Source organism: Dermacentor silvarum, chromosome 3 (assembly GCF_013339745.2).
Source record: "Dermacentor silvarum isolate Dsil-2018 chromosome 3, BIME_Dsil_1.4, whole genome shotgun sequence".
In the NCBI taxonomy this organism is placed as follows: domain Eukaryota; kingdom Metazoa; phylum Arthropoda; class Arachnida; order Ixodida; family Ixodidae; genus Dermacentor; species Dermacentor silvarum.
Genome location: NC_051156.1, coordinates 206,487,954 through 206,559,387, shown reverse-complemented (window position 1 = coordinate 206,559,387; position 71,434 = coordinate 206,487,954). Strand labels below are relative to the sequence as shown.

General features: G+C 43.3%; 5 protein-coding genes across 7 annotated transcripts in view; 2 read left to right on the top strand and 3 right to left on the bottom strand.

Moving 5' to 3' along the window:
- Positions 1–14,428: 14,428 nt before the first annotated feature.
- LOC119445173 (protein brambleberry-like) lies at positions 14,429–34,604 on the bottom strand. Of its 2 annotated transcripts, none has more exons than XM_049664205.1 (12): positions 34,189–34,604; positions 33,386–33,514; positions 31,230–31,391; positions 29,894–30,140; positions 28,480–28,596; positions 27,067–27,246; positions 25,424–25,630; positions 24,271–24,395; positions 23,406–23,493; positions 22,583–22,818; positions 21,030–21,115; positions 14,429–15,777 (listed from the first exon to the last, which is right to left on the bottom strand). In XM_049664205.1, exons 1-12 carry the CDS (start codon positions 34,426–34,428, stop codon positions 15,651–15,653), a joined length of 1,944 nt encoding a protein of 647 aa, XP_049520162.1. In that variant the 5' UTR covers positions 34,429–34,604; the 3' UTR covers positions 14,429–15,650. The 2 variants fall into 2 exon arrangements, with proteins under 2 accessions (XP_049520162.1, XP_049520161.1); XM_049664204.1 differs by having other exon boundaries at positions 14,430–15,777; positions 23,406–23,500; positions 24,275–24,395; positions 34,189–34,603.
- A 2,019-nt stretch (positions 34,605–36,623) lies between these two features.
- Positions 36,624–43,511, bottom strand: LOC119446543 (sperm-associated antigen 7 homolog). The gene is made up of 7 exons (XM_037710996.2): positions 43,378–43,511; positions 43,230–43,297; positions 42,804–42,892; positions 42,416–42,500; positions 42,168–42,257; positions 41,360–41,516; positions 36,624–38,112 (listed from the first exon to the last, which is right to left on the bottom strand). Exons 1-7 carry the CDS (start codon positions 43,457–43,459, stop codon positions 37,997–37,999), a joined length of 687 nt encoding a protein of 228 aa, XP_037566924.1. The 5' UTR covers positions 43,460–43,511; the 3' UTR covers positions 36,624–37,996.
- A 193-nt stretch (positions 43,512–43,704) lies between these two features.
- LOC119446544 (NADH dehydrogenase [ubiquinone] 1 beta subcomplex subunit 5, mitochondrial-like) lies at positions 43,705–51,867 on the top strand. Its single transcript, XM_037710997.2, is given in 5 exon segments — positions 43,705–43,747; positions 43,750–43,806; positions 45,818–46,017; positions 49,222–49,328; positions 51,633–51,867. Coding segments are annotated over 5 exon segments (534 nt in total). The 5' UTR covers positions 43,705–43,719; the 3' UTR covers positions 51,775–51,867.
- Positions 51,868–56,112: 4,245 nt separating this feature from the next.
- LOC119446545 (retinal rod rhodopsin-sensitive cGMP 3',5'-cyclic phosphodiesterase subunit delta) lies at positions 56,113–68,349 on the bottom strand. Its single transcript, XM_037710998.2, has 6 exons — positions 68,084–68,349; positions 67,798–67,860; positions 67,688–67,713; positions 67,416–67,541; positions 61,799–61,904; positions 56,113–60,016 (listed from the first exon to the last, which is right to left on the bottom strand). The coding sequence occupies exons 1-6, from the start codon at positions 68,122–68,124 to the stop codon at positions 59,935–59,937; spliced, it is 444 nt and encodes a 147-aa protein (XP_037566926.1). The 5' UTR covers positions 68,125–68,349; the 3' UTR covers positions 56,113–59,934.
- A 54-nt stretch (positions 68,350–68,403) lies between these two features.
- Positions 68,404–71,434, top strand: part of LOC119446541 (peroxisomal targeting signal 1 receptor) — a 26,819-nt gene continuing 23,788 nt past the window's right edge. Inside the window, exon 1 of one of the 2 annotated variants that reach the window (XM_037710993.2) lies at positions 68,404–68,563. The gene's annotated coding sequence lies outside the window, so the exon portion shown is untranslated. The remainder of the gene's footprint in view (positions 68,564–71,434) is intronic. The other variant, XM_037710995.2, reaches the window with a different exon arrangement.

Below are 71,434 nucleotides of genomic sequence, written 5' to 3'. Positions count from 1 at the left end.
CAGACTCGTGGTGTCCCCCAAGGAGCAGTCTTATCTCCAATATTATTTAACATATTAATGAGCTCCATTCCAGCCAATCAGGACGTGCAAGTTTACGTTTATGCAGATGATATTGCATTCTTCGCGGCCGATAACGACATATATTCTTTATACCAAAAATTGCAGAGATACTTGAGTATGCTTGAGGTATGGCTTCAATCAATTTGCATGACATTAAATGTAAGTAAAAGCGCAATATTGGTGTTCCCACTAACGGATCCGGTTTCAGTCTCTATAGTTTACAATCAAGAACCAATTCCCCAGGTTGAGACTCTTAAATATTTAGGTATCATTTATGATGCAAAACTCAACTGGAGTCCACATATAGAAAATGTAGCATCTAAAGCACAGCGTGCTTTAGGTTTACTACGCAGACTGAGCAACCGAAAGTATGGGCTACGCAGGGACGCCCTCATAATGATATACAAAATGTACACGCGTCCAATATTGGAATTCGGCTGTGTATTATTCTCAGGAAGCCCTGCTTATAAAACTAAGCCTCTGGTCCTTTTGGAGCGTGAAGCCCTGCGCCTGTGCCTGGGACTCCCTAGGTTTGTAGCAAACAATGTTCTTTATCAGGAAGCGCGCCTACCAACATTGCCCAGCAGATTCCGCATCTTAACGATACAAACATTTCTAAAATTTTACAGTTTTTCAATTAGACGATCCGAGTATGTATTTATAAACGATCCAAACTCCTTCTTTCTAGCTCATTGGCCACGTTTTCACACCCCACAGATTATTTTTGTACAAAAACAATTAGACAGTTTAAATGTAAAAATTCGAGACGTTATTCCATCGTATGACTCAAATCAGAATTTAAAGATTGAATTCGATGAAATTTTCCCACAGAACCCTAAGTTTCATTCAGTCAGGTTATTAAATAATTTATTGCAAGATTACCTTGCACACGTACACACAATTAACATAATTGCCACTGACGCTTCGGTGAACGACGATAAGGCGGGTGTGGGCATTTTCTCGATGTCACTTGGCTGGTCATTCTCCTTGAGACTGCCAGATTTTACTCCCGTATTTGAAGCTGAGCTCTTAGCAATGATTCTTGCACTGCGTAAACTCCCTTTACATGAATCCAGCGCGGTAATTATAACAGATTCCCTTTCTGTCTGCTCTGCGCTTACAGCTTCAACAAATTCGCCGGCTCTAAAGACGTTTCTAACATTAGTTCCCCCCCAGCTGAATCTTGTAAAATTATTATGGGTACCAGGACACTGCGGATTACATTTAAATGAAATGGCCGATTCATTAGCGCGAGCATCCCTGAATGGACCAATAATATCGGTCCTTCCAGTGGTGGCACAAATAACCGCGATCAGATATCGGAATTTTTCAATTCGTAGAGACATAATTGAAACAATAACATCATGGACTGAATTTCAACACCTAAAATTTCCGTGGAAAATACATTGGTGTCCATCAAGACAATCGGAAGTAATAATCACAAAATTACGCTGCCGTGTCCCACCATTAAACCTATATTTACACAGGGCTGGTCTGGCGATATCGCCGCTGTGTCCATTCTGTCTAGAAATAGAAACCATAGAACACTACTTTTTAATATGTCGCCGGTATAAATTACAAAGAAAAAGACTTCTTGAAATTCCGCTCGCTAAATTAGGGGTAAATTTAACATCAGAAATAGTACTCTCTTTCGGTGCCTCGGTATTCGGCTTTAGCCACAGGGACGTGTTTGATGCCGTTTGTAATTTCATTCAATCAACTAAACGAATAAAATTTTAAATACATACTTTCACACCTAGAGATATAGCATGACATTTATATTATAAAAAGTGCAGTATAGGAAAATTATTCTGTCTGTTCTGATTACTAAATTGCACTGTAACAGTAGTTTCAAAAACCGTACCTAAAAGTTCAGGTGCCCAATTCTTGGCCAATCCCCCGGAGTGGGTACGAGCCATGTGCTGAGGATATCATCATCATCATCATCATCAACCGCCCCGCTCGATGGTTAGCTCTCGCTGCCATTTTCTCCAGAGCCCAGCTGCTGATAAATAAACGTCGTTAGCCCCCTTTGAAGGCGCGTGGCAAAGTGGTGGAGGTGCTGGGTACTTCTCACTCATGCCGCAGACTCCTCCTGGGAGCGGAAGCACCAGCACTGTGTTAGTCGATACTCCCGTCCATCGGACCAGCCGCAGGATCCGGGGACTGCCTCCTGAAGATACTGAAGACACCGCAGTGCTTCAGACTACCCCAACCGGTATGGAACGTTCAGTGACGAATCGGTATACGCTTCAAAATCCACTGGTGCCGAAGTCGTTCCATGGCGACGTCTTCGAAGACGTCGAAGACTGGATGGCTGACTTCGAGCGCGTGGCCGAATGCAACGAATGGGATGACGCGACTAAACGTAGGAATGTCTACTTTTGCCTGGAGGACGGCGCGCGTACATGGTTTCAAAACAGTGAGGAGCAACTGACGTCGTGGCGCGACTTCCGTCGTCAGCTACTAGACACCTACGCCAGTCCCGATCGCCGCGAACGAGCCGAACGAGCAATCCAGGCCCGAGTCCAGCTTCCCAACGAAAGCGTTACTGCGTTCGTTGAAGATATGACGCGCCTCTTCAGACGAGCAGACCCTGGAATGACCGAGGACAAGAAGCTGCGTCACCTGATGCGAGGGGTGAAGGAGCAACTCTTCGCTGGTCTGGTGCGCAATCCTCCCAAGACTGTCGCCGAATTTTTAGCCGAGGCTGTAAGTATGGAAAAGATGCTTCAGCATCGCTCGAACTTTTATGATCGGCAAGTGAACGCGACTACAGACATTTTGACGGCCATTGGAAACAATAATGACAACCTTCGCGAACTCATCCGCACCGTTGTGCGCGAAGAACTAATGAAGGTTTATGGCACGCCACAAGCCACGGTGAGCTCCATTGCGAGTGTTGTAAAAGATGAAGTGAACCAAGCGCTCCGGTCCAACTTTCCTTTTGCTAACACCGCGCCTGTACCTTCTGTACACCACCGTGCGACCTACGCAGAAGTGTTGAGACAGCCTGCTTCGTCCCCGCCGCTGCTGGTCCAGGCCGCTCATCCGGTTGCACTTCCACCAGCCCCAACGGTGCCGTACATCGAGGAACGACGCACGCCTCCACAGTTTCACCATGCCGCTCCTCCGATTGTGCTTCCGCAGGAGCAGGGGGGAAATGTCACCTGTAGTAGTGGGAATAGGGCAAGCGCAGAGGCGCAAGAAGAACGAAGTGCGCGTGCTAACCGCCCCGCTCGATGGTTAGCTCTCGCTGCCATTTTCTCCAGAGCCCAGCTGCTCATAAATAAACGTCGTTAGCCCCCTTTGAAGGCGCGTGGCACTATCTATCTATCTATCTATCTATCTATCTATCTATCTATCTATCTATCTATCTATCTATCTATCTATCTATCTATCTATCTATCTATCTATAGATCAACTATAGATAGATATAGATAGATCTATCTAGATAGATAGATATCTATCTATCTATCTGGATAGATCTATCTATCTATAGATAGATAGATAGATAGATAGATAGATAGATAGATACTGTCAAAGTGGCAAATGTTCGCAAACCTATCTATCTATCTATCTATAGATATCTATCTATCTATAGATAGATAGATAGATAGATAGATAGATAGATAGATAGATAGATAGATAGATAGATAGATAGATAGATAGATAGATAGATAGATAGATAGATAGATAGCCAGCCAGCCAGCCAGCCAGCCGCCTACGTCTTGGTGCTCTCATGGTCGTTTCGTTAACTTGGTAGGTACCAAAATTGGCATAGCGTGACAAGAGTGTATTACGAACATAAATGATAGCCTTGATAGGTAATGACATGAATATCGTGACATGTGTGTCATGTATCTCATGAAACAGCCGCGTAGGTCTTGGTGCTCTCATGGTCGTTCCGTTAACTTGGTGTGTACCAAAATTGCCATAGTATGACAAGAGTGTATGACGAACATAAATGATAGGTGATGACATCAATATCATGGCATGTGTGTCATGTAGGTCATGAAACAGCCGCCTACGTCTTTGCGCTCTCATGGTCGTTTCGTTAACTTGGCCGGCTCCCAGCACTCTGCTTCGCATAACATCGATTCCCACAGGGCGTGGGATCTGCCGGATTTATTCATGAGTGAGGGAACGCGAATCGCTGATTTTAAAAGCAGTGCAGTACCGAATCGCGCAAGTGTCGGACACGCATTGAAGCGATTGCTTCCGGAGGCCGGTGTTCTTCATCACGCCAGCATTGTGACAGCGAGTGTTCGCCTTCATCGAGTGAGGTGTGTTCATGTTTGCTTGTGTGCACGTGGCATTGTGCTTGTTAATTTAATTAGTAAACGAATACTTACTGCAATTTAAACGGCCGATAAGACAATGAACCTTCCTTCGTATAGTTCTTCGCATTGTTATCGCTATCAATCGGGCGACACTGCGACTTTTTTTTTCTTCTTCCTTTTTTCTATTCACAAAGTCTTTCGTCATTTTCTTCATTTTCCTCGCTCTCTCTAGTGAAATGACCTCTTCGTCGCCCCGCTATCAGCCGTATGATCCACCTAGCATGTCTCCTCATAAATAATTCCAAAGCCTTACATAGAAAGAACGATTGCAAACATGTCCGTGAGAGGAGCTGAAAAAACGTTGAACTGGGTTCATAAAAAAGTTGTCGCAGTTTCACCTGAAAGGTGAAGCATCAATTGCGATAGCAAATTTGTAGAGAGATATACGGAGTAATGATATTAGCTTTATCAGCTGTATAAACTTGGACATGCAGCAGCACCGGCAACGCGCCGAACTGTTGTCGACGCCGTCGGCATTTTGCCCGCGTTCGCTCAAAATGCGTGCGGCGTTGGTGACTGTTGCCGGAGCCTCTGATATAAATAGGCACTTGGTGCCGCAGCTAAACGTCGCCTCCCTTCCCTCCCCCTTCCCCCCCTCCCCCACGGCCTCTCGCGCATCGGAAGAAGGCGCGTTTGCTCTACATATATGGTGATTGTAAAGGAGGAAAGAGACGCCTACTTCTGCAGCCCTTAAGGAAGCACGGCGCAGAACGCGCGTTTGTTCTCCGCCGTGCGTTCACTCCCCGTGAAAGAGCGCGTCCCTCGCGCCCTTTCACTCGCACATACAGCGTTCGGCGGCGCGCGGCCACGATTTCATCTCCATTGACGTCATACGGAACCTCACGGCGACGGCGACGGCGACGGCGACGCCGACGGCAGAAATCTGTTTTTGAGTGTCCATATAATTGCTATCGCAATAAAAGCAGTTTGCAACAGCCATTCTCTTCTGCCTTCGCACAACCTTTAATTCCGGTGTCCCCGATATTTCAGGCTTATAACGATCACGAACAAAAGTAGAGTCGCTGTTAAGGTCCTGTAAGGGAAATGTGTATGAGGAAGAAATCTTGTTGCTTCAAATGCTTAAGGGAAGTACATATGGGAGCTATATTTTCTTATATTGAAACGAAAGAAATAAGGAAATAATCTTTTTTAGTGAATCACAATTGTCACGGCTGTCACCCGTTCGCCGCCGGCGCGAAGTCGATCGACGGGGTGTACAAGCCGGTTGGTCGTTCCGTACTCGAGCGAACACAGTGAAAGAGTCAGAGTCGGGAGTTTTAAAAAAAAAGAAAAAAAGAGATTTATAGACGGACAACGATACAGAAATTAATAGAATAAAATAACAAAAAATGACGCAAGAAAACTAACACACCTAAACTTAATATAGCTCAATGATGATGACGAATAAATACTGACGAGCAATTAACAGTGGATACAAAAATGAAACAGCGCGCGGAACAAATACACAAGAATACACTTACCAGTAATTCACCAAAACAAAGTATGGGCATTTCTCAGTCACTTCTTCGTTGGCTGCACATGTTCATCATCCTATCGGCTTCTTCGTCTTCATCGCTTGTGGGAACTCATCTAGAGACTGATCTGTGCCTTGAGTGTGATCGGTCCGCCGCGTCTTCGCGGCGTACTAAAGGTCGTGTTAACGCTACGTCACAAGTGGTGGAGGTTGCTCCTCGGTCCCCCGTCCTCTGCTCGCCCGCTCTATATCTCCTGGAGCTTCGCTCAGGTCGCCGTTTGTGCCAGCTGTCCGCCAACATGCCGCAGGACGAGCACTCTGGCACTTCTACGTCTACAATCTAGGCTCCGCCTGCCGCAGCCTCTCCATCTTGGATCGTCAGTGGGCCCCAGCGCGACCACCATGCATCTGTTCGCTGGCTTTCGTGGTGAAGATGTGGAGGATTGGCTTGACAACTACGACCGGGTGAGTTCTGCTAACCACTGGGACGAGGTGATGAAGCTACGCCACGTCTCCTTCTATCTCACGACTTGGTTTTTCAACCACGAGATCGACCTCACCGACTGGAGTAGTTTCAAACAGCAGCTCTGACAAGTTTTTGGTACTCCGGCTGTTCGTTCCGCCATCGCGAAGAAGACACTCGACACTCGCAAACAACAACTCGGCGAGTCATATACCTCGTATATAGAGGATGTCCTCGCTCTCTGTCGACGCGTCAACGCTTCCATGGAGGAATCAGACAGAGTACCCCACATACTCAAAGGCATTGGGCCTCTCGCCTTCAATACGTTGGCCATCAAGGACCCGGCTACCGTCGCTGACATTGTAGCTACGTGCCAGCGCCTCGACAAACTCGAATCTGTCCGATTGCCGCCCCCGGACACCCCTGACAACAACCCTACCGCCGATCCCTCGTTGCGCGAAATGGTCCGCGCAATCATACGAGAAGTGCTGCAGTCTCTTGGCTTATCGGCAGGTCCCATTCCTGTCCACGCCCCCAGTACCACTTTGCGTGACGTTGTCAAGGAGGAGTTGACGTCTATGGCGGGTACTGCGTATACGGACCCTCTAGTCCCCAGGCCCCCACCAACGTACGCGCAGGTAGCAGCGGTTACCCCAGCTCTCGTGCCATCGATGCCTCCAAAACCAACGCAGACGCACTTGGCTTCGATGTCGACCAGCACACCTCACCAACCTTACTTTCCACCATGGCGTCCAACCCGACCTATTTGTTACTACTGTGGATATCGTGGCCATATCGCACGTTTCTGTCACAAGCGGCAGCAAGACGAGCGTCGCGGATTTGACACCTACGAACGGGACGACTTTTCTGCTGGGGCCTCTTTCTATCGCCGTCCTTATGCTCCGCGTTCCGGCCGCTCTACATCGCCACCTGCAACGTCCGCGACGGCTCCTAGCTACCGTCCTGCCAGGCGCCGCTCGCCGTCACCCCTTCGTCGCTCTACGTCGCTACTTCGACCAGCTTCTCCATTCGCCGATTGTCGCATGGAAAACTAAATTATGCAGCTTTTGGAGGAAAAGCTGCATTGCTCGACAGGACAGAAATTCCTCCAGCGCGTCCGCATAATATGCTATCCGTTTTCGTAGAAGGAGTACACGTGGAAGCTTTGATAGACACTGGTGCTAGTTGGTCAATTATTCACCATGATTTGTGTTCGCGCCTCAGGAAAGTTACCACTCCTTACGATGGACCTACGCCACTCGCTGCTCAAGGGAACGCCATTCGACCTGCCGCCATGTGCACTGTTCGTGTCTATATTGATGGAATTCTGCATTATGTACAATTCGCAGTGCTAAGTTCGTGTACCCAGCAGCTGATATTAGGATGGGATTTTCTTTCTACGGCGTCCGCTTCCATCTGCTGTCGGAAATGTGTTCTCCACATGACCGACACCGCCTATTCACTTCATACAGATGACGCACCACTTCGCTTGCTTGCTGCAGAAGACACCGAGCTACTTCCTTGCGGTCAGAGAATTGTTGCAATCGTGTCGGATGTCATTGACCATGGCGACGTGTTCGTACAACCATCTGCGCACTGTCTCATAAGAGGGATAGTCTTTTGCGTCAGGGCTTGTCCGGTTTGAGAATGGCTCCGCTTTCGCCTGCGCTACCAACCCGACATCCGAAAAACTTCTGATCCCTAAGGGCACTACGTTGGCTCGCGTCACTAAATCCGAGCATCTCTCTGTTGTTTCTGTTGAAGCGGCTTCCTCTGAAGCTCCTTCTGTCGGGCGTTCCGTATTTCTCTCTGCCCTTGAAACTGCCATCAGTTCCGACCTGACCTCTTCACAGTCACAACAGTTGCTTGCTTTGCTGAAAAAGTATGAAGCTTCGTTTGACGCGCATCTCTTAATTGGGACAGACTTCCGTCATCACGCATCGGATAGAGACAGATGGCGGGTTCATTGCTCGCCGTCGACCATATAGGGTGTCTCTTGCCGAGCGGAAAGTCATTGAAGAAAACGTCGACGACATGCTGCAACGGAAGATAATACGCCCCTCCGCTAGTCCTTGGTCATCCTCCGTAGTTCTAGTTCGGAAAAAAGACGGCACTGTGCGGTTTGCGTCGATTCCCGTCCCGTGTCCGTCGACCATTCGAAGTCGTTGGTATTGATATGTATGGTCCCCTTCCCACGACTCTCACCGGCAATCGATTGATAGTGACAGCCGTCGACCACTGGACACGTTACGCCGAAACAGCTAGCGTGACTTCGGCGTCGGCTTCTGAAGTGGCTGCATTTATACTTCAAGCATTAATCCTGCGTCACGGTGCTCCTCGTGTCATCCTGAGCGACCGTGGAAAGGCATTCCTTTCGCAAATCGTAGCCGAATTGCTCCGAGCCTCTGGCACCACCCACAAGACAACTTCCAGTTACCACCCTCAAACCAACGGACTAACTGAGCGCTTTCATCGCACGCTCTCCGACATGATAGCCATGCATATTCAACCAGACCACACAAACTGGGACGCAATTTTGCCATTCGTGACTTGACTTTTGCGTACAATACCGCCGTACAACGCACAATTGGTTACTCGCCATTCTACCTCGTCTATGGCCGTTCGCCATCTTCTTTTCTTGACGTCTCCTTCTTCTCCGCCCCTGTCACTCCAGCTGCATCCTCTTGTAAATATATATATATATATATATACATCACGCCTCCTCCACTGTCGCCAGCTCGCCCGCAGCAACACTGAAGCACGGCAACTAACAGGACCGCGAGAACCTCTATGACGCATCCCATCGCGCAGTGTTCTTCCGCCCGGGCGATGAAGTGCTACTCCGGACACCAGGGGCGCAATCTTGTACGCGTTCCAAAATGCAACGGAGGCGGTTCGTTCCATCGAGCCGCACACGATTGGTCAATTTGAACCGTGACGATCAAGTTGACCAATCGTGTGCGGCTCGATGGACGGACCACCTCCGTTCCATTTTGGAACGCGTACAAGATCGCGCGACAGTTCACACTCCTGGCTTGTGCGACAAGTTTCAGTTTCGGTTCATAGGCCCATACATAGTATTCGAGCAGACTTCTCCCGTTAATTATCGCATCCAACCTATTGTGCTTCGAACTGACCACCGCTGTCGCGCTGCCGAGATTGTCCACGTCTCTCACATGAAGCCTTTCACAAGGCGTTCGCCGTCCCTTTAAGTTGCGGCCAGGCTGGCCGCTCGCACGCGCGGGAAATTAGTGTGGGGATTTCTCAGTCACTTCTTCGTTGGCTGCACATGTTCATCATCATATCGGTTTCTTCGTCTTCATCGCTTGTGGGGACTCATCTTGAGACTGATCTGTGCCTTGAGTGTGATCGGTCCGCCGCGTCTTCCGGGCGTATTAAAGGTCACGTTAACGCCACGTCACAAAAGCTCAAAAGAAAACCAACGATGTCATACGCGTGGCCGGGAAGCAGCAGCAAGTCCATCAACCGTGAAGTCGGCGCGCAGAGCTTTCCCGAAGAATGCTGGCGAGCCGATCTTGTTGAGGTGGATGCGATTGCTGAGCTGGGTTTCCCGGGAGTCTAGGTCTGACGACTTCTCTTAAGCAGGTTGACCTAACTTGAGGCGAAATACCGTGAGCTTCGTTGCAGACGTTGGTTTGTCGTCTCGTACGTCAACGAGTTACTCGGAGTTCCGACATGGCTAGGCGGCCCAGGCGATACTGGACGGCACTAGCCCCCCCGACTGCTTCTCAGCAGATTACAGGTTCAGCTTCTAGACTCATTAGCAGGGCCTAAAACCTGCGCTTAAATAGCCTCTCCTTTCCCTAGTTCCCTATGCCGGGGAACTGCAAGTATGCAGAGTTCACCTATTTCATGACTCCTCCCAAAAGTCTTGGCCGCGCCCTTTTTAATCAGGGGCGAGGGAACGGTTGATACCCCCTCACTGTCCGAGATCGCGCCATCCGCACTGCACCACACAGACACACACGCACACTTGGGTTCACTGACCAGCACAGAAGCAACAGTGGCCGCCGGCCATACGGCGCCCGTTAATCGGCGTGTCGCTATCTCGAAACTATGTGCCACACCGTGAGACCAGGACGTTTTTGACGCCCGTTAATCGGCGCATCGCTAACCCGAAACTATACCGCTCCGTGACAGACATGAAACCATGTTTATTGACATAGACAGACATGTTTATTGAAACCCGGGGGCGTCAGCATTCTAAACTGGTATATTGATTAATTTCGATCGCCTAGGGTTCTTTAACGCGCAACAAAATCACGGTACACAAGTACACAGGCGCTTTTGCATTCCGACCGCATCACGTTTACAATCAGGACCCGCATCACGTTTACATCATGCACCCCACCTCTTTTTCTTCTTCTACCCGCCGGGGTGGCTCAGTCAGCTAAGGCGTCGCGATGCTAAGCACGGGGTCGCGGGATCGAATCCCGGCCCCGGCGGCCGCATTTCGATGGAGGCGAAAAGCAAAAATGCCCGTGTGCTTGCGTTGTAGTGCACGTTAAAGAACCCCAGGTGGTCAAAATTAATCCGGAGCCCTCCACTACAGCGTGCCTCATAATCAGAACTGGTTTTGGCACGTAAAACCCCAGAAAACAATTTTTCTTCTTCTCCACTTTGCTGCGTGGCAATCTCTATTGAATTATTTAATGTCACGTGCCAGAATCTGTGACATTGCAGGCGATGTCTTACGTAGAGACATTTGTGTGTGTGACCTTGATTACCTGGCTGAAAACGGGGCTTCCTCGAAAGGAAGAGCGTGCGAGCTTCTGTTTGAAATTTCAGCTGTTTTCGTGCCGCACAACCGCTTTAATCTTTGCATACACATTTCCCGCCACATATGTTTTAAGCGTCGCATTTGTCTGTTTGCAATGTACAAACTTGGTGAGGGCCCCCTTTATTGGCAAAGGACTACATTACATTCTAAAGGAACTAAACTTTCAACCTAACAAGTTTCAAGAACTTTTGGAATGTCAATAAAACAGCCTAAAGGTGAGAAGACACTTTAAATTTCGTGACGTCACACTGACGTACTTGAGCTCAGGTTTGAGCAGGAACTTAAAAAAAAATAAAAGAATAAAGTTTTGCCTTCACTAGTGATCAATCTTTTTACCACCAAATGAGTGAAAATAGGGTTTTTAAAAAATACTTCAGCAATCTAAACCAATTTAATGTTCATGTTTAGTGACCCATTGAATGTCTTGGGAGCGGCTTATGATGCAGCATTGTGCTGTTATCTCAACTCAAATTTTAGGGGTTTTTTGCTTCTGCAGGAGGAAGTGCCAATCAGATGTGCAAGGAATTCGACATTGCAGCCACGGCTCTAGCAAGTCTGCGACACAGGTTTCGGGAACATGCCATTGCACTAGGATTTTTCTAAAACATGCTTCAGCACTGCTCATTTAGGAACATGAATCGCACACCCAGGGTGTACACAAGTCCTTGAAATTTTGGAAATTGAAAAGTATGTGTTCAAGGCCCTTGAAAGTCCTGCAATTATCATTATTATTTTTTTATTTTTTTTGCTTGAAAGCCTACGATTTTCTTGAGTAATACAGTCTAAGATCGATTTTGTGATCCGTTTTATATGGCGGGTCAGCGTCGACCCAGCAAACATGCTATTGTAGAAACAATGATACAGAAAGAGACAAAAAAATGAGTACCATTGCACCTGCCTGCGTGTTTTAGTCGCAGTCACACCCTCTCGCGTCTCTCCCCTGTTCCGTTCGACGGCTCCCCAAAAGGGAAACAGAAGAAGGTGCATGAGGCTGGCGATGCGGTGAAATTCTGCCACATTGAGTGCGCAGCACATAGACAGGTGCAGCAGCTCACCTTTTTTTTTTTTCATGTAGCCTATTCGGCAGCGGGCACAAAAACTCCGCGAGCCAAGACGGCTGATAGTGCCATCCCACTACAGATGACACTATCAGCCACCACCAGAGTGAACGCAAGAACTTCGCACGCTTCGTTTCGTACCATATGTGTTATCTTGGACATGGAACAGTATTTTCGGTGGCACACTCTCAAATTCAACGAAATGATTTTTTCCTCAGTGCATCTTTTTTTTTTTTATGGTTGCGTGATAATTGAAAAAGTTTTACGCCCCCACCGTGCAAAAAAAAAAAAAAATGTCAGAAACTACCTATTTGCATAAAAGGTCAAATTTCAATAGAACAAAATTTTTATATAATAAAGTGCCAATTTTACCGACTTCATTAATATAAGTGGCAGTGTAGTGTTTTAGGGATGGTGTGATAGTTGGATTTCTACATGGGGTGCCACTCTATACCCTTGAAAAAGCTTTTACAGGGCCTTGAAGTTTGTCTCTAAGACCTGTACGAACCCCGACACCTGTACAAAAAGGACTTGACTTTCCACACATCTACATCAAAAAACTCATTTCTCTGTTTATTACTTCTTCCCTATTTTCTTTTATGTGCATGTTTATACCTTCATTCATCCTCCAAATAGTACAGCGCTCTCTGTTATATAAATGCCTTTACATATGTCTGTGTTGCCTGAAAAGAAGACAAATTCTTACATGGAGGCCATGCAACACTTTTTCAATGTGGTAAATAAACTTGCTTGTTCACTAGGCAATATTGTCACGAACATATGCCCTAAATACCACATTTTCCGTTGTACAAGTCATGGTTTTCTCCTGAATTTTTCATCGGTATGTCTTATATTTATTATAAGCCTTATATTTATTATAATGTATTATAATTATTATAGAAAGAGCAACCACATGTACACTGAACAGGTTCACAATCGTGCCTTGCAGCATCACTTCTCAATTAATGCCCTGGAGAGAGAGAATTATTTGGAATGCAACGAGAAATGACTGACAGGACACTGTACCCCTGCTGCTCAATCTGCTCAGAGATTTAAGATTGCTACCAATTGATTGGAATGTCATATGTGCCCAATACCAAAATCAAGTAAATTTTTTGGAAGGTTTACAATTATTGGAATGAATAGCCCTGGCCAGCCCCGCTACAATCTGGGGACCACAAGGTCACCAGGCTGGATTCCACAACAGACGGCACACTTGATCTGCACAAATGCAAAGGGTTCATGCCTAGGTGTCATCAGAGTAGAAACTCAATAGTATTGTAGGCCCGAGTATATATTTTTGCAAAATCGGATGCTTCAGCAATGCCAAAGAAATATGCCTACTCAGAAAGGCATGTGGAGTCTTCACTTAAACCTCCCTTCTCCACTCAATATACTCCAATAAAACAAAATCTCTCTCGAATCTGCAACCTGGGCATTCCAACAAAATGTGTTCCACGGCTTCTAACACACATAAGGCAGGCTTTAAAATTTCTTTCAAGGCAAAGGCCTCGGATGGCTCATGGGTCGAAAAATTCGTTGCCGAGTGTTATAGCACCAAAACTCATAGGAAGTTGAACACATGACCTTTGGTGTTAATTAGGGCGAATTTGGCCATCAATTTATAAAAGAAACGTGAATCCAAGGTGCAGAAGTGTCAGCAACCTTTGGTGTGAATTGGAGCGAAGTTAATTAAGGCAAGAAATATCAGGGAACAAAGCGTTTAAATGAAAATGTCAAGTGCAGTAATGAATGTCTAGTGAGCGTGCTGGCTTTCACCTTCATCCTCTTTAGCGTATGCTAAAGTGACTTTTTATATTCCTCAAAGACAACAACTTCATTAATTGACAATCTCTAGCCTGTTGTATCACCTGTGCATATTATGATCACATTTTTTTCTACCTCATCCTCCTAGGGCCTTTCTGTCCCCAATCCCCTTCCCTATGCAGAGTATCATGAAGGCTCTATGTACCCACTGGCAGAATTCTCTGCATATGAATACATAAAAGCTTTCTCTCTCACTCTCTCAATAGTAGAATCAACACCGATAACAAATTACCAGATAATAATGAAGTAAATGAAATACTTCTCACCATATTGGCATATGACGAATATTGTATGTAATGAAGGTACTTGTGTCAAATGAGACTTTGTTATAACAAGGTCCGTAACAAGCTTGTCTATGCACCCCCTTTTTTTTTTTTTGCAGGCCCTGCTTGAAGTTGCATGCAAATTGAGTGCAAACTAAGGGGACTCATGAATGACACCCCCTTTCCCGAATGTGCTTCTTCCTTCAATGCCACACAGGCTAAGGTAACCCACTATTCCATTCAATCAACTGAACAAAAACAGTCAGTTGGACTGGAAGACAATAGCGCTGGTAAATGGCAATAACAATTTATTATCAACTAAAAATAAAGTCTCGTAAAGAAATGATCACAAGTGACAACATTACAAAAAGACTACATAACCAGCAAGTGCTAAATTGACCAGGTGAAAAATGGTACATGTTCTTGACATTACTGCACTCTAAGCACGAATACCGTACAATGCGAGGGGGGCCTCCACATGTCAGAGAATGTCACGGTTGCAACGCAAACTAGAATGTGTAATCCAATCATAAGCATAAGAGGTGCTTTCAAAGGAAGCGTCACCTAAAGATTCTTGCATTATATTCCGAGCTTAATTCCGAAAGTGATGCCATTTCTGTTCTCAAGCTGGTGATTTCATGAAAGGATCATGCATTACAGATATGTAAACACTGTATTTGTACATGTCTGCCCCTAGCTCTTACTTGCATCACGTAGAACAACAGTACCCAAGCAAGACCAGCATCACTCAAGGCAACTGGAAATCACTTAGACGGAATGTGAAAGAAAGAATGTCAGCATAAAAGACACTGTACAAGAATAAGAACAATGAATGTGCCTTGATTTACAAAACCTGTGGTCAAACACAAAGAAATGTCTAAACAAAGTAATATTTCTTTTTAAAAGCAGCAGGACAAGAGCACTTTGTATCAAGGACATAAAATTGGGCAAAAGAATGACTTGTCAGGACCAAAAACACTGCCCACTTTGACATGGCAAAGATTCATTTGCAATAGCTGAACAGTATTCACAAGTTTGTTCAATGGCCCCAAAAATGTGCCTGCACGGATGAATTTGCATAGATGCATGGATACAACACAGTCGCTTAAAAATTGTTCGACAGCATTTCTGTACATGTGCAATAATAAAGAACAACGGCCATTTTTAAAGTAAAAGCATAATCTGTGACCAAGCGACGACGTAAATGAAAAGCCAAACAGTGCTACTACGTATATGCATTCAACGATTTCAGGGCCAACTGCACAGTCAGCCCTACGGGAATAAAAAGTGACATGCTACTCCACAGGAAACCTAATTAACATGACAAATGCTCATATGGTAAATGTAGACGATACATGTGACTAGCAATGGTGGTGACAGTAATCTTGTCCCTTGAGGCAAGTCCCTTTACAGGGCACACCAGATTTGTTGAAACCACTGCAACGGCGACGAGACCCATTGGATAACATTGATGTATTCGAAGCAAAGCTGGAAGAGAATAAGACATTGTTAGACTTCAGCCTTTCCTTCGACTGATCTCATTTACTACAGCACCATTCCCTCATGGTGGAGACCATCTTGCTTGAAGGGAATATCTTGAAGATATTCAAGATATTTCAAGTAGGGATAGTGTTTCAGACGGACCACGCGCGAAGATCGCCGAAAGGGGTTAAACAAACGCTGCAAGGGACCGACACCCCTGGAAACACTGCGACAGCTGTGGGCCGACCTTGGCCACGGGTGGGTGTTACGACGTCAAATTTCAGCTTCTGCCGGCGGCCGCTTGGAGGCAAGGTGCAACAGAAAATCGAAAAAAAAAAAAAAAGATGTTGCTCGTTCTTTTTTTCAAATCAGCTTGTTGTAGTCGTCATTTTCAACAGTTCACCTTTTGTTCCGACACAAAAACCACCCGCCACCTTTTGTGTCCGTATCCCTTTAAGTAAGCTTCATTGTAGTACAGCTGTGTTATGCGCTGAAACATATTAGGAGTAGAAAAGAGCCACTGTCACGGGACATACAGTACGTGTTTCGTAATTATACATGCGCGCATGTGCTGACTCGATCCAGTCACATTACAAGTGCCGAGACTTCTAATACAGTATAGACCACTTACAAGGTAAGCGGTCGATGGTATTCCTAAATAAATGCATCACTGTTTTGATGATCCAAATATAATCTCACTATCAGGGAGGGAGCAGTCTACCTGACTGGAGCAGTATTTTTTAATTCGGGTATTGCTACGTTGTGCTCCGCAACACCCCAATGACCACCGCTTTGCGTCGGCTTCCGGAACCGCAGCGGCACCAGGGCACAACCAACCGTGCCGTCAAACAGAGAGAAGAAAAAAGAAAATGGTGATACGTCATCGAGGCGAGGCCCCGCCCCTGCACGGATTTGTTGTGAAAACAGTTGCACTCCACACGTGTCGAGCCTAGCTACCCTCGGGCCTAGCTACCCTCGGGCCTAGCTACCCTCGGGCCTAGCTAGCCTAGCTACCGTAGCTTCCTCCATGTGCTGCAGTACACGTGCTTAGGCAATAGTCTACCGCCTGTCTTCACGTTCTCTGCGTCTGCTCTATCAGCATGAAGTACCGAGTTCATCATCATGCCGCATTTAAAAGGAAAGTGATGACTAGAGGCCGGATCTTTAGGCAATAAAAAAGCGTGTTTTAGGTGCCAAAAATAGGCAGGCAAAACAATGTTTTAGGCCTCCAACGTCGTAAATATAGGCACAATAAACCTTTACATAAATTCAAATTATTTCAAACGAACACGTGCGCGACCTGTATCTACGACAAAAAGAAAAACTAGAAATGTTATTGTGTATGATGGCACAAAGGCACCAACAGTCGAACATAGCCGTGCAATTGCCCCATAAACTGCTGGACTAATGACGATCAATTGGCTTAATTCTACAAGCACACTGCTCATATTCATGTTCAACAGCCACTGCACTCGAGCGTCGCATATAGTGAAACAGGCATGAAAAAGAATACTTGAAAGTTAGGAATACTGATTAAAAAAAACGCTACTTTATGTCTGCCTGACGCAATTAAATTAAGACATAACAAAAACAGATAAATAATAAATGCAAGAGAGACCACGATTTATTAAGAAATTAACATAAAAAATTAAATTATGGGGTTTTACGTGCCAAAACCACGATCTGATTATGAGGCACGCCATAGTGGGGGGACTCCGGAAATTTTGACTACCTGGGGTTGTTTAAAGTGCACCTAAATCTAAGTACACGGGCGTTTTCGCATTTCGCCCCATTGAGAAATTAACATGTTCTTACTCGAGGGCTGTTTGGTACAACTCTGGCAATTTTCTCATATACAATGACATTATCCGAACTGAACAGGCAAAACGTCCCAACACTGCCAAATACACTTCCACCCATTTGAAGTGCACCTGTTTGAAGAAATCTGCTTAGAGGGCACGCGGAACGTAGTCTAAGAATCACTGTGAAGATTTTGGAAACAATAGCAAACTACCATCTCCAGATTTTTGGATTCAAAATTGTGCCTCTTGTCACTGAGAATGATCTTGTACGCTGAGAAGGAATGCATGACGGCGGTGAACACCTTAAAAAGTAAATTACCAACAAAACAAAAGCCGCATGCGCATCCCGGTTTTCTTTCTTCTTTTGCTCTTCACTCTCCTTTCCCCTGACGGCTCTCCGCGGTTTGGCATTCGCCAACAGCTCGCGCCATGTCAGCGCGGCGGCGTATGCTGGCCGGTGCCTCCCATTTCACTGCTGCTGGCGGTTGTTTTCCAGGAGTTGGTTGAACTAGAGGACTATTTTAAACCCCATAGAGTTCCGAACAGTCAATGTTGCCCGGTAACATGAATAACGGTCTCTAACTGCACTCGAAAGCGAAACTTGAGGGTAAATAGTGTTCATATAGGCGCCGATATTGAAAATACGCATTTATAGGCATTTTCTTAAATTTTTGTGCGCAAAGAAACAGGGACGAAGAAAAGGAGACACAAGGACGAGCGCTTTCTAACAACTGATTTTTATTATTGAAGAACCACCGGCTTAAATACCCACAGATCTGCGCGATCCTGTCAATAGAACACGTCAAGAGCGCATAAAATAACGCTTGTCATGAAATGCCGCTACGCGGTCAGCATAAAAAGCAGCAATGTTCATAAAACAAGCACAAAAGGTGAAAATGCGTTAAATATATGATGACAGGAGTGAATTCTCTTTATCTAACAATGAAACAGAAGGATGACTGATGCATTTTTCTTTTAGTTTTTCAATCCAGTGAGCTTCCACAATTTCTCTCGCGGTTCGATTTCTATGCCTAAACAAAATGGCGGTGCTTCCAAGACAAGGTGAGCACGCGTGTTCCTCACAATGCATCGCCAAGTGCGTACTAGGGCGACCTTTGAGACTAGACAAATGTTCCCTTAGTCTCGTGTTAACGCATCTCGAAGTCTGCCCTACGTACACATGACCACACGTCAAAGGAATCTGATAAACAACGTTCATCGCGCAATCGACAAATTGGTTCTTACGTGGATGTTTTATACTACATCCTTTCTTAGCATCATCCTTACTTTCAAACTTACTTTTGACCTTAGAACACACACTACCTATTTTGTTTTTTGCCGAAAACACCACATTTACTTCGTAACTCCCAGCCACCTTTTTAAGTCTGTGTGAAAGGCCATGAACATACGGAATCACCGACACCTTAGAAGCTAAATCTTTCTGTCTTTGATTACTTGTTTGCATGATTCTTTATCCTATTTTAGTTTTTTCATTAATCTAGAGCATGACGCCAGCATCACAGCGAGCGGGTACCCAGCCTTTCTCAACCGATTGACTTGCTCAAGAAATGCAATGTTTACAGTGTGATAACATGATTTCAACAACGCTGACCTGAAACATGAAATGACTATACCGCCATTTTGTTTAGCACCGCCTTTTGTTTAGGCATAGAAATCAAACCGCGAGAGAAATTGTGGAAGCTCATTAGACTGAAAAACTAAAAGAAAAATGCATCAGTCATCCTTCTGTTTCATTGTTAGATAAAGAGAATTCACTCCTGTCATCATATCTTTAACGCATTTTCGCCTTTTGTGCTTGTTTTATGAACATTGCTGCTTTTTATGCTGACCGCGTAGCGGCATTTCATGACAAGCGTTATTTTATGCGCTCTTGACGTGTTCTATTGACAGGATCGTGCAGATCTGTGGGTATTTAAGCCGGTGGTTCTTCAATAATAAAAATCAGTTGTTAGAAAGCGCTCGTCCTTGTGTCTCCTTTTCTTCGTCCCCGTTTCTTTGCGCACAAAAATTTAAGAAAATGAATCTGTTCCAACTAGGCCGGCTCGCAGTTATGCTTCATGATATAGGCATTTATAGTCATTTAGGCACTAACGCCAAAATAGGCATTTATAGGCACTATAAAAACCCTCTAAATGCCCTTCTTAACCTCTAATTCATGCTCATATATCAAAGTGGGGCGATAGGAGCGCAAGGAACAAAAAAGGAATTTGCCTAAAATCCGGTCTCTAGTGATGACGCGTGCAGAGACGGATGGAAATCAGGCCGCATCACGGGTGTTCGGACTTGCGTTCGGGACTGGCAGCAACAGAAGGAGAGGATTTTCGCCAGCAAAGCAATGGGGAATGGTTTCAGTGGACCGAAGCAGGACGTAATCTGCGACGATCCACTTCGGCGATACAATCGCATTGGCCCTATCTTGGAAGCAATCTGCGATGGGAAAAGTCTGCTGCGCACCGTGTTTTCGCCGCTTATAGGTCGCGTTGAAGCAAGAGGCATGATAGCATGAAGGTCAATTCCCTCGCCGCGCTTCGTCACTGAAGCGTTTGACAGTTCGTTTCTGCAGTCAACGAGTGAGACGTGTTCATGTTTGCTTGTGCGCACGTGACACCGTGCTTGTTAATTTATTTAGTAAGCGAATACGGAACCTAGAGCACTGGTGACAGCGATGGAAGAAATGCGCCTGGAGTGTCCATTATTGCAATAAAATAGTTGTTTTGGTTATAGTGTGGTACCGCTTATAGTGCGGATATTTGAGACTCCGGCGATTTATGTAACAAGCGGTCTACACTGTAGCTGTACTGGCAGCCATTCACAGCTGTTTGTGCCATTATTGTGGCGATTTGAGCACTTCCTTCACCCACCTTGTACGCCCCGTAGACCGTTGCTGTGACCCAGGAATAAAAGAGTGGAAATTTTTCCCTCCTTTGTTGTTGCCATCTAGCCTTAGTCTTAGCTGCACTGCGCACAGCTGGCGAAACAATACAATTGCCCATTGCACCGGCATGTTGACTAAGGCGGCTTAGTACACCTAATAATGTCAGCACAAATATGCCTACTTGACCAATACTACATGGTAAATTGGTCTACTCCTCTTAGCCTGATCCTCCTAGCCTAATAATTGTGCTCAAATACAAGTGTCAATAAATAAACAAGCTATTAATTTTTGCATTAGAGTTTTTGCTAGGATGGCCATGACAGTTCACGCTCAGCACTTACTTCACAACTTCTCACTTCTGGCGACAAGCGCCACTACAAGAATGTCTGTTCTGCATCTCTTGAATTTCGTATATTTGACCCTCTGACTACAGGGTACAGACCATCACCCCGCTTCCAATCAAATCAGAGTAGTACTTCTGTAATCTGTCAGAACTGTACAAAAAGAGACCCGAGCTATCTTTCAGTAGGACACCCTGTGTGCCTCACACTGTAACTCACCTTCTGTCTGGTGAATCACGAAAGCTGCCACGAGACCTTCTATCAAAGCTGGAGAACAGATGTTGCTTTGCCAAGTGTCCATTCTCCTGGAACAAGTTAAAAAAAATAAAAAGAACGAGGTGCCAACATTGACCAAACGGGTACAATTTCTTAGCAAAATCAATAAAACTGAACTTGAGGATGCAGCAAAGATGGTAGCAGCACCCTGCCGCTAGTTGCAAGAAATTTCAGCAGCTGTACGATGCATAACTTACTGTTTAATCCAGAAACAATGTTGAGGCAGATGGGACGACACGCAATGTTATGTGTTGTCCTTTCTGCCTTTGCCCTCTATCTTCTGCACTGTACAGTGAATTGTGCCTTACTAACAAGCTCAAGCATCTATGCTTATGTAGTATGCAACTGCTGCTGTCGTTGCTAAATATAGACAGCACACAGCTACTGCAGAAAGAGTAAAGCCACTGACGGGCTATATGGGCATTATCTCTACAGCATTGAAGGAGTACGGATATGACGTTTTTGTCACTCTTCTTGTGTATGTTAAATGAAGACCCAACCACACTCTGCCCCGAAAATAATACTGGCTAAGGGCTAGAATGCCCTAGATAATTTAGTACTAAATACTTTCTATAAACCAATTAAAGTTTTGGTACCCAGGAGGTAGACGAGTCATGACATCACGACACACCGGCTTGCTCAGCCCGGCGCTGCAAATGCCATGCACCAGCACAGCTAGAAGAAACACGCACAGTCTTCCAATTGTTTTTGCATAGGTCGGCAGAATAAGAAGATACTCACTTGTAGTCGCCTATATTTTTGCAGGCCATGTACTCACTCATGTACATACGTCCACTCACACTCGCCTACAGTCACTCATGTCCACTCAATCACTGACTTTCCTTTGTACTTAAATTAACCGGCACTCATTGCCATTCAAATCCTTAGTCACTCACCAACACTCCACCTCACGCCTGTGAAATGAGTGTGTAGCAAGTATGAGTCAGTGTACCTCTTCTTTCTGGGGTTTTACGAGCCAAAACCAGTTCTGATAATGAGGCACACCGTAGTGGAGGGCTCCGGATTAATTTTGACCACCTGGGGGTTCTTTAACGTGCACTACAACGCAAGCACACGGGTGTTTTTGCATTTCACCTCCATCGAAATGTGGCCGCCGTGGCCGGGATTCAATCCCGCAACCTCGTGCTCAGCAGTGCAACGCCTTAGCTGACTGAGCCACCCCGGCGGGTTTAGTCAGTGTACTTGTAAGTATGCTGATGTATGTTTTTTTTTGTTTAATGAGAAAAATCATAACTAGCTTTATAACTACATGACATCGTCAAATTTAGCTGTGTCATATCCCGATAATGTTAAAGCCAGGTCCAACATTTTAATTGGATACTGAAATTGAATTGGATACTCAAAATATCTTGCAAGTCCCTCCCAACATTCACACTTGATACATGTGTGCAACATTACAAATATGTGTTGTACTCTTAATGAAAGACAAACCAGCTGAGTGGTTGCATCAAGCAAACTGGTGACATAAAACTCGCCTTCCTGGATGTCTGCAACAAGTGGTCTACTGGACTGGCCACGGGAGTTGAAGTGGCTGGAACTACGTCTGGCATTGTACCAGCCTCGGCATTTTCCAGCAGCCAGCGCGACACATTGGCACTGCTGCTGTCTTCCTCAACATCGCTGACAGGAGGCGTCGTCTGCCGTTCTTCGAGCAGTGGTGTGCTGCTTCGCGACGCTGTAGCAGACACTCGGCGGCAATGTCTCGAGGAACCTGTAGAAGGGTTGAAGAAGACAAGATTGCAATTAGTACTATTTGGTTTCTGAATCAAGGTATGCAAATACAAGCTCGTTATGACAGTGGCCTTTATGTACTACACAGTATATGTATTGAAAGTCTGATACAGCAATATACATATAATGACTGAATAACACAGTAAAAATGCTCAACATTTTTACTAACTGCACTGTACAACAAAATTCATGCCAAGGGTAACAATATTTTGATTACAGTTTAGTAAATTTTTGACAAGATGTCCGACTTTCAGGTGCAAATTGTTTCTGCATTTAAACAAAAAACATATTTAAAGCAAAACTCACTTTGTTTTATTTTTTTTAGCTACTCACATGCTAGTAGAATGTCGTAACAGCTAAGGTTATGATAGCAACCTCTTTCACACACCTTGCACAACATGGTGGCCATTTCTTAACCATATTCAAGCCAACTCCTGTGCCACATGAGGATGAGCTGTTGAGCAGCTTGTTACATTAGGAAAGCTAACAATTTCCCAACTGCAATATGCATACTAGAAAGCACTGTGAAGTTTATAAACTAATGTCAGTTACAGCAAACTGACTTACTTCTCTTCACACCATTGTTCAGTGGTGTCGCTGCACCCGACACATGGCGCCCGTCTTCATGCCTTGTACTGTCCTCGGTGTACATTGCCTCACTTCTAAAGGCAAGAAAAAAATATGACAGGTTGCAGAATGTATACTGTGAATGCTGCACGAAAAGGTAGCAGTCACATGTAGTTTTGGTCACAAGTACATAGGACAAAGTTTGCATGAATACGTCAACTTTGCACCCTGCATAGTGTCTTGTACTGGATTACAAGAGCTCCAAGTTTCTGAAGAGGGAAAGGGACACTGTTTCAAACCATCCACCAGCAGCAGATTTCAAATTGCTTCAGGAGCACAGCCACCCATATTAAAGTCAATGTGCTTGCACTTTGCTGTGGCCTAGGATTTCCGAATGGCAACTGTCCCATGGCACTGTACCATGCCTCAATATAACGAATTATTAGATATAATAAAGTAAATACGTATAAAACATTTCCACCCAATATCAGTGTGTAGCAAACATATTAATAAAGAATATCGGATATAATGAACATATTTTTGTGTCAAATCCGACTTCGTTTTAACGAAGTTCAACTGTACAGATGCATGTGCCAGTCAAATGTAGGCTATTTTATTCCATGTAGAAACCAAGATAGGGAGGGCACTAGTGATCAGCATCATACAAGATCCTCCAAAACTTATCAGTCACGAACTACAAGTGACTGATAATTACAAGTCACAAACAAATGTCATGTAAGTACTCTAAAGTTAACATATAGCACTGTACAATAGCGAGAATGGCGTTCATATACATGAATATCAGCTTTACAAAAAAAACAGTTCCACGAATAGAGGCAAGATAGCATACTGTAGAAAAAAAGACTTGCCTGGACATGGTAAAGCTATTTGCAGTCCTGGACAAATTCTCGCAAGGCCTTGCATCAAGAGCAAGACGCCGAGAGGAGCGGCGCCGACAGAACCCTCGAATAGCATGGCATGCCACGTCCCCTGGTCAACGTATAAATTAGGTAGAGCCCCCAGAATTCAATGTACATTGACACTGCACTGCAACAAACATGTATTTCTTTTTCTTCTTTAATGCAATACCTGTTATTGCCTGTTGCCTTTTTCATTATTACGTGGTAATGTACAATCATAAATGTTGAGTGAAATAATTCTGCAGCTAAGGCAACTATAAACACAAACACAGTAGAACATGTCAACAGCGCTCAATCAACATAAGCTGAAATGTGCGAGAAAGTGCCTGTGTGACACTTTTCTATGACACATCTATTCTAATTTATTGCCCGATCTTAAAAGTGTAATGTTACAAAGCACCACAGGGGCCGAGATGCGATATTGAAGTGCTCTGGATTGTTTTAAATAGTACCCAGAGTACATGCGTGCTTTTTCTCCCAGTTTAAAGCTTAAAGTTCAGCTTTAAATACAACTTTAGCCGTTTTTCACGGCCTTTGTAGCATTGCCAGAGCACTCTCAAACAAAAACCTAAATACTGTATGCCATAAGCAAAGGTCATCGGACTCTTCAGCTAGTCAGAGATACCCATGTTAGAGTCAATCACAAAGGAGCTAGTACTATGTATATAGTATTGATGTTCCAAGGCACGATTACTAGCTTAGCTTGACTTGTAGATTCATTACGGGATTTAACGCTCTGAAACTACGTAGCACTCTTCATTTTGCCAAGTGCTGCTATCAGGGACACCTTAGTGGATGGCTCGGGAATATTTTAACAACTGGGTGTTTGCTTCAACGTTCCTTGCAAGGCATGGTGCACAAGAATTTTTCATTCCACTCCCATTGGAATGTGGTCACTGCAGCTGCAAATCCAACCTCATGCTGAACAGCCTGTGCTCAGCAGCACAATGCCATAGCAATTGAGTCACAATGGCAGGCAGCCAGCTCAACTTGGTGTCCCTTAACCTGGGACGTTATTAGCCACCCTGGTCCAGTAGAAGTTCATAAGGAGTCAGCGCATAACACACAAGACAGAAGAGCATGACACAATGCACGCACCTGCAAGAAAGATGGCCAGCAAGACAGTGAGAGGCCCAAAGTCAAGGCCACAAGTTTCCCGAATGCTGGCGACGGCGTTGACGGGCACAATGAAGAGTAGGAACACTCGTGACGGCATCGGGAACTGTAGGAACGCAGCGAGGAACATGGCCACCAGGAGGTAGCAACAATGCAGGACGCAGCAGTAGATGGCACTCAGCTGGTCGCCTAGAAAGAAAGAAAAATGAAACATCATGCAGATCTCACAAAAAGTGAGAATAGTGCAAGCGAAACTTTTGCATCCGCTGCATGACCGTAGTCAACCGAGCGTTGCTGCATCACACCAACCTCAATGTCTCCACTCCACTGCCATGGGCTGATTACATACCAATTGCTTATGCCAACCGATTGGCCTGTGCAGCCGCACCCCTCCTTGCTCCTCTTAGTTCCCCTCCTCACAGCCTGCACCCTTACTGAATTGAAATTCCATTTAATTCTGTAACAAAATTGTAAAGAAGGCTAGCCAGGACTACATTGTTTTGAAAGAAGAGAGAATCCAAGTGTCAAGAGAGGTAGTGGGGCTTTCCTAGGTATATCTGACAGGACAGTACCGATGATTATCTCAGATTCGAGAAGTGGAATACAGAGAGGATAGATAATACATAGTGCTGAGTTTAAAGATAGTAGAGTGTGACAAAGGCAGCAATTCTATTTGTAATTGGAGACAGTTGTTAGGAGTAGTACCGACTTTAGATCTGTGAACACTGCACAAGTGTATCGTATTTTTCGGTGTATAAGTCGCGTTTTTTTTTCCTCAATTTTTCGTCAATGCGTCTTATAGAACAATGCGACTTATGTACTTTTTTTTTTCGGGAAAACTGCCATTTTGAGGGGGGTGCGACTTATACAAAGGCGTGACTTATAGCCCAAAAAATACGGTAATGCCAGCATTGCCTTCGCACCTTTGACTTTGGTATTGAGGAGAGACTACACGCTGCAAATGCAACATGATCAGGGTGATTTAATGCTGCAAATGCCATGGCTCAGGGTGTGTTCTATATTTGGAACAAATGCACACTGGCAACTGCATTAGACCACTGCAGCCATCACAATGCAGCAGTTCTTGAGTTTACTGGAAGCGTCACATAATATTATATATGTGGCTTGCAGCACTGTACAGGCAGCACATTTCATCGAAATTTAGATGCAATGTAGGCCAAGCCATGCTGCTCCCAGTACATAATCTTGCTGATAATGCTGATCTGTCTGTAAAAAGCAAAGAAGGCACTGCTAGACATGTGCTTGTTCATGGTTATCAGATCTCAGGTCTGTACAGCGCAAAGCATCTCCACCAACATCACAAAAAGAAACTTCAGGAGAACGGCATGCAAATCCGGCTGAGCAAACACACCTAACTGCTTTATTGCTAAAACAAAAAAATGTAAACTTAATGATTGAATTTTTGGGTTTAATGTCCCAGAACTGCACAGTGGGTTGCGAGGGTCACTGTTGTGGAAGGCTCTCGATTAATTTCAACGGTGTGTGGCTCTCCAATGTGCTCCAAATATAAGTACAACAACGAACCTATGCTTTATCGTCAGAGCAGCTGGACTCAGTCCATATGTAACAGTAAAGAACAATGGGAAGGAAATAGAAGAGCCAACCTGTGCTGTGTAGGAGCCGCACCAACCAACCAAACTTGCTGTCGACATCTTTTCGCATTGTGTCAATCACTTCCTGGACGTAACCAATGCTGGCGTTTATCTTGCCAAGATTGCTCAGAGTTTCCTCAAAACGCACGGCAGCAGTTTCTTGGTGACTAAGGACCACTTGAGATGTTTGTTCTGAAATGTACAAAAGAGCTGGCTACACGACGCTGGTATAAGACCAGCAGAATGTGAATGTATTGCACTAACAAAAAGGCAACAATATGTTCCACAAATTGCTCACGCGAGCTGCACCAACGTGCTAGCGTTAGTAGTCTGAAGCTAGCACCATGCTCCACTTTAAGCCCTCCATTCAAAAGAAAAAAGAATTTATAAAATTGATTTGTGCGGCTTAGCATTTCAAAGCAAAACACACAGGCCAACGAACATGCCACAGTGGGGGAGGTCTCCAGAATAACAGACAGAATAACTGAGTGTATTTGCATTTGGCACCCTTTGAAATGCGAATGCCAAAACTGGAAACGGCCCCCGTAACCTCGCGCTCAATCGCACATTGCCATATCCGCAGGGCCGCCACAGAAAGTAAAAATTAAAGGGGCCCTGAACCACCCCTTGGGCTCGGTGAAATAACATAGTCCGCGGGTAGCGTATGCTGCTGTGAACATCTCAGCCAAGTTTTGCTGTTGCATGCGGTGCATGAAGCTCGCAAGCAGAGCGCAAGTCACCTTTCTCTTGAATGCTCTTGTTTCAACAGATGCCATGATCCTCACACTTTTCTGTGTGCTTTATTTTGTAATAAAGCACATTCCAATACGCGGCTGCTAGCGGTCGCTGCGGTCGGCTACACCACAGCCGCTGCGGAGTGCCACCACGAGAACAGTGGCTAAGCGCACTGCGGCACCAAAATCAGAAGTCGTGGTGTCTACTTTAACATCCAAAATAAAATTTGAACTGCGCCATGGTGACATTTCGAAGACAGAGCGTTGTGGCCACGCCCTACCTCGCCGTAGCCTTCGCAGTGCAAGGCATTGAAGAAGAAATAGGAGCACAGCGGAGGCCGTGTTTGATTGTCAATAACTCCGCTTTTGCTGAACACATTGAAGTACTTTTTGCGGCAAAGTATGTCTGAAATAGCCCATTTTCCCTTCAAATGTCTTTCTCCACTATGTGAAAAGTGGTTCAGGGCCCATTTAAAGGCATGGTCTTGTTCAATGCACACCGTTGTGGTGGCACTATTTGTTTACATCTATTCCAGGACATGTTGTACCATGACAGAGCAAGTAACACCAAGCGAAGACCTCAATCCATGAAAATGAAGTCATTTCATAAGGTTAGATTGTTGCATGCATCACTGAAGTGAGCACACAAAAATATACTAGTGGCAGCAAATTGAAAGAAAAGAATGCATACCTAGTCTTTCTTGTAAGAACTTGGCATAATTCTGGACAGCTGATAAATCTTTGAGCAGTTCTTGGTGGTTCACTTGCCGCTGCTGTTCGTTGGAGAGCATCATAGTGCTAGCAGCATCTATTTCCAAAGAAAAATCAAGGCAAGAAAAGCATGCGGGAAATATGAGAAATAGAGAAGCATCTGCTGTAGCCATTTTTTTTTTCTTAACAGAAATCGAACTTATTAAAATATAAGGTTTTAATGATATAAAATTAAGCACAGGACAATAGTATATTGTTTGAGAGGGAAGTATGAATGGAGGAAAGAATGTTGCAGAGTGAAATGCTAGCTTTGTGATGATCGAGAATAGGGGAAATGAAAGGTGGCAGCACGAATCCTTGAGGACTGAAGTGCAGTATTATGGAAATATTCCCTGTGGACAGACAGGTTCACACGGGAATGTTTTTGGCAAGTTGAGAGGGATGTTAAGTTTAAGGAGTTCATTTCTGTTACAATTGACGTTCTACGATAGTTGTTCAGACCAAGAATAACTGAGCGATTTCTGTTCTGCTTGTAGATTATAAATGCAATACGATGCACAGTTGAGGTCGAATGCATGTAGCAAGATAGTGAAGCAGAACTGAACTGAAAGCTTATTTTCCCTTAACTGGAACATTACAAATTTGCACTCGGGAACAAAACCAAAAAGCAAAATAGGTTTTGCTTCAGGTTGGCCATCTCTAGAGCATATCATCCATGCACTGCTTGAACTTGTGGCTCAACCAAGATACCTAATTTGTGAATGCACATGGGCTTACTGTCATTTTACAAGTAGCAGCACTTATTGCAGTTTTCAATGAGGACCATTGGGAGCCAAGAATATTAGTAGTATAACCCACTAGTGAGCCTTTGAAATTGATGAACGTCAAATGGTTCTTTGGTAGTGGGAGGTCTATATAACGGCCGAAATGAATAAGTGCTTCCTAGCCAAGCAGTTCATTTTGGTCACGCTGTTACGTCAACAGAAGTAGTAGTGATAGAAGGAATGCCTTGAAAAACAATTTCATTTTTTTCCGAGATGTCGCTAAACAATGCGTCTTTATTTATTTTTTTCGAAGTACTTGAAGCATGAAGCACAGCAAGTGTAACTTTTGCACTTCCATGCAGCTCAGGAGCACCATCAAGTCTTTGTACAATAAATTCATGCTAGTTTCCTGTAATTATTTATAGGTTCTGAAAACAAACAAACTGGTTCAAACTATTATTTTGCTTTTTGTTTTTTTGCTCCAGAGTTGAACCAGAAAAGAACCATTTTTGCTGAACCAGAACGAAAAAGGTTTTGGTTCAGCACTCTGGGTATGTAGTATATGTAGAACTCATGGCTAGGAACCACAGTGCTATGACAATATAATATTAGAAAGAAAAGCTGTCTCACCGAGCTTCTTGCGAATGGTGTTGGTCATCTGAGCGAGCTCCCTCTGGCCGGCAGCGATGAGAGCTTTCTCGAGCATCAGCTCCTTCAGGTTTTCTGTCACAAAGTTCTGCACGCTCTGCTGCGAGCTTTTCAGCTTCTCCTGTTGCTGCATCAGCGCTTTCTGGCCCGAGGACATGGTCTCCAGCGTCTGACTCGTCAATGCGCTCACTTTCTGCTGCTCCTGCTCCAGCTGACCCATTGCTTTCACCTTTTGAAAAAGAACAAAAGTGCAGAGAAAAAAAATAGCAGGTCCCTTCATTCTGCTTGCTCTGACCAAACTCCTTGGTGTGTTCGAATAGTGAAATCTCCCAATCAAACTGAATATTCAAGAAAAGTGAGCTTCAAATATTGAATCAAATATTGAATCAAATATTGAATATTATTACTTATTTCTAAACAAAGTGAATTATAAAAGTTGTGTGTAGTTCGTTTAGTACAAGGCTTACATCATTTGACACATCTCGACATTCAGTCAACTGATGAGCTTATAAATGAAAAACAATTAAAATGTGACTGTATCTGGCATATTGTTAAAATGACAACGAAACACTTGGAACAGCATACACCCAAATGCACTTCGAGTGCTTTAGTCGGAGGAAAGTGCAATATGCTACAGCACCGCAGATCATATTAAAGGGATGCAAACATGGCAAGAAGGTCTGAATAAAAAAGTTCACCTGAATTTAGAAAATACATTCGTAAGCTGCCTAAAGGAGAGTCATATTCTTATTGAATAACAGGGAATTATGGAGCAGAAGTTAGCAACTCTGGATTAGCGCTGCAGCTCCCCTCTTGCATCTGTCTCTCGCTGTAGACTCCAACAGATATTGTTATCCCTTATATTCTGACAGAAACAACAGAAACTTCAAACAGCCAATTCATTAAATGAATATATAAAAGAGTATGAGATTCATACTCAATATATTCAAATATTTTGTGCACCTCTACCAACCTCTTTTTGCAAATGCAGCAACACCAAAACAAGGCATCACTATCAGAAACACACTCTTGCCCGAGAAATCTGACTAAGTAATATCAATCACTGCCACCTTAGGTTATAGACCACTGACAAAAATGTCAGTTATAATAACTAGCTATAATGATAATACAAGGTCAGATAATGACAGTGTAAGAACTCACCCTGGACACATTCATATAGTAAAAGCAATCGTTTGGCACTGCACCAGGGTGTCACAGCTATACAGAAGCATGTGCAAACAGCTCTACAAAAGTCTTCACTAGCAGCCCAGAGTTGTCAACATGGCAGCATCCACCTAATGAAACTGACAGTTCATACCTGTTGGTCAGTGGTCCAAACCAACTTGTTGACAGTCATTTCAGTCTTGGCGTAAAACTGCTGTTGCCGGGTGCTGTAGCAGACTGCCCTGGCACGGTTGCTGATCAGGTGGTAAGTGTTCCACGTGTGCTGATCCATGCCTTGTGTGCATTGCCGTAAAGGCTGAAAAAGAACACATTGCTTCTGTGAAACCAGTTTTGTCGATTGCATATAAGTTTTAACAAATTATAGAACTAAGCAGGGTCGTAAATGGCATGCCTTAAATGTCACTTTTGAAAGATGGGTACCTAAAGAATGAAATGTACAGCTGTTGTGCCTGAAGAGTTGAATCTACCATAAAGCTCAAGCGAACACAGCCCACAGGCCACAGCTGTCCCTGCCCCAATTTTATTGAAATTTTAGCCCATACTATCTTGAACTGCAATGTAGAACTGAGTGACTGCTTTCTCCTTCGTTTTCCCAAGTATCACAAGCCTAGAAAAGGAGGCTAAATGTGGGAGGTCAGAATTATATTATTCTTACCAAAAGAAGCAAAAGTGCAAAGAAGACACACAGACATGTGGAAGATATTTTAATAAATTGCACACACAAAAAGACTGGGCAAGAGCATTCAATAAATTTTGGATTATCCCTTCAGCAGCTTAATAGTAATTTTGTAGTATAACCCAAGGGAAAATTCCAATAGAAGTTTCTATTGGGACTATACAGGAACTACATGTCTAATAGCAAAATATACAGGTCTCAGAATTCTGCCAGTCCTGTAGCTGCTGCTACAGAGCAATACAATGTTGTGTAAGACAAATAAAATGCTTTATAGGTGCCACTAGATGTGACAGAAGTAGTGATCTTGATATAAACTTGTAGTGGTAGTATTGCTCGGCAAGAAGCCGAGTGAGCAGACGCACTAAGCATCGAGAATGAAGGCACAGAATGCTTCACTTTATTAAGGAATTATGCATTCCAAGCTTTGTATTTGTTGCACTGAGGATATTTAGGTACCGTTTGTTGTTTCACTGTGTCATTTCCTAGAGAACAGAACTGGCTGCAAGCACATCTGTAGGGGTAGTATAGATAGGGCTATATATAGGCCACAATTATATGACTAGCTGCCATCCTGTGTATGAGCTATTTGACGAGACAGCAACAGGATCCACAGTCAGCAAAGTCCGGGAAGCCTAGAAGGTTTTGCTTTAAAATGGACAATTAATGCACCTTTGTTGAACAGACAGCTTTGGTACATAGTCTCTACATGAATACACTTGTAAGCTAATAGACCAATACAGGCTATCAGCGTATCAGGTCTATTGTTTCACAATCCAATAGGATGAAACCAATAAAGTTTCTCAATTGGAAGTTTTCCTGGGGAACAGTGGGTTCTCTCGGACGTGTGAATTATACAGCTACAAATAGTACTATCAGCCCGACACAAAACATTGTAAAATTAGGGAGAATGGGTGCAATGTAAAGACAATGTGGTGCGACAGACCAAATGACCAAACCTACATTTTGTAAAATTGGACTATCATTAGAAAAACAAGGGTAAAAATAAAGTTGGAAGGCGATTCAATCTCTAGTTGAAGTCGATGAAAGACGCATGGATGAGTTGTGGGCAAGAATGAGGCGGAGTAACGGCGCATGGCACTACCAAGTCGCCCCTCACGTGAGGGGAGTAGGAAGAGCATCAGACATTTTTAGACTACACATGCCCACGGGAATGGCTTTAGACTGCCATACCTTCGGGATTGGCCCACATATAGCGAGATACCCGATAGGGAAAAATAGTAACAACTCGGCAATGCCCGTATTGTATTGTCTTCAAAAAGCTCTTATCAGCTAGGAAGTAGACAATACAAGAAGAGCAGTCAGCTACATTTAACCTGTCAAGGGGCTAATCAAAGCACAAGCTACAAAATTTTTTTTTTTCAATTTTCCCGACACTGACGAAGCCAAAAAAAATGCCAAAATGAATGCATGCACTGCAAAGTGCAGCAATGTCATTACAGGTTTCATTACTGCAAGAAATTTTCACATGCTCTAGCACTGGACAATTGGCTTATCAATATACAAACTGCTATTTTTATAACTACAAAAAGATATGCTAATAGTGCAATGCTTTTCCTTGAAAGGTTTGATTGCGCCAAAGGAAATATTCTTACCATTTCATCCGTACAAGGAAATGTAGGCCGCCCTTCAACAGCTGACTGACAGTTCAGCAGCCTTACACTCAGCTTTCCAAGATCCTCCTCGTTGAGCTTTGAGCATGATGACGTCAAACCAAGCAGCACCTGCAATGAACAAGATTGAAAGAAAGGGTTACTGATCCAATAACAATTATCCTTGCTTGTTCAATACACCTTTGTGTTAATACAGTGCAATTAAGTATTAACCTTATCTTTTCTTGTTTAATACAAATAGACCTATCGGAGTAGAAGCAAACAGAACTTAGCATGTGTTAACAATAAGCAGGACATCAAAAAATGAAATAAGGAAATGAAATATGTGTTGATTGGTAAAGTTATACAGTTAAACCAGGATATATGGAATCTGAAGGGATTGCAAAAAAGTTCAATATATAGGTAATTGGATATAAAAAATAAAAATTTTATACAGAAATTTTCAAGGGGATTTTACAGCTGTTCCATATACACAATTAATTATATGTGGATTCGATATATCTGGGCTCGACTGTATACCAACATACGTAATGTTTGTTTGCATCAGTTTCTGGCACTAGTACATCAGTCTAATATAAGGATTATGTTGATTAGGCTTTCCTCTTTCAGGTCGCCTGGCAAGGCGAGTGCAGCATAGCATAGCCAATACACACATACACAAGAAAAAAGAAACAAGTGCAAAAAAAAAAAAAAAAAGCCTGTAGGCATCAGACGTGGCAGCAACACATTACAATACTGCTCTAAAGCTGTGGTTAATACTTGAGGATGTATTGTAAACGTCTCACCTTGTGATGGCATACGTCCAATGTCGACAGTTGAAGACCATACTTTTTTCCTTCCTGAAGGAATTCGTCATCAGCCGTTTTCATTTCAAAAGGAACAACGGCGACCGTCCCGTCCTTGGTGAAGTCCTTCGCGTCGGCTTTCGAGGTAGGTACAGGCACAGGCTTGGTCGCGAACCAACTAAAGAAGCAGTTGGCAGGAACCAAGACCGTTAAAAAAAACAATACCGTAGAAGGGTGCATGACGTGCGAATTGGGCCTCGTTGATAAGAAACGCCGCTTAGCAGGTCTTAACGTGTCAGTGCCCTACGGCAGGGGTTTCCTATCAAGTACAGCAAGCATTCTAATTAGAACAAGTCTTGAAGCTGCTTTAAAAGCTTTTAAAGGTCCCGGAAGCAGGTGATTGGTTAAGACTTTGTGATGATGATAGGTGCTTCTCAAAAACCTTTAAAAATAGATGTTATCCAACTTATTGTTCACTAATTTATTTACGCTCGTGTTGAAAGCGCAAGTTAGTGTTTGAACTAGGTGGAAGCTCTTAGGGACGTTTTACCAATCTAAATTGTAAACTCTTGCATGGTTCTTGTTTCGGAGCGCACCCATGGCGCGCTTTTTCTTCATCGGCATTTTGCGTCGCAAATCTTATAAAGTGTCAAACCGTGCACTTTAACCGTGTTCAAGCCCGATCGGGATCGAATTTCTCGGTTGCGATTGGCTCATTTGCGCAAGCTGCGGGAGGGGGCCAATCACGGTCGAGAATCTCGATCCGGATCGGGCTCGATCGCGATCGAAAGTGGCCGTGCGACACCCGTGTTAATCTACCTTAAAATATCGTTGCCAAGAAATTTTAAATTGCGCAGTAGGATACAGTTGCAAGCAAAAAAATGTCACAGTTTCGCAAGCAATGAATGCGATAGCAACACAGCAATGTCATATGAAGTAAGGTGAGCGGCTTTGGTAGCAATATGAATTGTAGTAAACATGAGCTGATTAAGTAAGCAGGTGTGCTGCGGCGTAAGTAGGCCGACATGAAGAGAGACTCGATGACCACGAGAAGGCGCGTGTGAAACGGTGGTGTTGATGAGAAGCGCTGCCCGTGGGCAGCGCGTGCGAAGGGACACACCTGTAGCGCTGCACTGCCGATCCGGGCAGCATTGCATGTGTAGCGTGCGTTGGAAAATGTGGCCCGACTATTACTAACTGTGGTGTGAGCGCGCACAAACAAACATGAATAGATCACACTGAATGACTGCAGACAACGACTGTCAAAACGCTGGCAGCAAGCGCATATACGCCGCAGCGGGCGAAGGTACGTGCGGTCTATCGCTTCAACGGAAACTGAGCGGCGAATGCACAGCGCATAAAGGTCAGAGCCGTGTGGAGATAAGAAACGGTGCGAGCGAGCGACGAGCGCGGTTGTTGGCAAAGTAGAAGTGCCCCCCCCCCCCTTCCCCCTCCTCCGGCGCTCGCTTCCCGCTTCCTTGCTTGCGCGTGGAAGATTGAGTGCGTTCGCTCTCCGTGACAGCGTGCGTCCCCGCACGCTTCCGCTCGGGCATACGGCGCGCGGCGAAGATTTTATCTATACGGAACCTCACGGCGACGGCAGAAATCCGGTGGAAGTGTCCATATAATTGCTATCGCAATAAAATGCGCCCTATAGCGACACTTCACGCCCCCCCCTTACCACCACCACCCCCGAGTAACAAAAACTAACCACGGAGGCTGTGCTTTTGCTTAATGCATGGAAAATTTCACATAAAATCAACATTTTATAATACAGATTGTTCAGTGTAGCACTTGGCACGGTTATTTGTCCTGTTTGTTAAGAATAAAACAAAAACAGTTTGACTTTGCCTTCAGCTACGTACGCCCTTATGTCATGGCTACTAGTTCACTATAACATGGCAGCAGTAAGCATTAAATATTTAGCAAGATTTTTTAAGCGAAATATGCGCGTCCTTGAATTTCGCAAAATGACATGAACAGTGCTTTGTACAACTCACAGCAGGAGTTGGTCATGTAACGCGCATATGCCAGCCTGGATGAGGTACGTTGTAGTAGTTCCGGTACACTGCTAAATTAACCATCTATCTTACACGTTTCCCCAAGACGAACACAGTCTTCACGTAGGTAAGCGCAAGCTTTGCACATCCCACGACACGGCTTGAGCACTACACACGCTCATCTTCAGCACGCCACCAGGCTAAATGGTCCTTGTTCAACGAGCTGGTCCTTCCGCATGCACACTTTAGCCACTACTTAGGGAAGAAGTTCTTGAAGAGTATTCCCCAACTTGTGCTGAACACGGCACATTGTTGTCTCGGACCCTCTTTCGAAACATTGTTTTCTGGTTTCAATGTTCTTCCATTTCTCACTGTTCATCAAACGACACCACCGTGAACACCCAATCAGCATGGCAACAGAGGGAAAGTATAAAGTCCAACAAAAGAAAGAATTTTATTGTGACATTTTAGGACAAGCTTTTCTGCAATTGGCTCAGCGAAAATGTGTCATAAACAGTGCATCACTCAACTTGAGTCTGCACTTGCAATGCTTGCTAAAATTACAGAAGCAAGTAAACACCAATGAAAATGTCCCAGTTGATCATGAATATTTACAGCTTTTGGTGAACTCCAAGCACACATCATCACAGGCTACAGAAATAGAGGTTTAAAAAAATTGCAACTAGTGTTGCTTTTATCAGTACGCCAAAAGTAGACCTGGTAAAAGTTGCATTATTTTTACAGTGTGCTGAACGTATCATCTGCAAAAACTGAAATGTGCAAAGAAATAGGAATGCCACTTGCACATAATTAGTCCAAAATGCAATGCGTAATGAATGAACGGCAAGTCTCTATACTATGGTGTAGTCCCAACCCTATGGGAAAACAGCGCACGAATACGACGAACTAACGCACGACGCACAGAGTGCTGCTGTGCCTCACTTTATCTTATTCCTGTGCTGTTTCCCTGTTGCAAAGAACAACCGACAAGCCCAAATCGTAACACTCAGCTTCATATTGTGTGTAGCCCCAAAGCTAGATATGCCCATTTCTGAATCCATGAATGTAATTGAACTGGAGATGTTAAGACATGTTTTAGCTGATTTCAGCTTTTTTGCATTTCAATTTATTGTGATGGCACACATACAAGGTCCTCATAAAATAACTGACCATGCAGTAAAAACTGAGCTCGCAGTCATAGGCAAGTCTCTGTACAACCAGCGGGTATGCTTGACACCCACTTTTCCTGCCTTTCTTTACCCTTATTAAAACTAGTACAGCTACCAAACTATAAGGCCAGACTAGCACAACAGGAAATGGTACGGATAACGAGAAGAGCTGCGTGTATGCAGCCAACAATTCGAAATAAGACATGTTCTGCAACGTGTATGCAACTGGCTGAAAATTGAAAAGTGTTGGGCTGACAATCTGAAATGAAACATGTTCTGCAAAATGTATGCAAGTGGCTGAAAAAGGCAGACTGGTTTTACAGCCGGATAAAAAAATTTTTTCCATATATTAATTAGGGGCTAATGTAGTCTTGAGCACTTTCATAACACTGTCCCTCTGCTAGAGAGAGACTGCATTACAAACAGCATGCAGCTCACTTTAATTCCAGCTAAAAAAGAAAATGTGATCAACAAACTTAACAATCCACCTCTTTGCAATAATGACAAGTGCGAAACACTGCCTCTAGATGGACACTTAGTGTGCCATGAGAGCTCAGCAGTGCAATGAGAGCAGGGACGTTCAAACTTATCTAGCCTAGATTTACAAGCATGCATTATTTTGTTTTTGTCCGCAAAATGTCAGTCTTGCTCTGATTTTTCTGAACTAGGGCCATCGGTTTTCTGCTTCTTCTTGGCACGAATGTCGGCGAGTGCTTGTTCAATCGTCCGGACATCCTTTTTGTTCTGACTGGGCACTGAAACAAAAGACAAACATGACGTAAACAAAAATTTACGGCAGCACTCATCTCGCAATGACTGTTGATAGTAATGCGATTAGCATTCGAGCTATGTAGCGACACACCACATTTATGAAGTCACGTTTATTCAACATCTGTAGAGGTCATTCTGACACTTTTGTTGTTTTGGCTATATGTGACACACTCCGGTATCATTCCACGCTGCTATGGTACTATCTTGCCAAGGTTGCCCATGAGCATGGGGGGATGATGACAACTGTATGACACCAACGCAGTGACGACGATAAAATGATGAAGAAGGAATGGCAAAGAAGGAATGACGTCGATGGAACGACAAAGGTTGTATGACAATGACGATATGATGGCAATGAAATGAAGATTCTTAAATGGTGACGATAGTGTAACGACGACAGCATGACAACAGCATAAGGGCAATGCGATGACGATGAGCGTATGATGACAATGGCACAGCCACGAAGGCATGATGATGGTATGACAATGGGTGCATGATCCCCACTATCTGATGACTACACAATGACGATCGCATGACAATGCTGGCATAAGCATCATTAAATGATGACAGCTTGATTGCAATAGAATGGCGAAGGACTGACGTCGGTGGAATGACTAAGGCGGTGTGACGACTGTGCGACAACAGCATGAAAAGAGTCAGATCACGAAGCTAGATTCAAGACGATAGAACGACCGCAATGGCATCACAATGGTATGGCAAATGTATGCATGACAACGACACAGCAACAACGATGGCATGACTGGCATGGACAAGGGTATGACAACGATGGTGTGACAACGGCATGACGAGAGCCTGATGACGAAGCTGGAGAGAGGACAATGAAATGACCACGACGACATCCCGACGGTGGTGTGACAACGAATGCATGATGACTGCATGACAACGATGGCATGAACACGGCGACATGAGAGTTGAATGACAAAGCTGGAATGATGACGATGCAACCACGAGCACAAATCTAGTGGCCCAAGCTGGTAGACAACTTAGGCCACTGTGCCAGTGTAAGATTAGATAGGCTCAAAACGCCTGAAGTAGGCAAAGAATGCTAATCGCATTAAAATTCAAACCCTATACAAGCATTCAAACAACCTACAGTAATACCAAGTGTTAGAACACAGAGAACACTTGAGCAGATATAATTTTTTTCTTGTTTACAACTTTTTCGGCACAACTGCTAACACTAGCTGAATACTTCACAACCCTCCATCACAATGCATTATGATAATAGCATGCATAGCCAAGTGCCTGGCTACTGGGATACACCCAAAATATTACATGGACACTAAAGAGAAACACCAAATCACAAAGCACAAGTGACAATTTGTTCTTTCAAAACTCTGCTTTTGTTAATTTCGCGGCAAGAGGTTGCTTAATAGAAAATAATGTGAAGGCTAAACTTCCATTTAAGAAAATTTGTGCACAGAAATTCCACTGCCAATACATCAGTGAGATGTCAAGGATTTTAATGTATTTTCTTGCACAATTCACTACCGTTAATTTGGCTTCGGTTATTTTCATCCTGAACAAAGGTCCCAGACGGTGCCCATGCATTTCCATGGGCCCAAACTATTTTGATTTCGATTCTAAATTGCCCTTCGCCGTATAATTCGAACTTGACCAGTCAGCACGCACCTGCCAGACCCCTAGGGTGACCTCAAGAAGAACCCTTTTCGTGGAAGCGCCTGTCTTGACGGAGCTTAAGGACAGTGAATGTGTGAACACAGATCACCTCCTGCCAAATACGCTTATTTTCTGCCTACCCCGAGAATATTTTCAAGCAGTAATCGTCACTCACAATGTCTGATTACGGTACTCACCCGATTCTGATGCGTGCCTTTTATTTTATTCAAGGTAATTTGGCTGCTAACTGCTTGCACGGTGCAATCGGATACGAAACCAAAATCGCCTTTGTGGCGTTCGTATACTTTTACCGCATAAGATTGACGTATTGCAGCGAAGCTGATTTTAGGAAACCTGTCGTCATTGTGCAACACATACATCAGACCTTCATTCATTTTTCTTGCTAATAAATTGAGTGCACATTAGATTTCTACTGTGTTTAGGGGCTTTAATGTCATTTCTATGTTAGTTTTTTACTTTCGACACACAAAAAGTGGGCGCATGTTAGAATCAGGCAAATATTGCCAAATGAATCAGTGGTGTGTTTTGCCGTTTTTTACGCATCTTGTTTAATTCGACCCGCGAGATATTCGATCAATTTCGTCAGTCCTGTAAGGGCCAAATTAGCAAAAGTTGACTGTATTTGGGCTATTGTGGCAAAGTAAAGGTTATTGAAATTTGCTAACTTTAGTCATTGGCTCTCTTAATAAAAAACAGTGTAGTCCACCTTCAGCAATAAAAAGAATAACTAGACCTGAGCAGATGCTATCAAATTGCATGACGTCATAGCAAGCTGATGTGGTAACTTCAAGGTGGTATCACCATGCAACGCCCAACTGTCGTGTGTAGACCAGAAGAGCCAAGATGAAATACTTTTTTGGTCTTGTTTGGATCAAAAAAGTATATATATTTATAATTATTTAACTCAAAAAAAGCAATGATAGCATCACTAAGAATGTTCTCGCTATCACAAAATCTACCAATACCGGTTGGTTGGCTGTTTGCGAATGTAGCTGCTGACAACATTGGGAAGGAGAGACCCAGTGATGTCCGACTGTTTTTGAAACACGATTGTAAGTTCCCTGCTGCATGCCATGGAATAATATTTGGCTCACATGTTCACAGGAGCCTTGTCTACAGATTGGCAGCATTTTATTTTAATGTGCAAAAAGTGTTTCAGGGCCCCTTTAATTTTTCTCTTTAGTGTCCCCTTTCTCTTCTACACTCTTCTAAAAAGAAGAGACAGATTATGAGCAGGCTGAAAACAACTCCAACGTGGAGCCCCAAGAATGAGGATAGAGGAAAGCAATAGGGATTCAGATAACAATTCTTTGGAAATGAGAATTCACGTAACAAAATCCCAATCTTTGCTACACCAGCCTGGAATTATCAGCTGCAGTCTCGTGATTTGCCCCACCACTAGTGCACTTCTCTGTTTTAAATGGCGTCTACTATTGGCAACAAGCTCTTCGTTGTTCAGTGAAAGACACGAGTTCTTAAACTTGAGTCTTCTGTTTCTCTGACACAACACTGCGCAAAATTAGTACAAAGCAATAAGCCCCCAATCAACCCTCTGTTGAAGTGCAGTACCAAAGCCAAACTGTTTGTTGGGTGTGGTGATCTTGGCTGCATCCTTCCCACTTTCTCGACCCAGCAGCTTCTCGTATTTCTCATGGTAGTCGGTCTGTGGTGCACTTTCTTGGCTCGACTGCTTTGCCTGTTCCGCCAGTGCAGCAGCAGCAAGTTCCTGCAAGCAAGCAGCAAGATTGTACCAACAGATAGATAGGTGCTACCGGAGGGCGCTACCGAAGGTAGTCCTCTACCATCCACTCGGCCCAGCACAACTGCTTTCTTGCTCACTTCATTCTATAGTGCCATGAAGAGACCTCAACAAGTTATTTGCATAGCTGAGCATGCCAATACAGCAGAAGTAAATAGAACAATGATCATGTACTTTTTCCTGCAATCACAATTCTTAGGCCTAGACTACTGATTAAATGCTTATGTGCGCAACTTATACAATACTTTCAAGAGAAGTGCTCCCATCCACCATTCACCCTTTCTCCCTACCTGCAGCTAGCAAAGGCACTGTGTAAAACAAGTAATCTTGATGGAGAACAACATGATATTACCATCACATATAAAGAGCTAAAGCTCCATTTACACAGTGAAATTCAGGCAGGGCTTGTCATCTCAACACACTGATCTTGTATTGCCTTTGCTGCTTTTTGCACTGCTGGAGCCATATTGCTATTTCTTGGTAAGATTTTTTTAACCACTAAGCTGGCTTGTTTTTTTTTTTTTTTTTTTTTTAAGGGGAGTTTTTCAGTAATAATTGCGAAATACTGAAAAACGCATCAGCAGCCATGTTTACAAATAAACACTAAAATACCGTTACCCTTTGTCGGGCAGCAGCCTTGGCTTTCTCAGGATCCCACTCCTCTCCTTTCCGGTAGGCAGCCAGTTCATCATCCGATGGTGCAAACTCCTTTAAGAGGCAGGTGAAGATGTAAACAACAGTTATGAAAAAAGATTGATTCGCTGTCATCACATGGTATGTTATCTATTTGATCATGCACAATAAGTTAATCCACAGGCCAAGTGTAGATTTGAGAATGTTAAGCTCCATACATTACTTTGTATTACCTTTTTGAAGATCATGACATAGCGATCTACTTCCTCCTCTCCAAAGGAAAAAGCAGCGAGGCCAGCAATGTCTGCAACATCATGGCTGAAAATACGATAAGAATTGTCACACAAGGTGTTTGTTGCTGTTCATAATTATGCATAACTTGAGGTCATAATGCTGTTTTTTTTTTTTGTTTTTTTCCACCGCAAGAACGAAAGCAAGCACATTTTAATTTTATGGATAATATTAAACTAAGAATTTTGTGACCAATATGTGGCAAGCCCAAGAAAAGTCTTTGATCTCTGTGAGTTTGTACAATACTCTCTCCCTCTCTTTTCTTTCTTGTGTGTGCTTCTCACACCACGACGCACAATTATGTGCGTCACGCGCACGTGCTATACTTACATAATCGTGCGGTGGACCTTTGCCATCGGCGCGAACTTGTATTTTTGCTTTTCGGGGTCTTGGATAAACTTGTTGATTTTGTCCTCGACCTGAAAGAGATAACGGCGGAAATAGCAGCTACCGTTACGGTGACAAAGTTGGCCTACTTACACGGATACACGCAAATGTTCAGTTGGCACAAATGGAACGACAGGAACAAGTTCTACTGATTACACAATCGACAGAAGAAAACAATACAGAACTAGATGAGCTCAAAAAACTACTTGCGTCAAGAGATGGCACAGGTACTGCGCCGCAGCGCAATAAACCAGCAATCGACATTCACAGTGCATTTAAAAAGAACAAAGAATTATGACCAAGGCGGTTTTTTCTGACGTCGCCCTCAGTAAAGGTGACACACACAGTTTGCATCACACAACGACTCACCTGATCTCTGAACTTTCTTAACTTCTCTTTCTCCTCCGCTTCGCGCTTCTGGTGTTCGTCACGTTGCTCTGCGTGACAAGGACAATGCTTCTATAAATCGCGTAACCAGGTGTGCTGACAGTGTCACGGTTACTGCGCGGCTACTTACTTTGTAGTAATTTCTTCTGTTTGTCACCAACAGTTGGTGGTTTGTCCATAGAGTTTAAAATCGAACCTAGAAAATCCGCCATTGTTATTTCTCTTTCGCACAACAGCGCCGTCTGAAGTCACATGAAGGTAAACGCGAAGAAAACAAAAGCGTAATGTCTTACGCAGTCTTACACGTTTACACAAGCATTGCTTGAACTAATAAATTTTGTTTACTTTAATATTTTCTACAAACAATTTAGCCCCGTCTTGATTTGAAGTAGCGTTTATTATGTTTTTTGAATTTGTCCTCAAAAGTTAAGTAAGCAACGAACTCTGTGCGTTCTGTTTGCCCTTTGGAAAAATGGCCGTGTTGAGCATTTTACGAGCTGTGAAAGTGTTGCCCCGATTTTATCAAGAAGGCCACCGCAACCAGGACAGCTATGCTCAGGCAATTATGCTTTTGCAAACTTGTGAAAATTTCATCAGTAGCTTGCAGTGATTCGAACTTGCCGGAACTTTGCTACCTTGTTGAACTTTGCAGTGCCGGTAACTTTCGTTTCGCTGCGCGTGATGATACACGGCTGAGAATATGAATGGCTTTGGCGCCTCGCGCTAGCCGTAATGCTCAGTATGTTGCGATGTGTCTGAAGCGCAGCACTTTTCGAACAGAGCGAAAGGCGTGATGACAAAAAAGGCCGTATTTAGGCGGCTGCCGAGCTTGCAGGCTTTCAGATATCGCCTCGTTTGGCAGCCGCACTGCTCAAACTTTCTGAAGCGTCTTTTGTCTGACCTTTCACTTGTATCCGCGAAGTTAATACTGCGTCTTTCTTTTTTCTTTTACTTAATCTGGACTGTGCATACGTACTACGCGAGTATCATTACCCGGGGCGCTACAGTCTGCCCAATACCCAAGTCACGCATCGCAATGGAGTGTTATCGGGATCAAATTACCCTTCTGCAGTTTGCGCAAGAACCCAATCAAGACTAAGAAATTTGATTCCGATCGATATAGAAATGCCCCGAGTGACTAAAGTATAAAGCTGGTGACCCTGTAATACTCGCGGTTGGGGCTCATCTCCGAAACAGCATTGAAAGAAGCTTCTTGGGGGGCACCGAGGCTGGTAATCTGTGTCATAGGGAAACTGTGCATTCTGTAGCTGCGCTTGTGTGCTCCTTGAAGTGGTAGCTTAATGACGAATGATTCATTAGAAACTGATCTCCTATTTCATAACTTGTCGTACTTGAGACGCATTATGGCAACCTCTGCGTTTGCATCGACGTAAACTTTTTGTTTAGTCTGCAGTAGATAATTGGTGCTCGTTTGAGAACATGAGCTACAGGTCGGGCTTTATCCTGAAAGGACTATGCCAACTTTAAACAAACTTGTATCATTAAACAGAAAAACTGGGCTGATGACGTGGCTGCAACTGAAGCTACATTTAGTGCAGAAAAGTGCAGTATTTAATTCATATGCTCTCTTGAAGGACTACTGACATGACGTTTTCTACTTGTAATTTTTTGCGTTAAAAAAAGGTGCAAACACTGTAAACCCTATAAATAAAATTCTACAAGTGTCAGATTGCTTTAAATAATTTACTATAATACTTGTTCATAAGCACTATTCCTCGTTTGCAGTAACCAGGGGGTGAGTGCACCATGACAATACACTGGCTTGTTCTGTCCCAGTGGTCGCTGCAGCTGCCAGAAGTAATGCGTGGCACACACTCATTTGCAACATTGTCATACTTAGCCTTAGAGCTACACGAACTAAGCACTTTTGCTCGCGTCATGACACCTTAATAATGTCAGTGATGCCAGGTTTGGCATTTAGAGACACACTTTAGTTTCAAATTAAAGTATTGTAGAAGCCACCGCTAGGTGGTGGCTGAAGATGAGAAAGAAGCGCGGTGGTTCAGAAAGCATGCACGGGCAAAATAGCAAAGGTTCAGTAAAGAAAACTATTTGCCACCAATTCATGGTTCTCGTCACTGCCTCACCTCATCGTAGCTGCAGTGGTGACCTGGACGTGATCGACGAGAATGCAGAAGTTGGTTCCTTTGAGAAAAATTCGGAAATTGCGAACTTACGGGTGCAGCCTGCACCAAGCAGCATGTCCATTGGTCCCCTAACTTGATAGCATTTGAACTACTAACTGCCGCTAGGGGCGGGAAAGTGTGCAGTGGCTGAAGATGAAGAGAAAGAACTATGGTTGCACAAAACACGCACATAGAAAAGATAGCAAAGGCTTAGCAAAAAAAAGTGTCATCCTTTTATGTATACTTGCGGTGGTGTTTATACAACTTCAAAAATATGTGTCAGTGTTCCAATAAAGTTGTGTTTCTGGTGGATGATGTGCACAGTGTGTATTATAATAGCAACCTTAGTATAGTCACATTGCCTTGGATGGAACAGGTACATTGCCTGAGTTGAACAATGCCATATTTGCTCTGTGTTTCTAGTGAGGCAGTCCTCCAATCACATGGTGATTACGCCTTCAAGGTTTGCTTGGAACAAGTTCAAGGATCATGTGCACTTCTATGTTCTCCTGGGTGCTATTCCCTTGGGCCTCCTTGTCACGTACGTCAATGTCTTCATTGGGCCACCGAAACTTGCGGAAATACCAGAAGGCTATGAACCAGCGCACTGGGAGTACTTTGACGTGAGTGATTTTGAGGTTTCTTACATTGAACCAGAGCAAAATGGAAGTTTTTACAATCTTTTTTTTCTTTAATCATCATCATTAAAGGGACGCTAAAATGAAACACTAAGTTAGTTTAGATTGATAAATTATTCTGTAACACGTTGCTACGGCAGCATATTTTGTAGTTTCTATGTGGTAGTGTTATTTCTGTGTGGCATGACCACCGGTGGGTCACTTGCCACATGTCCCTTGTGTTCGTCGTGATTACTAGAAAAAAAAAAAGAAAGAAAAATGCCGAAATTTCAATTAATTTTTTTTTTTTCATACCGACACTCAGTGCCAGTACATCACAGTGAGACCATGGATTTCAAAGTATCTTCTTGTATATGGGCCATTGTGGCGCAATAAAACTTCTCAAAGCTCTTCAGGTTCAGTCCTTGGCTCCTTAAGAGTACACTGTAGTCCTTCTTTACTGATAAAAAGACTAGCTGGTGCGGTAACTTCAAGGTGCCGTCACCACTCGTCTTTCGTTCTTGCGCCTTTTCAGGCTTACCAAGCCTTCACATTGGGAAGAGTGGCTTCTAGAAGCACTGTTTACTAATAAAGCCAAACTTATTTCTCCTTTTAGTGTCCCTTTAAGTCTTTCCAAGTCTGTGGAAGCATGAAGGCCTCTTCCAGTGATCTCTAGCTACATGGCGTGCAAATTTCCTAATACCATCACTCTATATGCCTCGACTGTGCTTCCTTTCTCTTTGCACCCATTCTGTTATTTTAATAGACCACTGGTTATCTGTCTCATGTATTATATGACTTTTCCAACTGACCTTACTTCTTATCTCAACTAGAATATCAGCTATACCCATGATGGAATATGGTACGTCTTAAGCCATACCCACACTATTGATCTCTAATGTGTACCGTTGTCTTCCTGCCTCTTAATGTTTGATGCCTATGGTGTTTCGGTCTATCATTTTGGCCGTTTTACCACCCTTAGTTTCCTTTAGTTTCCTTTCTTTCATTTTATTAAAACTACCATCAACATCAGGCGTGCAATGCACTAGCTTGTGCAGGTCATAGTATGTTCCTATGGTGTGTGTGCATGTGCAAGTTTGTTTATGCATGGTATAAATGTCTTCTAGATTTTGAAAAAGTGTCTGCTGTGTGTTCAAGATGATCGTGTGCATCATGACTAGTAGCAGCAACATTTTTATAATGATGTCGAGAAAAATTTGAAGGACGCTTAAGCTTCGCCTTTAAGAGTGGAACACGATAGCATTCAAGGATACCTGGCTGCTTATCAGGCTTCCCGGCAACTGAATTACGTTTTCTCGTATATTCAAATTACAATCCGGCGCCATCATGTCTGTAGGTTGTGGTTAAGTCGTACTTTACGATTTTTCTGATGTACTTTACTTTGAGAAATTCAATTTTGTTCACTAACGCCTTGAGCACTACGCGGAGGGCCTGCGCAGTCGGGGTGGTTCGGGATGATTATTTCCGCCGGCGCGCCGCCCGTACCGTTTCCGACACCGGATTTTCTGTGACACGGGGCCCTTAACACTATCGCGTTAATATGACAAAATCTTGTCTGGTTGGGAAGAATAGCGAAGAAAAACAAAACAGACATCGACCAAGGTGAATAAATTATTAAAAACTTGACATTTCGAGCCTCACACAGGAGTCTTATTTATAAAATTTAGTGAACAAAGCTCTCACGTGGGGGCCGAAACACTAAAGATTTTATTCTACACTTTCTTCATCTCTTTCGGCATCGTTCTTGGTTTAAAGTAAAACTTTCTTTGCCTCTTCTCCCCACTTTGCGGTTGCTGGCCACTGCTGCTGATATGACTACTTGAGCCCACTGGGTATGTGCAACTGCGCGTGTGCCACTGGGTAGGCACCCAAATAGACAAGCAGAACAAGAGGCAAGAAGTGAAAGAGTTGCTATCAAACGCAGTCGAGTGTGGAGTAAAAAATTAAAATGAACAGAATAAGACCAGAGTGTACATTGAGCAAGAAGCGTTAAAGGGCAACTCTGGTGTTTTTTAAACCATATTAGGATATTGTCATTTTTAAATGGCATTGACAGTCCTGTCACCGGTAGGGTGGTTCAGTTTGCTTAGAAACTACTCAGTAACTTTAAATGACCAATAAACGAGGTGCCGAAATGGGTAGCTGCTTCGTGTGACGTCAAGATGAGCCGACGACGTTGTTAGATCCTACATTACCGTTATGTAAACAGGCAGAACTCATGCTAAACACACAGTACATATGACGCTAACGCTAAAAACGCGAAGCTGATGATGTCTCCTGACGACACGATGAGCTTTTGCAGCTCTTTCGAACTACACAGCGGCGGTTTCAGCGACAGTATGAGCATTGAAGCATCGCCATTTTTACCAGCCGCTGAAAGGCAGCTGACGTGCCCAAGCTCAACGCATCGTGCTGCGTCAACACAAAGAGGAGCACCAGTTATGGCGTCTGTAAAAATGATTGTCGGCCATCGACTCTTAAAAAAAAAGAAGCCAGCTTCGTCGTTTCTGGGCGAACTGGAGCTGTAGTCTCCGACGTCAGAAACACACGGTGGCCAGTAAAAAGTCATACATTCGTGGGCATGAGTCGGGAACACGAAACCAATCTTAAAATTCATTTTCAGGAAAACTAAATGACTTGCAGCCATATTGTTTGGCGCAGATAATCAGATTACAAAAGAGAATGTATATGCAAAATTTTATTATGGTCAGCGGACATCGAAAAATCACGGGAGTTGCCTTTTAAGGTAGACAGAAGTGAATAAGAAGTGAAGTGAGGACATTTCAGTAAACATCAAGGAAAGCATTACTTATCTCCAATTTCTACATATGCGTGGGATCCACAAATTTCTTCCTTTTCTTTTTTTTTTTTCCTTCACACTTTTATAATTCCAAGCACAACAAATGAAAGTGAAATGCTAAGGAAGGCTAGTGAGACACCATTGAAGACAAGCTCAAAGCCGAAGTGCTGACGAATTCCCAAAGCAAGGTTGCCGAAGTTTGTTGAAAATAGTGTCTGCATCTTACTGGCATTGATAGTGTGTGTACATTAACATCGCCTTTGTTCCAAGCTGTTGTCTGTACCCCTAAATGAAACAACACATATTCAGATTTTTTTCTTCCTGTGATCACCTTTGCTAGCATTGCACTGCTAATTTGTGCTTTTTCTTGTTTTCGTTTTATTGACCAGCACCCTATCAAGCAGTTCTTTGCTAAGTGGTTTATGGAGAATCCTCAGATGAAGTACGAGAAGAAGATGAACATACTGCAAAACGAGTATGAGAATGTTCAGCTGAGGTAAATGAGCAGTTGTGTCTTTCTGCAGGCTTTGTTTGCCCAGTTATTATTACTGTGGCTTTACACATGTTGTGTGCGGTTGCATGTGTCTGCTACATATCAGCGCTGATGTGCTTAGAGTGGTCCCATTTGTGCACTCGACTCAGGCTTGGTGTAAAGGAAGTGCCCTTAGAGAGAGAAAAAAAAAAAAATCCTTCACAGATGTATGCCAAATAGACAACTCGTACATCAAAGTCAGAGAAGCTGAATAAGCGAGTTCTCACACCTTTCGGAAGTACTTGTGATCTGTTTGCTTGCTCAAGGCCTTGCTCAAACGTGGTGGCAGTTGCTTATTAAGTTACAGTGCGCTTGTGGCTGGCTGTTCTTCGTGATGGCTCCCACTCAGGCTGCATTGCAGCATCATGGTGTCAACTTTCCCCGCCACAGCCATACCCACTCTGATCTGACCTCCAACATGGAGCCGGAATAATGCGATGTGAGAAACAAAAGTTATGTATTACTAGTTAAAAAGACCGAACATATGCATAAGTTGTTTATTCCAGTGAAATATGTGCAAGGTAACTTTTATTTCGTAATCATTTATCATTATGTTTCAAAGCAAACTCAGGGCTTTGAGGTAGGTTGCGTCGCATTTACGTTTGCTATCGACCACGCTGTCACATGCAGACTTCCACTGCCACTAGAAAACTGTTGCAAAACTCCCCCTAGCAGCTTTGCTGGGCTAGGGAAATAAGGAATAGCAAATTAAACTTTTGGAATTCCAGTAAAGGCAGGCTTCCGACACTAGCTCCTTGTGATGTCGTCAGATTTGGACGGCGTCTGTTTGGGACTAATTACAGCATTGTATCGATAAAGGAGGTCTACAACGTTGCATTCTGAAGGAACCAATGATTGAGCCTTGCGAGTTCTGAGAACAAATTTTAATCAAAAAGTACCCGGATATGCAAAAGTAGTTTGAAGTCTGTGATGTCATACTAACATACCAGCGCTATGGCGGAGGTGCAGAGATCAATAAGTGAAATGTTGCCCCTTGATTTTCTTCACTAGTAACTTTTTCCAGCCAAACAACTCTAAATTATGAAATACATCGCCAGACTAAACTAATTTAGTGTTGTTTAGTGGCCCTTTACGGGCGCACGAAGAAAACATTTCGTATAGAGTGATAGAGTACTGTTTTTGAATTCCTTGATTGAGGGGAGAGGTTATTTTACCAAAAGAAGCAAAGACCAAAGTTCCCTTCCTAAATTTTGCACTTTGGTGGCAGCAATGCTGGCACCACTGCTTTCCTTTTTTTTTTCTTTGACATCTGCATTGTGCAGGAAAACATCGTGAAGGTTTCAGAGGTCGAGTCATTTTGTCATTTTCTAATGCTTCCGGAATTGTTAATAATTACTTAACCAGCATATAACAGGATAGCGCTTAGGAAGTGTAAGCTGGGAAGCAAAGTTGGTCTCGAAGTGCATGACCTGGTGTCATTGGCATTATCATGACGTCGGGACACAAATTAAGATTTGACGAATTTGGATAGTCATAAGATAGGTGTGATGATGCTGCTCAGAAAATAGAAGTGCTTCGCACATTGCTTATGGTTGCACTTGCGTGTTGTGGCAGCCAGCTGCAGCTATTGCAGGAATGCCGTGAGCCAGTGTACAAGACACGACACATCTGCCTCGTAAATACCAAGACAGAAACTGGTTCAAAGAAACAAGTATCTTAGTAAATTATCTAGTGCCCTCCGATGCTGGCCAGTAATCTTTTCAGGGCATTTAGACAGTTTGGACCTTAACTTAATGTTAAAAAAAAAAAAAATGTTCTGTCAGTACGGCTTTGAACTTCAGCCTTTCTGTACTGTAAACAAATATAGCCAGTACAGCCCTAAGCAGAAGTACCTTCACTGTGAATAAATGATTACATCTGTCAGTTTGCTTCTAGTTGCTGTTTTTCACAGTAGATGGCCTGTCTATTGTTTTTCCTTCCTATTTTCGGGTGCTTGCATGCTTGCACAACATGGCTTACCTTAAGCACGCCACATTTCTTAATACAATTTTCGTCATTAACTGCAGTATGGAAAGGGTTAATTTATATACTGCGTATACGTGACATTTCAAGCATTTTTTTTCTAGCAGCCACCTTTATCCTGTTTAGATATTCTTGTACTCTGCAGTCATCAGTTTGAAACATATTCTTGTTTAATTTCCTTCCGCTCCGTCCGAAAGAACACGGTCTGTTTCAGCCCACCTTTTAGCACCAGGTTAGGGACACAGTAATGATGTTGGACTTCTGTCCTTTTTTTTTTTTTTGCAGAGAAATTCAGACGAAAGTCGAGACGCTGATAAGGGAGCGCGGCGATTTCCAGGCATGGTATTATGTGCCGTACGACAGCAAGTACACCAAGAAATACCAGAAGCAAACTGAAGACCAGGACTTCTACTGCAAGACGATTTAGTTGCCAAGATTTCTTGTCAGTTGCACTCCTGAGAGAAAGAGATGGCTTGTACAGTAGAGAAAAAAATTTAAACTAAAGCTTCTTCGCATAAAATTGTGATTGATTCAGGTTTCGTTCTCACACAGTGTTGCTGACATACAAGTCCTTGCTAACAAGAACTTGTTAGCAAGGCACAGATCCTGAACACCTTGGCATGGCATCTCTGGTTGCTGCTGCGCTGTACTATGGCACCATCTGGCGTGCACTCAGTGAATGATGGCTCTTGCTTCTAAGATTGTAAGAAAGCCCCTGAAGTTGCAGATTTCAGCACAAATGTGTAGATTGAAATTGCATGATGAACTTGCGCAAGATGCAAATACTATGTGCCTTTGTGCAGCCTCTGTATTCGCCGCGAGATCGAGTTATAGGCGGCAGCACCGTCACTGTGTTAGTGCGATAGGTGATCGGCAACACACATCAAAATGTACATGGCGGCTCTTGGCTGCTGGGTGAACTGATAATATATTGCTCTCCGGTGCCATATTTTTGCACGAAACACGCACAATGTTCCTGTTATATGCATGAAATAAGCGCAAATTGTCATTCAAAGGGGGACTGGCACTCAGCCACAGTCCGTTTCGGCACTTCCTTGGTGCTTTTTTGTACATGTGTGGCTTGCGTTCTACCGACTTTGATGGCATTACTGTTGCACAACTCAACTAATGCATTATTTTCTGATAATCTTGCACTGGTATATAAAAAAAAAAGGCCTGTTAATGTGCTAACTGTTATTGTAATCTCTACATCACCACTTGTTCACATGTTTCTTTTTCTTTTTGTGAAGTTGAAATCATTTATAATAAGTTCAGCAAACAAGCTATGTCACTGTAACAATGTGTTAGTATGATTGCCATATTGCTTCACACGCCATTCTTTTTTTATTGCAGTAAAAGTCAAAACATCACATTTGAATCACAAAGCTGTCTTGGCATGGTTATACATGCACTGTATGTTGGGAAAAAGTTAAAATAATTTTAAGGGGCCAAAATATTTTCTTTTATTTAAGCACATAATGGCTGCTACCTTCCATCTAGGTAGAACGTCGCCATAAATAGCATATATAGTAATAGCTGCCGGCAAATCAATGTTATGACGTCCTGCATGTACCGACTGTCAAGACCCACATAATTTTAATAGTTTATTTTCGCTTACCCTTTGCAATGGCGAATGAAAGTTCTAAAGTGCCAGAATCCACTTGTGAGCCAAAATGATTTCTTGGAAGGATCATGAACCACACAGTAAAAGGAGGCCTTCGTTAGGCACAAATAAGTGTGGTCACGTAACCACTAAGGGACAGTCGTGCAATTATAAGCAGATCAAGTGTATATATGATATGAGTGTTTAATCTTAAACAAGAGTATCTTTTTTTTTTTCTACTTCTAACTGATCTCCACAGCACTTCATGTTTTGTGGTATCAGAAAGATTGCGGAATCACCAATACATTGCGACAAAAAGTCACTCAAGCGCTGCATGTCTGTCTTGTTGGGACCACCTCATTCGTTTAGAGTGATGCAAAATGCTTTTCCTAATGAGCTTGAGACCCAAAGTGTCAACAAAATTGAAATGATTGTGGCTAATGGAGGATGTTACGGTCGGATATCACGAACTCGGCATGTGCACTGATCAGAGCGCAAAGACTAAATTGCAAGGCCAAATGCACCTGTACATAATCGAAAAATGCATACAGGCATTTACTACTGCTTTACAGAACAAACAGTCTTTAGAGAATATGCACACCGAATGCACACATGTAAACACTTGGTGTCTAGCAGACGATGCTATGCACAACCCACACTACACTATGCGTGGTTGAGCCACGTATAGTGCACGCACGCAGCCAGGCTGCAACTCTGCTCAATCTCCCGGCCAAGAGTGTTTCATACCCGACGTTTCTGGCTCCTGCAGTTGCCTTCACTGCATGAAGCCAGCAAAAGCATAGCCTTTGAGATCTGCACTCGTTACCAGGGGATGCCATTGCTGGCGCTTGTATTTGGACACCACCAGGTTTGTTTGATTCTGAAAATGCTCACAGCACCACAAATGAAAAGGCGCAAGCAGTGCAGTGGTGGTGCGCCAGGCTGCACCACTCGCTGCAAGTTTCAGGGGTTTACTGCACCGCGGCAGCACCTTGCCTTGCACCCTGTGCAATAAAGGAGGGGGGTGCAGGATGTGCCCCTGTCTGTATCTCAGCCAATCGAAGGCCTAGGTGCAGAATATGCAAAGAAACTTCGATGAATCAAACAGACCTACCTATTTATTGTGACTCGGTATTGTGGCCACATCTTGCATGCTCACGGGAAGTGACAGCTGTTGCTCCCAAGATTTTAAGATCCGCAAGTTGCAAATTTCAGCACAGAGGCTCCAGTTTCACAAACATGTAAATCGAGATTGCAGAATAGTCTGCCAAGACTTGAAAGCTCTAAACTGTGTGTGCGGACACCCAAATTCCTAATCATAAGTACACACCAGTTTTTCATTTCGTTGAAGCTTGCATGCATGGCATCATTCATATTTAGCAGGCTTTCTCTCTTCTCAAGAAAAAAAAAAAAAGATGTGCAATGTATGCCTTGATGGAAACGACCATTTTCATGTCTCTTCCGATTCTGCACTACTCCCCAATTCATATTTTTTATTTTATTTGGTACATACTGCCCGCCTTAATGACATGCCTTGGGCCGGAGTGGGTATAAAACAATAGAATAATAACTGAATACAAGGATACAAAAATTCCATATAAACAGCATCTTAACGCTGGGCGTGACAACACTCTGCACTGTGTATAACAAAGTGCATGTTCTTGAAAATTAAAAAGTTTAGTTAATTAATTGCATGCAGGGGACATAGTTACTGGCAGTTTCACAACATGACTCTGAACATGCACTTCGTCTTATTTGTGCAGAATATTTTTCTACTTGGCAGTCGCAACTGACCAGTTTTCAGCAATGGTCTGGTGGAACACAATGTGACCAAGTTTCCCTTGCTTTATATTCCATTGAATATCGAACACCAATATGGCATGCCTAGCTAGCATCCACAGACTGAAACCTCGTCATAACCAAGTCACACCTGACACAAAAGTACCATATATACTAGTAAAAACATACATGCCGATGTCAGTGACAAAATATTTCCTGTTGATCTATGCGAAAAAAAAATGCGAGCATGATGCCTCCAACAGATCTAGTGGCGACTTGCCGTGCTGATATGTGGCATGTGATAAATACTAAATTACAAATATGCTATTTGCCCTGACAGGACCGATGAAATAGATCGAATTATCCGGCGGATTGAATTAAACAAGATGCAGGAAAAATGTCAAATTACACCACTAATTCATTAAAACGCCCCTGTATCAAATGCGCACCCACTTCCCATTTGTCCAAAGTAGTCAACTAACGTAGAACTGATATTAAAGCTTCTAAACGATGTAGAAATGTAATGCACACCCAATTTTTTTGCAAAAAAAAAAAAAAGAAATAAAGATTATTGCACAATGGCAGCCAGCTTCCTAATCAGTTTGGCCACACGGTTTATTTAATGTTTGCTGCACCGTAATACAGCTGCATTATGTGGCTAAGCTTAGAAGTGTTGCGAAAGCAGTTTTGGTTTTGTGTCACCTAGGTGCACCGAGCAGGCAATTTTCGGCCCACTTCTCTGTTTATAAAAGGTGCATGTTAGAATTGGGTAAATGCCATAATCAAACACTTTTTGGCACGTAAAACCCCCGAAAGAAGATAATCAAACACTGTGAGCAACTGTTATTGCTTGAAAATCTTCCCAGGGTGGGCCGAAAATCAGCGTTTTCGACGAGAGATAACATATGCACAACGCATACACTGTCTCTTAAGCTCCAGTGAGACAGATGCTGCCATTAGAGGGGTCGTTAATGGGGTCACCATAGGGGTCAGGTGCGTTATATACTGCCGAGTGATTAAATTTGAATTTTCCAGCGAAGGCTAACTTTAGCATCAAAATAATGAAAGCGCCCATAAAAATGCATGTGTCCCGGCCGGGATCGAATTAACCAAAAAATCAAAATAACCAGAGTCAAATTAACGAGTCTACTGTAGTTAACATTCTTGCTACCAGAATACATATTGCGAACTGACTCATATTTGCCTTCCTTGCTTTTGTTTTAGCTACAGAATACTCAAATAAAGCATGACCAACCAAATGCTGACTTAGTTATGTCAGCATTTGTTGTTTAGTTTTGACCGTAAAAGCTGTGCAATATTTATTGTCTGACCATAGCGGAAATTTCTCGCCCATAGTCTGGCAGTGACACTAACCAAGACAGCATTGATGAAAACCAAATTTATTGCTCTCATTTGTGCACCAATTGTCACAGTCTGCACTTTCAAGCCTTGTATATAAACCTGCAACAAAAACCAGATGTTCGCCTCAAATATAACAATGGGATAACTTTTCCTGCAGGAATGAATGTTCCCACTTTGTGTATTTTCTTGGTAGCATTTGCAGCTGTATCTGCAAGTTTTTACGTGACATTCTTTATTTTTTCAATCCCTACTCCTAAAAATGTTTTTAGCCCACTTAAAGCAAACTGGCCAAGGACATTAGGAATTAACCAAAATTGACAAGAACATTCCATAGCGAAATTTCCTAGCAAAACCTGCTGCCTAAAGGCCTGCATGTTTTATCAAAGTTCAAGAAAAAGCACAGCAAGCTGCTGTTACTTGACAGCTGGTTAACCCTTCTTTAAATTTTTGAATGGAAAGAACATATTTAGTCTTAGTAATACAAATGTAGCCAGCCTGTTTGAAACTCTGATTTATGACTGAAATCAACAGATCAAAAATCATGCGGCAACTGAACAGAATGCATTTTGCCATGGCACCGGTGTGTCTATTCCATGCCATGAGAAAACCACGTTGTCACCATGGCCAAAAACGTGTAGCATGGTGTGCCTGCATAAATGGGTGGTTCTGTGAAAAATATCTTTGGCTGCAGTCACTGCACAGCATTAAAAGTGGACAAACGATGCTGTGCCGAAAATACACCAGAAATTCGTACTACTACTATATCTAAAAAATAAAACAATAGCGTCACAACAGCTGGGGCCCTCAAACGTGGAAAGGACTGTTACATTGACCTCAATGCGACATGTCGAGGCGTGGACAGCGTCTTAAGAGTTTCTTACAACATTACCTAGAGGAAAGTTTGGTGCCACCATTTGTGGGAGTTTTCGCTGTGCCGCTATGGAAATGTTGAGATGTGGGTGTGCGAGATTCCCCTCGAACGTGGCTTGGCTTAAAGCATAGTCATTTCCACACAAATAATGCTTTCTAAGAATAATCAACAGTGTTTGTTTTTTCATAATACACCTTTTGTTATTTGTTAGGAAACACACAGACTGAAATTAACACGCAACTTTAGCAGCCGCCGGTACTGCTCGCATTCGATAGGATAGCAAAAATCAGCACAAGTTCCCATGACTTAATTCTTGTTTGTTTTTTACACATAAATACAGAAAAATCAGCATATTTTATATAGCAAAGAATGAACCATTGTGACAAATGGAACGGTGCTAGCGAGACATGTCTTTACGACGTCTTGGCTTTCCGAGAAAGATCTCAATCCGAGGCCACCGCATCACGGCATTCCCACGCATACAATGGCACGTCGGCGCTAATTTTCCCTCTATGTAGCTATAAGAAACCCTATGGACAGCACATGGTGAAAAAAAAAAAAGAAAGAAAAGCTGTGAGGCTCGTGACACGATGAGAGCAGTACAAACAGACAAGCCTAAGTGCAGCCTAACTGGAATGTGCTCTTCTAAGTAGAAGGTGGATCCCTGTACCACAATCTGCTTGCAAACATGAAAAATACATTTGTTTTTCTGGAGAGATAACATGGTTACGGATGCCGTGTTAGAAGTAGTGACAGCCTGTGTTACAACTGCTACAGAACACACAGTGGGCTCAACACAAAGAACAATATCTGTATATATGATGCCTTTTGCTCTCAATAACCACAGTTATACATGCAGCTTTGTAATCATTTCGTGAATGTGGCAAGCGATGCGTGGAGCTGGCACTGTTTGTTAGCCACTGGATCAGCATGGTAAACTTAGGTTATCACAGAATTGAAGCCTTCTCAAAACTGGTTGACAAAACTTCACACATGGTTTGCAACAGGCAGGGCCCTTTCCAGAAATATTGTCTCTATGGCTTTCATGCACTACTAAAAAACAGATGACAATGCTCATCAATGAAGTGAGTGGCAAGTGTTAAAGGGACGCTGAAGACTTTATGCTGAATCCCTTTAAAATAGTGTGGTACTTTTTCGGAACTGTATTTCGCATGTCACATCCATACCACAGCTGACATCAAGCATTTCGTGGCATTTGCACATACTGAGGTCATGATATATATATATATATATATATATATATATATATATAATGAAGAAGGAGTCTCCTAAAAGCTCTCCTTTTACTAATTTTTGCAATGGAATGATTCACTGGTATGAACAACCACCTAGCCACAAGATGATCGATCTGTCAAAAATCGTCACACCGTGCATCTATGGTGCAGGAACTTGAAGGGGCTGTTGCTACATGTCATTTCATTTTTGCATCCTTCCCAGCTTGCCGAGCCTCTGCTTCCAAAAAGATGGACTGACTTGTTATCCCATAGAATGCACTCGACTAATCTTGTTTCCACTTCAGCGTCCCTTTAAAAATGTGTCAAGTGCATACAAGTCTATTTTGAATGAGGAAAAATGCTTGAGCGGCATGCATAATCCAGGATCTCAATGACGTGTGAGGCACATGTCTCAGGCAATGAGGCTTCGAAGGAGACACACCTAACCACACACTTAGGGGTAAAAACATTAACATGGGTGTGCCAGCCACTCTTTGGACCCAGCATATTCACTGAAGTGCTGAAACCTTTTAACTCCCAAGCCTGATGTGTACTTGTCCTAGCAGTTTGTAACAATACTGCTGCAAGTCCTACTGATCCAGGCTGCAGCTTTTCGTCTTGGTCCTTTGCTTTGATTGCAAATGACAAACCAAGCTGCATAAAAATTGTTTCAGGTCTGCACTCGAGTTGCAGTACTTGTGAATATATCTGGAGATTCACAGTCATACATTTTCTTATCATTTGTTCAGATTAATATATTTGAAGCATCACAAGTGCTGATGTCGAAGCCTCTTTTTTGAAGTATGTGTATGGTATTTTCTGAACCTCAGATACAAAAATTAAAAAAAAGAATTGGCAAAACATAAAAAACAAGAGACTTTTGACACTTTTAGTACACTTTTCAAATGATGCTGGGAGTTACAGGGTTAGAAAGAACATTTCAAATTTGAAAGTAGAACTGGTAAAGCTCCACATGAAATGCACTCTGCAATGGTTACTTTCTGAACCCGGAGAACCGCACGATACCCCTTGCGTTTTACACTCCCTGCATTGCAGAAACAGGCTGAAGCATAACAAGCATTACAAATGTGTGAGAAAGCTTCAGGAGGCAACATTTTTGCATCACGATCATGATGCCTTGTTTACACTCTTGTCTGGACTAGTGCGGCTGCAAACCACCACATGAGGGTTCTGACGAGCCCAAAATAAAGTACGCACTACAGATTTACATAACAGCAGCTACAGAAATTGAAATAGCACACGGCGAACATAACATGCCCGTAGCAGCTGCCCATTAATATCTCTCATTCTGCACTGGCATGGGCTTTCAGCACAATCAACAACAAACAACACTCGGACACTAAGAACCAACAAAACGAAACAGACAAGATTTTAAATACTCATTGGCCACACGACTCGTGGCTCATCAACAAAAAACTATGTACAAATGATCGGGGGAATAAAGGATGTAACAAAGTGGTCGCCAATGTAACAAAACTTAAAATGACTTTCTTCAGTGGTTCCAGAAATGGTCAGAAAAGGTTATAAAAGGCAAAAAAAAAAAAAAGAATGTGTAAAAGGACGCAAGCTGTTTGGCAATCTGGGAAGAAAAATGCAAGCAATAGAGAAACTGCTGTTTGTTCGAGACGCCACAGATGTGAGCTCTGGGAGAGGCAGCAGTGATGAAGGTGTTGCTGCAGGATTCCCAAGTGTCGTGCCAAGCATCGCGCCTGGGGCTCAAATGTAATACAGGCGGACCTTAGACGTGCTCACAAGAAGGTTGTCGTCGAAAAACTTCGTCTCTATTACGACATTCCCACTGAAAGAACAATGAACATAACAAAGGGAGTAAAATCAATAACATGGCATATAGAAGGTCAATAACGTGAGAGAGCATTGAAAGCAGTTGACTCTTTACATTTTCTTAATATGATAATAGCTGTCTTATGCTACCATCCAGCAGCATTGGTATTGCCTGTCATAACATCATATTTTATGTCCTTCACAATACAAAGCCCTCTCCCCCATAGATCTCTAGTTACCTCTCTCTCCCTGTCACCTACAGACAGCTGCTGAATAGCAGAGCCATACTATAACATAGTTGTATAGAGGAATGTCGAAGGACATATAAGTCTAGACATTTTACTGCATTTCCTGCTAGATCTAGCAGATTGTTCTTCACAGGATCATTGGAGGATTCACAAAAATATTTAGTGTATTCTAGCATATTTTGGATGCTATTTCTGCTTAATCTTCTCAGGAAAAAGAAATAAGCAATAACATAGAAGAAAGTAATGGCAATGCCACTTTGCAGTGCTCGTCTTTGGTAATATGGCTGCTGCAATGAAATCTGCTCAAAGAACTTACTCGGTACATTATATTTCTTGAAACATCGTTTTTATAATAGTACTCGATAATGACTTAGCAGTCTACACAGATGCCCTATCTGCCCCTCTGTAGTATGTACAGGGTGTCCCAACTAACATGCACCAAGATTTAAAAACATGCAAATGCCATGTAGCTGGACAGAACCAAGGTTGTTTGCCGTCGCTTGGAGATACTCGGATACTCATACTATTTTTTTTGCATTCTGCCTAATTACACAATTAGTCTTAATTAATTAATCAATCAACTTCCCAAATATTATAACTAGATGAAAAGCACCAATGAGAAAATTGTAGAGCAACATGAAACACTCCCAATACAGCTTTCTGTTGCTCAATAAGTGCTACATAAAAGCGGTTTTCCGAGCATAAAGCCCGCAAATACATGCAAAGTGTCTCGAGCGGCCAGTCGCACGGCAATTTTGCGTGTATTGGCGGGCTTCTTTCACGCTTGGAAAAACACTTTTATGTAGCACATATTGAGCAACAGAAAGCTGTATCGGGAGTTTTTCATGTTGCTCTACAATTTTCTCACTGACATTTTTCATCTAATTATAATATTCGAGAAGCTGATTAATTAATTAAGACTAATTATGTCATTAGGCAGAATGCAACAATTAATCTGAGTATCTCTAAGCGACGGCAAACAGCATTACCTTGGTTCTGTCCGGCTATGTGGCATTTGCATATATTTAAAATCTTGATGCACGATGGTTGGGACACCCTGTACATGCACATTTCAGTCATGTTTTAGATAATGATTCTGCAGGATAAAGATGTCTCAATGCTGATTGATTTTCTTTCTTGTTGAAATTTCTTTTAAATTTCCTGCTGACTATAAAAATATTTAGTGGATTCTAGCAGATGTTGAGGATTGTTTCAGTGCAATTTTTGCAAGGAAAGAACTTGGGCACTTGTGGTTACATAGTGCAACATCATGATCAGCCACAACACACATAAAATGTTCTTGCAAAGCACTGCATAATGTTCACTTTGGAAAATACCTTTGCAATGATTATCACTGATTATCACTGTTATGATTATCAGGTGTGGTAGTATCATTGATGTGATGTTGATGCCAGCCGAGAAGTGAGATACCGAGACATCTCAATTAACATCCTGTATATGAATGCTAGGATTGAGCTTATTTTTTAGGCTTCGACAATTACTACCACATTCATAGCATTGTGACGACACATACAAGAGGCGGTACTTACTTCAATACGTTAGCAGGCATCATCTGAGATTCGGGCGCTGCCTCTATTAATGACTGCCACGTATTGGTGGAATTGGGGATGACGAAGCCAAACTCAAAAAACCACTCTGCAATAGAAATCCAAGAAGCTATTAATAAAAGGGGATTGATTTTGTGAAGTTATTAAAATGTACGTCAGTCATCTTTCACACAAATATCTGTCATACAGGGTGTCTTACTAGAATCTTTGCACAGCAACAACTCTGAAAAATTTCAACTAAGTGCACCCTAAACACACACAGGGTTTGAACAAGAAATCATGATTCTAAAGGAGTTCAAGAGCCAGTTTCGAAGCCTCTAACATATGCACAGGTATAACAGTATTAGAAAACTATTAAAAATTGCTCAGTATACAGAATTTATTAAAGAAATATTGAATCAGTAATATTTTTTGGTCCTGTTATATTCCAACTCAGTTTTATTAAGGGTGTGAAGTATTCAGCCGTAACAAAATCAAACGGAGCACAGAACTTGTATTGCATTTTTCTACATAAACTCGACAAAGATAACAAAATTGTTCCAGCAATGTTGACATTGATGCTGTCTTATCCCAGTGATGTAAAGCTCCTTGGACTGTTAATCTAACAGTGCCTCTACAGCACAGACAAGATCACCACTGCCCACAAAACATCTGCCAGCAACACCTTTCATCAAATGAGTTGATTCAAGAAGTGAAACTCCGACGTGGCAAGCACTGGCTATTAAAGACCCTGGATTCACTTGATTGGACTCCATATCTGACCATATCCACACATCTGAACCTTCAAGGAAGAACATGGCTGAGGGCAGTGCTTCAAGGGCTGCCACTACTTCGCTTCTAAAAGAAAGCTTGTCTAAAGAGTTTAATGGCAAACAGGTAGGGCAAAGAACAATGCTGAAGCTGCTGGTATGGACTGTTGTCATGGGAATCATTTATGCGTGGGCAGCATCATTGTTTAGGCAGCAGGAGCCTCCAATATGGTGAACATGCCTCAACTGCTTTTTCTAATTTTCTCTCTGCGACCCCTCAGATAGTCAGAGTAATGCCATTTGCTCACTGTATGCCCTCCTTCAAGGTAATCAGACACAAAACAAACCTATGATATCAATTCCCCAACCCACTGAAACATTTGTGTTGCAGTTACAAGCAGTAGTCATTCACTTGCTGTGGTTTTGGAGAGCCTTAATTGTTTTTATGGCTAGTCACTATGAATTGTTGCTATGGTAACCTTACGTTATCACCCTCCTGCGTGAAGGCATGATCAGTTTTGTGAGGTGGGAGATTACTGGTGCTTCTTTTGCTGTCGCCATTTTCATTTGAAGCTAATACCTTAGTCAGATGGGCAAATTTAGTGACACTTCGAGCGAGTGCACTTTGCCTTTAGTGTTACTCGCAGCCTGTCAGACGGAAAGGACTAGTAAAACTTGCTGTGAAGTGCACTGGCCAGCAAGTGTGTTCGACGAATTCACTTTGCTGTGCTGAAGTGTGTAGCCTCGATAGCAGTGCTTCAAGAAGATATAAAAAAATACTAGCAGCAGAGTCGACACTAACTCTTAAGATCACTTCTTCGTGGGTTCGGATGTTATGAGCGCCTTTACATCAGTGAAGCCAAAATAAGCTTGAAATGCTCTTTTCGGCAGAATCCGCCATTTTGACTGTCTGGATTTCGGTTACATTCAGTGCTTGTACCGACTCAAAGAAAATTGATGCATTAATGAGATTATGGTATTTTGCATTGCAACACTTCTTCTAAATAAGCATTTCTTTTTGCAATAAAAAAGTAACAATTTCTAAAACTCAAAATGCTAAGAATCATATCAAGCTCTACAATTCTAAATCGTCATTGTCATCATTCCCAAATGACACTTCATTTCACCATCTAGCACCATGCCGCCGAAATAACACTCAGCGAGGCAAAGTGCAGTAACTCGAAGTGTCACTAAATTTGACCGTCTGACTTAGGTATAATACAGTCGAACTGCCTCTACAATGAAAGTTTCTACAGCGAAATGACCTGCACAATGAAGGATTTACAACGTTCCGGCCGAATTCCTATCTTTCATATGTGTTGGAAATTCCCTATGACGACGACCACTACAATAAATTGGCTTGCACAACTAAGGAATTCAGACATCCCCAACAGGTCGCACTCATCCATAGTAGGAAATTGAGCAAGAAAATTGTTGACATCATCCTCAAACCACAGATTTTTGTTCAGTGACACAGTGTGAACTTCCCAGGAGAGAGAGTATGTCGGACTTAGTGAACAGAAACTGGTGAAAAAGCAAAGCTCAGTGCTGGCATATAAAACACTAGCTTCTACTGAGCAGTAATACATGGTTTTGGGCAGTAATCACAGCTCGACACTTCCATTTCTTGATTTTCAGCAGATACAGGATACCTCAAGGGCCCCCCAAAATAAAATTAAACAATACAGACACATGAACACTATTTTTAATAAAATAATATTGAATAATGAATATATTTAAATATCAAACACAATAATGAACGACAGTGTGTTACATCATTTCAATTTCCTCTCTGTCCTTTTTATATGCTACACCAGGTCTTTCAGTCACCCCTTGTAGAAAATGCTGTTCGTACACAGTTATTCGAAAAGAAAATGTCACATCCCTTCATTTCACTGTGCTTTCAGTTCTTGCATCATTCTGCACCACTTCGCACAACCAGGGATGGAAGCGGCCAAGGAAGTTTTGGAGCAGCTCTGGGAGCAGCAAATTTGGCACTTTGGAGCAGGTTTGGAGCATGAATCGTCCATTTTGGAGCAGTAAATACGCATTTGGGAGCAGCTTGGTAAAGCTCAACGTGAGTGAAATACAGGCATATGAAGAAAAGGTGTTCCTTATTTGGCTTTGCAGAACACTATTAGGTTACGGCAGGTCAGTTCCGCGGAAGCCAGCAAGGCGAGCAATATTCATGACAGGGAAAATTGTCATCCACCTGACTGTATAGCATGAAGCTAACTAAGGAAACATATACAGGTTTCTCAGAAACCCATGAAGCTACTAAGGAAACATATACAGGTTTCTCAGAAACCACCTTTAAATTACATACCGGATGAGCCAACTAAATGTGGCCAAGAAAAAAATCACCGAGGGCTTTTCCTTAACAACGTCCACTCTATGTTGATAGGCTTGTGTTAATGCTAGTCGAGCTTCTTTTTTATTGTTAACAAGCAAATAATAGTTCATTTTAGTGAACTAACATTTATTATCGTACTTACTCAATAATGTGCCAATACAAAGCTTGTGGAATACGTCGAGAAATGACCGATAAGAGCATATATGGCGACCTAGGACTTGTGTGGTCCTTTTTTTCTGACACAAAAAGAAATAAACAAGAGAAAGCCTGCCCCGAACTTAAAAAACAACAACAACAATAAAAAATCCATGTGACAATGTGTCCCGGCACCGATATTTATAAGGGGTCTCAGACATAAACGTCGTCATCAGTGCATCGTGTATATTACGACAAACGAGCGAACCTGGGCCACAGTCTTGTCCCGGTTCGGAAAGCGAGCCGTTACAAGATTGCACTATACTTCGCATTTGATAGGGACCGAAGATGCGCAGCCATAAACTACTGACGTGGCGAGAAAAAAGTGTGGTTGCTCGATCCCAGTACCCCTATTTGATGAGGCCTGCGTAAAGATTGATGCAATCTTTGGTGCGCAGAAGTGCTGTCCCGATCACTGCATTTTTTTTATTTATTTCACAGGCTTTCTTTCTCGTTAAAAAAGTCTTGACGAATCCTAGCTGCTCTAAATGCCATTATCGGTCATTTGTCAATGTCATCCACAACGTTTTCATTGACATCTCTTCGATTAGCTAAAATGATAAATTTAGCTAATTAAACTTATTCATGCACAATGCGAGAAATAGTCACAGTGGCCACTGTCAACAACACCCATCAAGGTACAGTGAACGCCATTCGCATAGTGCCCTCAGGTAATTTTCAATTCTTGGCAACCTTCAGTTAAGACTGCAGAATACTCCAGAATAAATGTGAAGTGATGTATTGGTCATTGCACATTTGTTAGTATTTCACATCAGTTGCCGAGAAAAAGTTTTAAGATATTTTTTTTTAACAATAAAGGGATAAAAATCTTCGCTGCCTTTCTTGTGTCGTCGACCAATATTTTGAATAAGCTCGATTATTCGGGCTTATTCGCGGTTTCACCACAGGCGCCATAAAGCCAGTGTAACAGCCACCAATATTTCGTGCAGTAAACGATGGTTTATTAAAATCTTTTGACTCGATCTGCACAAATCGCGTCGTGAACATTGTTGCCGCGAACACAATTTTGGAGGTTTGCGGTTTTGCCAAACATTTAAATACGACCTCAATTTGGCCGCTAAAGGTTGACTAAATATGAAACTTCACATTCTTGGCTTACGTTCTGCGGCGGCAAAAGCCTAATTTTGTGTGGTGTGGCCGGGCAGAAAATAATATAGACCGAGAGCAAATTTAAGTGACTTTTGCAGCTGCCATTGGATATCTGTGACGAACAAGTTTCATGAAAGAAAGCAGGTCGTTTGCCGGCATGTCGCACAATCATCCCGGTAACCGGACGTGGTGCACATGCGAAATGGACTTAGAACGTCACACGCACGGCGTTCGCCCATTAATCGATGCAGATGTACTAATAGGGTGCAAAATTGAGTGCCAATATGCATAACAAAACTGATGAGCTACACGCTGGGCAGACTGTACGACCTTATTAATTCAGCGCAGTTTTCCTTCCCGATTGCACCATGGAATGAGCACGTTCAAATCATCCTTAGCTCGTCCGCGTATGTGCAAACATATAACACTTTCATAAAACACTCATAATGTATTGTGTAGCATACAACGGTTCTCATTTTCTTGTGGCCTAGTTACAATTATGCCACAAAACAAATCCACACTCCAATGAAGTCAACGCTGAAACGCATTGCTTAAGCTTGGATTGCAGGGCTAAGCGCAAGCCAACGCATGTCTATGGCTGTGTGGTTGTCACTGAACACACACATCCTGCTAAATTTCGCAACTTCATTTAAAATTAGCGTTTTGGTGCAAGATGGCGCAGCACTTCCATGCCTGCACAACAACCATTGATTACTTAAGGAAGTGCTCAACCCCAACTGTTTACTTTTTGCTGTTCTTTCCATACGATAGAAATAGATCTGGTAAATCCTTGTCCCTGTATCTGCTTCGTATAAGGAAACTGTTATGGCTACAAAAGTGAAACCTAAGTTTTGCATGGCATGTGGAGACACTGAGAATATAGAGCAATGAGGCACTCCCAATGAATGGCTTTGACAATACAATACTTTGTTAAAGACCACAGCGTATAGAACATGCAAATCCGCCGAATGTGGAATTAATTTTGTGCTCCGTGATGTTTAAACCTCCTGGCGAGCGCATCGATCGCAAGAACACGACTTTTCAAACGAAGGTCACTTGACAAGCTAGAAGCGCCATGCTTGTCATAAATAAACCATTCATGGGCATTTGTGATTCAACTACGAAATGCACAAATCGCGCCGGAACACAACTCGCGAAAAAACAATGTAACAGAGTACAGACGCCGGCCCACCTTCCAGGCACCGCCCTTTGAAGAGAACCTTTTGCTCGAGTCGAAATTTTTCCATTGACTCGATAGATGAGAAATTGATCTCTCGGGACACGGCACGGCATTTTAATATCTTCTTAGGAACTCTAGCTGTAGAAATAGGAAAAGAGAGCAAACGGTTATCACACACGCATAAAAAAAAGATCGTAATCTGACCGCCGAGCGTCCCAAACCTAGCAGGACATAAGCCATGAAAAAAGTATTAATGAACAGACCGAATTACTGTCGAGTTTTACCTTCGTGTTCAACGTCCGGTTTAGACCTGTAAACGAAAGAGAGGTTTCGATAACAAGGCACTAAAAATATAATGAGACCTAAGTAAACTACTTTTAGCGTGTATGCTTACAGATCGTCGGTCCCTTGCCAAAGCATTTTGCCGGTGTCAGCATCTCTTAAATTCATCCAATTCCTAAGGAAGCGGAATGGTTAAGGAAAACGAAACAACCACAATGCACGAGCGATACGTAGTAGTAGTAGTATCCGAGTAGAAAAGGCCATGATCAAGGCATTATGCCCAGAAATGCACTGCAAGGCCATATAAATGGAAACAATCAATGAAATCATAACGCCTCGCATGCACACGCTGCGTGTGTGCACCTAACATGCGCTGCAGGCTGTGGAAAAAAGGATACAGCTTAAATCCATTTAGTATGTCTTCGCCTTTCGAAGGCATTTAAGAGCACCGTTTCGCACAGAAACCAACCACCTCACAATCAACGCCACGGATGAGCGAAAACCTCACAGCACCACCGGCGCCAGAGAAACTTGTGCCGATGTTTACAACGTTAGCTACGAACCCAGTGTTTGCAAACGTTGTATAATACTTTTTTGTCTTATAACGTATACTTTCGGCAACTATTTTAGTATCTGTATACAGCCAACAGCTTTTAAGGACGTTACATGTACCCATGAATCTGTCATTTGAAAGAAAGACACAAGCGTCTGGTTTGAGGTTATAAGCAGTCGACCATGCGACGCGAACCAGCTGAGGAAGTAAATACACCACAAAAAAAAATTATTGGATTCGATCGCATGAGTCTAGCAAAAAGAGAGCGTCGTTGTTTACAAATAAACGTATAATTCATTCGGACACGTTGACCCGACTCGACACGGTTGGTAGTCGTTTGATTACGATTCTGCGCAACGTCGCTCGCAGCAGCCGCTTTTTGTTGGCTGATTTCCTTCTACTTATGCGGGTCTTTGTAACTGAGTGATTAAGGTGGAGGTATCACTGTCGCCATCTTGCGTGTAGTTCAGATTCTCCCACCAGGCGACGCCACTCGGTCATGTTTGGTTGTGTTTAAGGTGGAGCGAAAAAAAAAAAAAAAATCTGCTCTTCGCCGCCGCAGCATGCCCCGAGATGGCCCTCTTGCGACGCGGCGACAGGTGATTCGCCGAATTGAGGAAAAGTCCCCCCTCCCCCCTTCTTTTCACGAGTTGTCCCTCGCACCATTGTTGTTTGGTTGCTGCGCGTGGTGGTTTTGCCCCCACTGATACTTTCAACAATAGCTCGCTCAAACTTTGTAAAATCTTCAGTGCCGATGATGGTGGCAATTAGTGGTTCGCCACTGCCACTTTTGACGTGGCCGTCAGGTGAGTGCAGACCGCTGCTTCGAAAGCGGTCCCACGGCAGATGGCCTGCAGACCAGTGCTCACTGCAGAACCTTGAGTGTCGTTGATCGTCAACAAGTTTTGTTTCTTTCTCTTCCAAGTGTATTTCTTTAGCATTTTTCAAAGTGCGGACCCGCTAAACGAAGGCTCTAGGCTTGAAATTGTCACTGTTGCTTTGTGCCTATAAAGATAAATAAAGGAAAAGAAAGGAAATTGCTACGGACCGCAGTAACTGTCTAGCGTAAGCCCCGTTTACATGAATGCGACAGTGTCGCATCGCATCGCATTTCTAGCGCATCGCATTCATGTAAACAGCGGTAATGCAATGTGCCAGGCGAGGGTAGATTTATGGGCGCTAGTCGACTCTCGCGGAGCATGTAAACGCAGGGCGCCTAACAAGACCTTCGATGACAACCGTGAAGCTACTGAGAGGCGACGCTACTGAGAGGGGAGAAGGGAGGCGAGGGCCCCTAACAATACCTTCGATGACAACCGCGAAGACGCTACCGAGAAACAAGCGAGAGCCGAGGGGGGCCTCTAAATACCGCCGTGCCCCGTGTCACCGACCCGACAGTGGCCACTGCGCTCTCTCCACAGCTCTAGCCACTCTAGTCATTCATGTGGCGCTACGTTCTCTGAGCTTCATGTAAACGGCGTCGCATCGCCTTTCCCAAATGCGCTTGGGAATGCGATGCTGCCACTTTCGCGTTCATGTAAACGGGGCTGTAGTCTGCTGACGCCTGAACGGCGATCCGCAGTGGAGGAGAGGTGGCGGTAAAAGAGTAGGGGTAAAGGTTAGTATAGAGTAACAACGAACTATTTAGCTTTCACTCGCACATACAGCATAGAAAGTGAAAGCGCGCGAGGGGAGCCGACGATCACGGCTCAATCTGGCGCCCGCAAAAGAGGGAAGCTAAGAGGAAGCCGCCTTCCGTTGCGCGAAAGGCCGTGCGGGGATGGGAAAGGGGCGGCGTTGCTCTAGATTCCGCGCGAATAGTTTTGGAGATCGCGTCATTCGAGTTGCAGAGCCGCAGTACAGTGGAATGGTAAATGAAGCAGTTGCACAGAACGTTTGCTTTAGGAAATTCACATGCGCTCACCGCTGCTAGCGCTCATCAGCGCCAGCGTTATGATTACGATGGCCATCGCAAGCACTCGCGCACAGCCTTGCGCACAGCCCTCAGAAGTTGTGCATGTTTCGCCGACAGCCGTTTTCGTGACACAGGCGTTCAATATCAAGTCCTCACATTAGCCTATGGCATAAGATCACATGATCTACACAAGCAGGGACTGCATAAACAAATTATTTGCGAGAAGTACTTCTTATAATAGTCATCGAACTATATAGTGTAAATTGTGCGCGTGTTGTCTGCCTTTTTCGCGCTGTCCATGCTTTCATTTATCTCTCTCTCTCAAATTTTGTCTGCTGAATTCGGAGACTTTCGAGCGCATGTGAGATTGTATTCTGTTGTGCACACTGTTGTGCATGCAATGGCGGAAAACTCTGCTCGGTCGGCTGCTATGCACCACAACAAGCTAACTGCAGTCACTACAGTGATTTTCAAGGGTACGATGATCACTCAAAAAAGTAAGTGGGGGTGGGACCACTATGCGAGTGCGATGATTACGCGGATAAATACGATATACCTTTCAACGAGAAAACCACCTAGTGGTAATCACGTGTTTCAAAACTTCACTGGGCGTCGGAACACATGACATTTGTTTAGTAGCACGTGGCTTGGAATGCAGCAGGTCACGCACCCATCAGCACTTTTCGCTGCAGTCTGTAAGGCCCGCTCATTGTTTGCTTCTAATGCTATCGTTCCACCGGCGTCGCGTACAATAGTCAAACACAGCACCCTGCCACACACGTCGCACCTCATCGCATGGGGAAAGCAAGTTTCCCGATATCGTCGTACAAGCCTGCAAAATAGAAGGGGCGAGGGCAATTTGCAATTCTCCTTGGCACAATGGCCTAACCTGCTGGCGATCTGGCATGCACTCACGATGTACCGTGCAGGGCGCTTTCTTTCTTTCTTTCTTTTTCTCCCCGCAGCCACAAGTTAGTGAACTCGTGTAGGACTATATTGAAGGCGTGGTTGCAGACACGTGTGCTTGAAGGAAGTGGGGGAGGCGCCGTGACTAGACTGAGCCAAACACTCAAACCTGGAGAAAGAATTCCCTCCGCGTTTTGCCCGCTTTGTAATGTTTAGTGGCGCCACATTTGACAAACGTTGGAACTGACGTGAAACAGCTTGATATCTTTTTGCACAGATGGCGCCACCACCGAAAATCGCCTGTGAGATTTATTATTGATTTAAAATCTTCTGTTTCAAGCACTGCTTAGTAAAACTCGTGAGTGCTAGTAATTG

Coding starts and splice junctions, on each gene's coding strand:
- LOC119445173 (XM_049664204.1), bottom strand. CDS start 34,428: ATGCACCCTTCTACGGTATTGTTTTTTTTAACGGTCTTGGTTCCTGCC. Junction 28,597..29,893: donor CACCATTCGCAAGAAGCTCG/GTGAGACAGCTT, acceptor CTTTGGAAATAG/ATGCTGCTAGCACTATGATG. Junction 25,631..27,066: donor GCGGCTCCTACACAGCACAG/GTTGGCTCTTCT, acceptor CTTTCTTTCTAG/GCGACCAGCTGAGTGCCATC.
- LOC119446543 (XM_037710996.2), bottom strand. CDS start 43,459: ATGGCGGATTTTCTAGGTTCGATTTTAAACTCTATGGACAAACCACCA. Junction 42,258..42,415: donor ATGTCATGATCTTCAAAAAG/GTAATACAAAGT, acceptor TGCCTCTTAAAG/GAGTTTGCACCATCGGATGA. Junction 38,113..41,359: donor CAACAAACAGTTTGGCTTTG/GTACTGCACTTC, acceptor CTTTTGTTTCAG/TGCCCAGTCAGAACAAAAAG.
- LOC119446545 (XM_037710998.2), bottom strand. CDS start 68,124: ATGCCTTCGAAAGGCGAAGACATACTAAATGGATTTAAGCT. Junction 67,714..67,797: donor TGGCAAGGGACCGACGATCT/GTAAGCATACAC, acceptor TTTCGTTTACAG/GTCTAAACCGGACGTTGAAC. Junction 67,542..67,687: donor ACCGGACGTTGAACACGAAG/GTAAAACTCGAC, acceptor CTATTTCTACAG/CTAGAGTTCCTAAGAAGATA.